The sequence below is a fragment of the Lissotriton helveticus genome, chromosome 7 (assembly GCF_964261635.1).
Source record: "Lissotriton helveticus chromosome 7, aLisHel1.1, whole genome shotgun sequence".
NCBI lineage: Eukaryota > Metazoa > Chordata > Amphibia > Caudata > Salamandridae > Lissotriton > Lissotriton helveticus.
In genome coordinates, this window is record NC_136068.1 from 1,488,378,161 (window position 1) to 1,488,450,249 (window position 72,089).

General features: G+C 47.4%; 1 pseudogene; it reads left to right on the forward strand.

Annotated features, from left to right (window-relative positions):
- The first annotated feature begins 23,234 nt into the window (after nucleotides 1–23,234).
- On the forward strand, nucleotides 23,235–24,991 carry LOC144771345 (18S ribosomal RNA; annotated as a pseudogene).
- The last annotated feature ends 47,098 nt before the right edge of the window (nucleotides 24,992–72,089 follow it).

Here is a 72,089-nt window from a genome sequence, read left to right on the forward strand (position 1 = left end):
TCGCCCACGCTGTCCGATTCGCCGGAGACTAGGGTGTCTCCTATAGACGATATAAGCACATTTCAGGAGGTTCTCCTGCGTGGTGCGGCGAAGTTGGGCATTGAGGTTGAAGCGCCTACGGCTTCGACCTCGGTGATATTTGAGACTTTACACAAAAGGCACTTGTCTCGCCCCCTGTTACCTCTGGTGCCGGGGCTCCTTGAGCCCGCCGAACAGCTATTCCTGACGCCGGCAACGGTGAAATCTGTGCCTTCCAGGATCCTGAAAAAGTACAGGGCTCCGGACTCAGACCCAGCCTTCTTGAGGAAGGACCCGGTACCGGATTCAGTCATCGTGACTGCTGCTCGGAAGCTTCATGCAACCTCCCCTGCGTCCACGGTGCCTCCGGACAAGGAGAGCCGGTGGATCGATTCTGCTGGTCGCAAGGCGTGTGGGACATCCGCCTCGTCCATGAAGGCCGCCAGTGACTCGGCGTTGCTGGGACGTTACGACCGGTCCCTGTGGGACTCGATGGAGCAGTTCGCAGACCTCGTCCCTCGAGACCGCAAGGAGGACTTTGTGGAGATCGTCAAGGAGGGGATGCTGGTCTCTAATCAGGCCATTGGCGCCGCAGCGGACATATCATTGCTGTCCGCGCACGGATATTGCCACGGGATTCACCAGAGACGCCACGCTTGGCTCAGGTTGACGTCCTTGAAACCGGAAGCACAGCAACGCGTGGCGAATCTCCCGTTTTCCGGAGATACCCTCTTCGGGAAACACGCGGATGACGAGATGGCCAGGATGAAGGCCGAAGCGGAGACCCTGACGGCAGTGGGCTTGGAGAAGCCCAAGGAAAAGAAACCCTTCCGACAGTACCAACGTCGGTTTGGGTCGCAGGGTCGTGGAAGGGGGCAGTCTGCTGGACAACATCAACAGCAGCAGCAGCAGCAGCCGTACAGGCGGCCCTTCCAGAAGCGACAGGGTGGTAGAGGTCGTCAACAGTCCTCTACCGCGACCAAGGGCCCGGCCGGGTCCCGTCCCTGAGCTGTTACTTCCCCCTCGTCCGTTATATGCTCCGGTGGGGGGAAGCGTTCAATTTTTTCTGGCAGAGTGGAGAAAAATTACTCAGGACAAGTGGGTGCTGAATATTGTTTGCAATGGATACAGTCTACGTTTCACCAGCCCTCCTCCATCGATTCCTCCCGTCAGCTCGCAGTATCAACTGCACGAGCTTCAGGCGGAGGCGGACGTTCTGCTAAGGAAAAGGGCGATCGAAGACGTACCTCTGTCTCAAAGAGGAAGAGGTCTGTACTCTCGGTTCTTTCTTGTCCGCAAGAAGGACAAAAACGAGTTCAGGCCCATTCTGGATTTGCGGCAGGCAAACAAGTGGATTCGCAGAGAAAAGTTTCGCATGCTGTCGTTGCATCAGATCTACCCTCAGCTGCAACGAGGAGACTGGATGTGTGCCATAGATCTACAGGACGCATACTTCCACGTGCCCATTGCATGCAAACACAGAAAATTTCTGCGCTTTCAAGTCGGCACCAATCACTATCAGTACACGGTGCTACCCTTCGGACTGAAGTCTGCACCCAGGACATTCTCAAAATGTATGGCAGTGGTAGCGGCACACCTGAGGAAGAACAAGGTGTTTGTCTACCCGTACCTGGACGATTGGTTGATCAAAGCCTCCTCCTTCTCGGAAGCTCAAGCACACTTCCAGAAGACGTGCGTTCTCTTGAACAGGCTGGGGTTGCACATCAACATGTCCAAGTCGGTCCCGATTCCGGTGCAGTGCATCCAGTACTTGGGGGCCTCCATCAATACGCTGTCAGCAAGCGTGTCTCCTTCGGAAGAGCGACGTTTATCACTCGTTCGGAAGGCTCAGGCTCTCATGACAACTCCGTCTACGACTGTGAGGACGGTGTCTTCTCTACTGGGATCGATGGCCTCTTGCATCTTTCTCACTCCTCACGCACGGCTACAGATGAGACCTCTGCAGGAGTGCTTGGAGGATCAGTGGGACCAGAGGAGAGGTTCTTGGGACGACAGGATACGACTGTCTCTACATGCTCTTCAGTCTCTGAAGTGGTTGTGCTCGAAGGAGAATCTCCTCAGAGGCGTTCCCTTCCACAAGGACATTCCCACGCAGACCATCGTGACGGATGCGTCTCTCCAAGGTTGGGGGGCGCATTCCGGAGACCTGCAAATTCAAGGGACGTGGTCCCCGACGGAGTCCACGTACCACATCAATTTCCTGGAACTGAGAGCTGTTCACTTGGCACTGAAGGCCTTTCATCCGTCCTTTCAGACCAACTCTCTGCTTGTTCAGACGGACAACACGACGACGATGTATTACCTCAACAAGCAGGGGGGCTCGAGATCGCGCACTCTGTCGCAGGAGGCGCAGGCGATCTGGCACTGGCTTCTGGCTCGAGGATTGTCGATTACGGCCACCCATCTGCCAGGTGTGCAGAATGTTCAGGCAGACGAACTGAGCAGAATCGTGCAGGAAAACCACGAATGGGTCATAAACGACGAAGTACTGGGAGAAGTCTTCGCAAGGTGGGGAACTCCAGACGTAGATCTGTTCGCCACCGCCGAAAACAGCAAATGCCGAGGCTTCGCCTCCAGGTACTACCAGCCAGGGACGCTGGGGAACGCGTTATGGATCGACTGGTCGAACAGCTTTCTGTACGCTTTTCCACCAATTCCCCTGATTCCGGCAGTTCTCATCAAGCTGTCTCACTCCAGGGCGAGGATGATTCTGATTGCCCCGGAATGGCCCAGACAGTGGTGGTTCACGGACCTACTTCACCGATCTCTCCTTCCTCACATGAAGCTGCCGTGCAGGCCGGACCTTCTCACGAAGTTCGGGGGGCGGATGGTGCACCCCAACCTCTCGTCTTTGAGTTTGGCGGCATGGCTCCTGAAATAGTACAATATGGCCATCTGAATCTCCCAGAGGATTGTATGGGCATACTGAAGGAGGCTAAGCGACCTTCCACTAGGACTTCCTATGCTTACAAGTGGAAGAGGTTTTGCATCTGGTGCAAGTCTAAGAACTATGACCCTACGTCATGCAAGGAGGATGTCATCCTTCCATATCTGCTTCATCTGGCGCAGTCGGGCCTTAATGTCCATTCCATTAAGGTTCATCTGGCTGCTTTGACTGCCTACAGGAAAGGACCTTCACAGACTTCCTTTTTCCAGATCCCTGTGATCAAAGATTTTTTGGAAGGCTTGAAGAAAGTGTTCCCTCCTGTCAGACTTCCTTCGCCTTCATGGGACTTGAATGTGGTGCTGTCCAGATTGATGAAGGAGCCTTTTGAACCCATTCATAAGGCTTCGTTGCAGCACCTGTCCTGGAAGGCGGCGTTCCTCGTGGCCATTACATCGGCCCGCAGGGTGAGTGAGATTCAGGCATTGTGTTGCCAAGAACCTTATACTGTATTTCATAATGCTAAAGTTGTTATGCGTACTCACCCTAAGTTTCTTCCCAAGGTTGTTTCTGATTTTCATATCAATCAGACTATCACTTTGCCTACGTTCTTTCAGAATCCTTCATCTCCAGCGGAAAGGTCTTTGCATTCCCTGGATGTGCGGAGGGTGCTGAAGTTTTATCTTGATAAGACTAAAGATATTCGTAGGTCAGACCAATTGTTCATCAATTATGGCTCAGTCAGGACTGGTCTTGCTACCTCTAAACAGTCCATCTCGAGGTGGATTGTGTCCTGCATACAGTTGTGTTACTACAAAGCTAATAAGACCTTAGGGGGCAAACCTAAGGCTCATTCCACCAGGGGCAAGGCTGCTACGACAGCTATGCTCCGTAATGTTCCCATTGCAGAGATCTGCAAGGCGGCCACTTGGAAGTCGGTCCATACCTTTGCTAAGCATTACTGCCTGGACTCTGATGCCAGGGCAGACGCTCAGGTTGGGCAGGCTTCGCTGCGGAATCTGTTCGCACAGTAGTGGCGTTATTTTACTCTCCACCGCCGCTTGGTGTGGGGATGGGCTTGCCATTCTATTCACTAGATTATGACTATACACAGAGATCCCCTACTACAGAAGGAGTAGTTTCTGTCCTGTAACTCCAGTTCTGTAGTAGGGGTATCTCTGTTATAGTCATAAGCGCCCTCCCGCCTCCCCGGTGGAGTGTTGTTCATGATCATAATGCTACAGGTCTGGCGTTTTCTACGCCTTCGAAAAGAACTGAGGCTAAGTTGGACCTGCTATGCATTCTGGGATACTGAGAGAAGGTTCTGGAAGGTTCCTTAAAGGCACAGTATCCTAATTAAGCCACATAATGGCAGCCTATGGGGCTTGTCTGTCCAGGTTCTTCTCTCTATCATTCCTGAGGGATTTTGCTGTTAAGCAAGGGAAATCTGTACAGGCTTTGGTGTTTTGTGGATTTTGTGGTGGAATTTCTAGTTGAAGTACTGGACAGTGTAGCCTTTTGGCTGCATTATCTGTCTTTAAATTCTCTCTTAAGTGTCTATGCATTTTCTGCATTTTTTGACACTGTAAGAGATTATTTTTGATTGCTCCGGGGTCCACGCACATGGGCGGGACTATTCACTAGATTATGACTATAACAGAGATACCCCTACTACAGAACTGGAGTTACAGGACAGAAACTACTCCTTATTTTTGATGACAAATTGAGTTTGGAAACTCAAGTGAATAAAATAGTCGGAGCAACTTATCCCTTATCAGAGTGCTTCGGAAGATTCTTCCGATACTACCAACCCAAACCAGAGCACTGATAGTAAGAAGTGTTATCCTGAGCCGGCTGGATTATTGTAATGCCCTGCTGTTGGAGTCCCCAAGGTATTTGATTGGGAGACTCCAGGGAATCCAGATAATAGCGGCCAAACTAGCCTTAATGAGACCACGACGATCATCAGCCTCTCAGGTTCTTACAAAGCTTCATTGGCTTCCAGTATCACAGAGGATACAAATTAAGTCGCTCTGTATTGTTTCTAAAGTTCTGCTTGGTCTTGGGCCTATACCGTTGCAGAACAAATTTGAATGATATGTCCCTACCCTTAATCTTCGCTCATCTGCAGCCAAATTGGTGAAAGTGCCTAGGTTTAGAAGCATAAAATCGTGAGGAAGGGCTTTCAGAGCCCCAGTGTTGCGGCTCTGGAATAAACTTCTGAGTGGACTGAGACAGATGGAAGACCTGCTGCAGTTCAGGAGGAAAATAAAGACCTGGCTCTTTCCCAGAGTCTAATTTTAGTCCTCTCCCATTCTTAATGAGTACTGCCTTTCAGTGCATCATCTGTGTTCGGCAAGGCAAGTGTATCTCAGCGCCAGGGTACCCATAGGGTGATAGTGCACTTTATAAGTTCTGATAACATTAGCATTGTCGTATGACAATGTCCACCATCATGAAACATGTAATGAAGTACATATTGAAAAAAGATTATGAAATTAAAGAAAATACATATGAAAAACAAAAAAAAGTATTGAGATGATTAAATGTATACAACATCAATGATAGTGGATATTTTTAAATAAATATGAAATGTAGTGCTGTCATCAAGGTAACAGTGAGAAAACAACACTGGGTGTGGGCTTCCCACAGTAAGGCCAAGCCTCTCTATCAATAAACAACTACACAGAAGCCAGTACTGCAACTTCTATTTAGAGAAAAAATTGAGTTTCTGCGCGCGAAGAATTAAACTAAGTGCGAGTTTGGACAAATTGTCAGGAATGAATCACTTTTATTATTCATGAAGGTTTTCAAAATATTCGTTGGTTAAAGTTCACCAGAAAGTTCACAACAATTATCTAAAACGAACAATACGAAATACATTTCATAAAAATGACATTTCCATAAAAAGTGCACATTAGTGGGGAAACAAAACATACATACGTGATTGGTCAACATTCACATTCGAATCTCACTCTCTCACACATACCATACATACACGAATCAATATTTACAATTTTGAATGTCACAAAATAATTTTTGACAAAAACACCAAAAAGACTTATTTGGTGAGATTACAAAGTTTTTTCAAATCGAGATGGGCTATTTGGAGAATAGCATTCTTATGGTGTAGATAGGCGGTCTACGCGTTTGGAACCCTTAACAAGTGGGGGGGGGGGTTCTCATCAGGACCTCATAACTGTGGGGAAGAGAAATGAGATCGATGTCACTAAATGTGGGACAATGCTTAGGGAGACAAGCTGCCACCTTCAAGAAAGGCCTCTTACCTTTGGTATGAGTGTGCACTACTGAAAAAAGGAACCGGGCGAAGACACGCTGAAAAATAAATTAACAAATACGTCCAGGCACTCCACCTGTGTGAACTCCAAAACGTTCACAGTGTAACCAACGATACAAATCATCAAGCACCCAAAATGGACTTACATGATTTCTTTCGGTGTGTTGATGGTTAATCTGAAAAGGGAGGAGAGGGACTCAATAAGTTCACAATGTGTGGGGAAAGGGATGAGTATGGCGAACTTGCGGGTCAGGCGTGGCTTACTTGTTAAACTCCTTAATGGTGGCGAAGCTGAAGAAAAGCCAGGAATTGATCAAGGACCTGTGAGGAGAGGGAACGTGATTTAGAGCGATTGAACTCAGATTCCCGGAAGGGTTTTGCGATTAGCTGGATGCTTGATAAGGCGGCTGTGCTTACCTTTCGCCTGCTGGCGTCTTGCCTCGATTTGGTGTATGATCGGTGTCTGCAATTGGCACGAGTGTCGGGCTGGCGTGCAGGGAACGCCAAAGAACGCGATCACACTTCCGGGTTGGAGCACCTCTGGGAATTGTAGTTCAGAGTTAGCTACTTGTCATCGATGTCTATTCAAGGACTACAGATCACTGAGAATATTCGCCGGGAGGCTAATGCGTGCTGCAAAGTGTTGGTAGAGGTGGTGCAAAAACTTAATTGAGTCTATACAATTCAGACATTTCATTCAGGCCGTCGACCGCAGTGTTAAATTTCAAAATAAGCATTGCTTCTCGCTGTAACAGTTTTTTATCCAGATCACCGCCTCTTTGGTCTTTGTCAACCTTCAATATCACTGTCCATTTTAGTTCTGATTCTTTATGAGCCAGTGATTGACTAGCGGCGCTGTAAGGGCCTTCATCCTTATTCGTGACTTGTGCTGTGTTATACGTGTTCTGACTTCCTGATTAGTTTTACCTATATATATGAGATCACATGGACACTTGATCCCATATATCACATTCCGTGATCTACAGTTGGTGAAGGAATTGTGTCTCCAGTATATGTTTTTATGTTGGAAGACCGATCCTTCTTCCGTGGACGAACAGCATATACATGTTCCGTACTTCTTATGTCCCAGAACAGGAGGTAGGCCGACAAAAGTTCTGACTGACATTGCTTCTTTTTGAGGCATTGCTGCTCTGACCAAATGGTTGCCAATGGTCCGATTTTTTCGGAATGCGAATAATGGCTTCACATTGAGTGCTGTATCCAGATTTTTTATTAGATGCCAATTTCTGGCTACCACCTTTTTAAGCAGGTTAGAATTGGGACAATATGTTGAAACGAAGGTGTGAAAGATTTTTATAAGTTTGAGTCAGTTTTTGATGACATCTTTCCAAATTTGGCCAGGAAGTTATATCTCCAATGGCGGTATAGTACTCTGCCGCTAAGAGCATTCACAAGCAAATGGAAGCAGCAGCCCTTGGAAAACTGCCCTGGTTGCAATTGTAGGCTTGAAGATGAATTGCATCTAGTCTTCTTTTGTCCTGCCTACAATACGGCCAGAAGGTTTTGGGTAATTCCCCTATGTAAAAATCTAGGCTTTCGTAATTGCTTTGAGGCCTTCAGAATTCTTAAAACTGACCTATCCAAAGCAACTGGGTTTGCAATGGCCAAATTTCTAGAAGCAGCATGGCACAAGAGATTGCTCTTAATTCCTAGGGTACCGCATTTCTGAGCCCTTGTTCGTGCTATTTCGCCTTGAAAAGTCTGTATTATGTCACTATATGTAAGGTTTTACTTTTATCTGATACATTGTTTTTAGTTGTAAATTAGTAACATTTTAGATTTTCTAAGGAATTAGTAGTGCCTTATTGGATTGTTACACTGAATAGGTGACGCATTCCTTCTCTGTACCTTGTGCTATTTCGATTTTGATGTAATACTGATGTCTGTTTTTGTCTGCATTATTTTTATGTTTATCTTTTATGGCAAATTGCCGAAATGAAAGATTAATGAAATGAAATGAAACGAAGACCATCCTATCTGTTTCCTTTTTTATTTTTATTTCTAGTAGACTTTCGCGTGGTGTCCACCATGCGCATTTCATCGATCTCTTCAGAAGTTTTTTAGGGTAGCCACGTTCCAAGAGGTTCTTCGTCAGTTTAGTAGCATTATCCATGATTTCATCTTTAAAATGGCAGTTGCGGCGGATCCGTAGATATTGCCCATAGGGTAAGTTGTCTTTCAAGCTCCTTGGGTGATTACTTTTGAAATGGAGAGATTTATTGCGATCAGTCTCCTTCTTGTATAAAGTAGTTACAAGTCCTCCTTCAGCAGGGTACACTTCCTCATCCAGAAAGGGCATTCTGTATTTCGAAAAATTCAAACTGAATTGGATCTCATTTGTCCGATGATTGAGTCATAGATGGAATTCTTTCAATTGATCTTCCTGTCCTGTCTAAACAAAAAAGACATCATCTATATATCTGCTCCAATATTCAATATATTTGAGGTAAGGGTTGTTCTTATAGATGAAGGTTTCCTCGTATGTAGCCATAAACAATACAGCTAACTCCAGAGTGAACGGGCATCCCATTGCTACTCCGCTTATTTGGTAGTAAAAGTCACAGTCAAAGTTGAAATAATTCTTCCTAAGAGCAAAACTGGCCAGTTTAAGAATGAACTCAGTCGGTACTCGGTGGGGTCGTGTTCTTGTGTTCAGGTAATGTTCAAGCACATGCAGTCCATCCTCTTGAGGTATTTGAGTGTACAAAGACACTACGTCCATTGATACTAGAAAGTGGCTGTGTTCTTCGAATTTTATTTCACTGACTTTATTTATGAAATCCGTGGTATCCTTTAGGAAGGATTTAACATCTGCCATAAAGGGCTTAAAAAAAGAATCCACAAACTTTGATGCTGGTTCCATGAGAGATTCACAACCTGAGACAATTGGTCTCCCCGGGGGTTGTGTCTCACTTTTGTGGACTTTGGGCAGTACATAGAAGAGCGGAATTCGCGGATTTTTTATTTTCAAATATTCTGTCTCTTTTTTTGCCCAGGAAGCCTTCATCGTATCCCTCATTGACAATTGAATAGAGGATATTCTTTAATTCAGTAGTGGGATCTTGATTTATTTTTCTGTAGCATCGTTTATCGTCTAACTGGCGTTTGACTTCAGAAACATAGAGCGATCTATCCCAGAGGACAATCGCTCCTCCCTTATCGGCTTGTTTGTAAATAACCGACGTGTCATTTCTTAAATCCGTGAGAGCAAGAGACTCATTTTTCGTTGTATTGAATTTGGTCAATTTTTTTCTTTTTTCCATATCTGATATTACTGAAAGGAGTGTCCTTTCAAAGGTGATGACTTCATTTGGGATTTTATTGTTTGGAGGAACGAATGTTGATTTCTTTTTTAGACCTGTATTCTCAAATGATGGTTCGAAAGAATTTTCAGCGAAAAATGCCTTGAGCCGGACTTTTCTGCAAAACTCTAGGGTTTCCATTTTGAGTTTGACAAAGTCTGTGAATTGAGACGGCACAAAAGAGAGACCCTTTTCCAGGATACTTGTTTCGTCTTTAGTTAAAATTCTTTTTAGAGAGGTTGAAGATAGAAGACTTTTTCAGTTCTTGTAATTCTGTCTCCTGGTGGACATTTCCCATGGTTGGTGGTTGAAGCGTACTTTGCCCCTGGGTTTTGTCTGGCCTCTCCCTAAAAAAGGCGTTTGATGATTTTGTTGTGAGCCTCTCCTGTTGTTAAATCTCCGAGGTTCCGGGGTTTCGTTTTCACTGCTACTGCCTGAGGATGATGTTTCAGAAAACGTAATGTAATTGTTAGAAGATCTGCCATGGTATTCTTGCAGATGTCTGCGTGCCTCGGGTCTGGAGTAAAAATCTGTTTGTAAATATGGATAGACTTTGTCTATATTGAAATTGCGCTTGTCTTTCTCAAATTGGGTGCTCTTCTGATTAATGGTATAATCTTTGAATTCACCTGTGTCTTTTTCAACTTTTTCTAGGAGAGATTTTGCATCTGTTATCAATTGATTGGTAGAAATAGCTTTTTCCAATTTAGATATTTCCTCCAATTGAATTTTGGAAAGCCTTTGGGCAGTTTCAACTGTGAGGACCATTAGGTCTCGGCTGCACTTAGTCTCGATGTAGCTGTATCCTTTTTTGTAAATAGGGTCTTCTGTAAAGATCACCGGGACATTTTTTATCTGAAGTCCTGCAGGTATCGTGCCTGCTCGAAGGTGCTGTAATAAAAAGTGGCCGTGTAGATCGGTGCGAATTTGTTTTTTCTTCAGCCTTACTAGATTATCGGTTTCGTTCTGATTTTGGGCAGTGACACTTAGTGTGGCTGAGGCGAAAAGGGGCGGGGCAGCTAGTAAGTTTTTAATATGTTCTTCGCTATAAGCGAAGGTTTCTGTGTCTGACATACCAAAACAAATACACCAACAAATCGACGAAAACACTCAACAAAAGAGACAATTCTCTCAGGGTCCCAACTAAACCCGTAGCAGGACCTGAAACCTGCACCGACCAATTTCCACAAGTACAAACACAAAGTTACCAACTGGGGCAACCACACAGGCAACCGCCTGCGAAATCAGTGAGAAAACAACACTGGGTGTGGGCTTCCCACAGTAAGGCCAAGCCTCTCTATCAATAAACAACTACACAGAAGCCAGTACTGCAACTTCTATTTAGAGAAAAAATTGAATTTCTGTGCGCGAAGAATTAAACTAAGTGCGAGTTTGGACAAATTGTCAGGAATGAATCACTTTTATTATTCATGAAGGTTTTCAAAATATTCGTTGGTTAAAGTTCACCAGAAAGTTCACAACAATTATCAAAAACGAACAATACGAAATACATTTCATAAAAATGACATTTGCATAAAAAGTGCACATTAGTGGGGAAACAAAACATACATACGTCATTGGTCAACATCACATTTGAATCTCACTCTCTCACACATACCATACATACACGAATCAATATTTACAATTTTGAATGTCACAAAATAATTTTTTACTAAAACACCAAAGAGACTTATTTGGTGAGATTACAAAGTTTTTTCAAATCGAGATGGGCTATTTGGAGAATAGCATTCTTATGGTGTAGATAGGCGGTCTAAGCGTTTCGAACCCTTAACAAGTGGGGGGGGGGTTCTCATCAGGACCTCATAACTGTGGGGAAGAGAAATGAGATCAATGTCACTAAATGTGGGACAATGCTTAGGGAGACAAGCTGCCACCTTCAAGAAAGGCCTCTTACCTTTGGTATGAGTGTGCACTACTGAAAAAAGGAACCGGGCGAAGACACACTGAAAAATAAATTAACAAATACGTCCAGTATTTATATACAATGGATCACCAACTGCGCCGACGACCTCGCTCCACTGAAGAACCCCCCCAGGCAAGACCGGCAACAGGAAAACCACATGGTTAACAGACGCACTCAAAGAAATCCTGCCGAACCCTCAAAAAAACCTGGCGCCATGAACAGACAACAGAAAACATGACAGCCCTCAAGAACGCCACCCGCGAACACCACCAACTGATCCACACCACCAAAAGGACATCATTCAAAGAGCGACTAGACAACAACACCCACAACAGCAAGGAACTCTTAAGCATCGTCAAAGAGCTCTCCAACCCCAACGCCAGCAACAACGACATCACACCGTCACAAGACCTCTGCAACTCCCTCGCCATGTTGTTCCACTGCAAGATCGCAGATATACACGTCGGCTTCGGACCCCAGAGTCCGCCTCCGGTTACCGAACCAATGACCCCCACCACCATCCTCAGCGCCTGGACCCTCATCAGCACTGAAGACACCACCCACGTCATGAACACCATCCACTCTGGCTCCCCCTCTGACCCATGCTTTCATCATATCTTCAACAAAGCCGACATCATCATCGCTCCCCACCTCCGGAACGTCATAAACAACTCCTTCACGTCAGCCACTTTCCCGGAGACCTGGAAGCACGCAGAAATCAACGCCCTGCTGAAAAAACCCACAGCGGACCCCAAAGACCTCAAAAACTTCCGCCCCATCTCTCTTCTTCCCTTCCCAGCCAAAGTAATCGAGAAGACCGTCAATAAACAACTGACTACATTCCTCGAGGCAAACAACTCGCACGAACCATCCCAGTCCGGATTCCGAGCCAACCACAGCACCGAGACCGCCCTCATCGCAGCCACCGGCGACATCAGGACCCTCATGGACAACGGAGAAACAACCATGCTCATCCTCCTTGACCTCTCAGCAGCCTTTGACACCGTATGCATTTGCACCCTAATAACCCGCCTCTTCAACACTGGAATCCAAGGAAAGGCCCTGGAATGGATGAACTCGTTCCTCTCCGACAGAACCCAGAGAGACCGCCTCCCTCCCTTCCGATCAGCAGCCACCGAGATCATCTGCGGCGTACCCCAAGGCTCCTCGCTGAGCCCAACCCTCTTCAATATCTACATGAGCCCCCTCGCCGCCATCGCACGCAAACACAACATCAACATCATCTCCTACGCCGACGACACCCAGCTGATACTCTCACTCACCAAAGACCCAGCCACCGCCAAAAACAACCTCCAGGAAGGAATGAAAAACATCGCAGAATGGATGAAGCTCAGTCGCCTCAAGCTGAACTCAGACAAGACGGAGGTCCTCATCCTCCGACCATCCCCATCTACCTGGGACGACTCCTGGTGGCCCACAGCGCTGGGCTCCGCGCCAACACCGACGGACCATGCACGCAACCTGGGATTCATCCTGGACTCCTCCCTCACGATGACCAAGCAAGTCAACGCCGTCTCGTCCTCTTGCTTCAACACCCTGCGCATGCTCCGAAAAATCTTCTGGTGGATCCCCACCGAAACCAGAAAAACCGTCACCCAGGCCCTCGTCAGAAGCCGACTAGACTACGGAAACGCCCTTTACGCAGGCATCACAGCCAAACTTCAGAAACGACTTCAGCACATACAGAACGCCTCTGCACGACTCATCCTCAACATCCCTCGCCACAGCCACATATCCGTCCACCTGAGAAACCTGCACTGGCTCCCCGTCAGCAAGAGGATAACATTCAGGCTCCTCACCCACGCACACAAAGCACTCCACGATATGGGCCCTGAATACTTCAACAACCGTCTCTCGTTCTACACTCCCGCCCGTCAGCTCCGCTCCGCCAGCCTCGCCCTCGCCACCGTCCCACGGATTCGCAGAACCACCACCGGAGGAAGATCGTTCTCCTACCTGGCGGCCAAAACATGGAACTCCCTCCCCGCACACCTACGACTGACCCAGGACCATCTCACCTTCAGGAAACACCTCAAGACCTGGCTTTTCAAACAGTAGCGACACCCCCCTCCCTTCAGTGCCTTGAGACCCCCACGGGTGAGTAGCGCGCTCTATAAATGTACTGATTGATTGATTGATTGATGTTGTAAAACTGATAACTGTATCCTCTTTTTTTTAAATGTAATTATCTGTTTGTAAATCCTGTGGTTCAGATATTATCCTCTTGATTCGCGTGGATTGTGAAAAAGGTAAATGTTTTGATGAAAACTTGTAGAGTGAAGAAAAACGTTTGTCTGTGGGGTTTCTATATATGTTTGTAATGATTGTTTGATTTTGTAGACTTACTAGTACATCCAAATAAGCAATCTGCGCTTTTCTAATGTTATGGCTGAACTTCATATGTTCACATTTCAAATTTAGTTCTTGTGTATTGTTTTCAAGGCTATCTCTAGTACCTTAACAGCTTGTGTACATGATAAAACTTTTTTCAATTGTCCTGGTTATAGATGGATGCATTGATCTTCAAATTGGGACAATTAGAATAGCTGGGTGCGCCAGAAAAACCCATGGATGTTCTGCTTATTTGCAGATAAAACTTGTTTTACCTTTCAAAGTAACAGAGGTACAACTTAAACTGTAGTAGTTCTAGAAAGACAGTCTTGCTGTCCTGTATTTAATTGGAGTTCAACAACGTCCATTTAACTGCTTCGATAACCAGATTTTAGAGGATAGAAGGGAACAGAGAATTTACATCAATGGGGCATAAAAGTAATTATGTATCCAAAGGAAATGTAAGATTCTGCAGCATCTTTAAAAATGCAATTGTCTTTCAAGTAAGATGGTGTCTGTTGTAAGAGTGGCTGAATCAAATCAAACTGGATTTGTAAAGCACGGCTAATCACCCGTGGGGGTGTCCAGGTGTTAGAGCAAGTCTTCTAGGACTTGGTGGTGAGGTGGGAGAAAGAGCGACCTCACCATTGCTTTAGCGGGTGCAGCTGTGTGGGAGAGGGAGGCGAAGCGCAGGTTTCTGGTGGAAGTTCATGCGGTGGTTGATGCATGCTGGTCCTTGGTTGTGCAGGGCTTTGTAGGCGTGGATCATTATCTTGAACTGACATCTCCTGAATGGGCTGGCAGTGTAGCTTCCTGAGGTGAGGGGTGATGTGGAACTGTCTGGGGAGGTCAAGAATCAGTCTGGCTGCTGAGTTCTGTATGGTCTGCAGTCTTTTCGAGAGGTGAGTGGTTATTCCTTTGTAGAGTGCGTTGCCGTAGTCCAATCGGCTGGTGACTAGAACTTGAGTGACAGTTCTTTTAGTTTGGATGGGGAGCCATTTGAAGATCTTACAGAGCACGCAAAGGGTGAGTAAGCAGGCAGAGGAGACTGTTGATCTTTTTTTTCATGGTGAGTTTGCTATACGATATGATGCCAGGGTTACTGGCATGGTCAGTCGTAGTTGGCGAGGGTCCAAGTTCAGAAGGCCACCAAAAGTTGTTCCAAGCTGAGGCATTGCTCCTGAAGATCAGCACTTCCGTTTTGTCTGTGAGTTTAAGGCAGTTGTCTTTCATCCAGTCGGCAAAGCTTGTACTGCGACCTGCTGAGGGTCCGTCTGCCCGCGACGGGGGTCCCTGGGGAGGCTCCCCCGACAACCCCCCCCCCCAGCTGGGTTTAGAAGCAGGACTGGTTCCGTGGCCTGGGCTCCGGCAGGCCCTGGGGTGTGGGAGCCCATGTCCTGTGACCAGCCAAGGATCCGGGTGCCTGTCACACCTGGCCAGGCCAGGCCTCCCCCGCTTCGCCTGCGTGTCAAGGCGCCTGCGGGCCCCGGGCCAGAGTTCCGCTGGGGGGCCCCCTCGCACCCCCTGCTTGAGACCCAGCCCTGTGCCCGAGACCCAGCTGGGGTCTCCAAGCATCCGGGACGCAGAGCCCCCGAGCCCTCCAAAGGGCAGGCGGGATCCCTCCCATGAAGGCTTGGAGCGGGCAGATTGGCGTACTTTGGGCCCGGCCATCTGCTTGCGCCTTTCCTCTTGGACATCTGGGACGACCAGATAGCCGGGCTGCCATGGAAGTCCCGATGAGGGCTCGTTTGCCTCCCCAATCCCAGCTAGGGCTCCGGGAGGTCGGCGCATCCGTGCCTTCGGTCCCCTCCGTCACTTAGTGAGCTTGGTTTATCAGAAAAGGAGGTACCCTTCCTGCGGATTACTGGGAACAGGGTACACCAGAACCATTCGCGCACTGGGGGCTCTCAGCCGGCGACCAGATGGCCTAGGGCCGGGCAAATCCTTGTCCGTCCTCCGGCTCACAGCATGGCAAATGTCTGGGATGGGCTCCATCGGGCCCAGGCGGTCCTCCCTTGGACGTCCGGGCCCAAGACCTCTGGCTGGGCGCTCCCTACACTGGGCTCCGTCCTCTGCCATGGGCCCGTCAGGCGTTCCCCAGCTCAGCTTGGGTTCAGGAGGTCCGGCAGGGGCCCTTTGTGGCCCTGGGGTGGATGGTGCCCTCCCCACCCTGGGCTCGGGCCAGCCGTGTGGCAGGTCACCTGAGACTCGTTCCTTGGCCAGGCCTCTCCTGTGCATGGCGACACTTCTGGCTGGGCACAGGGCTCTGTTCCCCCTGCTCTGCCAGCTGTCAAGGTGCCTGGGGGACCCTGGGTCAGAGGTGCATCGGGGACCCGCGTCCACAGCCCCGGGCCCAAGGCCCAGCGGGGTCTCCAAAGCCCCCGGGACGCAGAGCCCCCGAGCCCTCCAAAGGGCAGGTGGGAGCCCTCCTGCGAAGGCGGAGACAGGCAGATTGGTGTCCTTTGGGCCCGCCCATCTGGTCGGTCGCAATGCGTTCCAAAGGGGCAACCAATGCGTTTCATAGCCGGATTGGCCTGGAAGTCCCGATGAGGGCTCGTTTGCCTCCCTGATCCCAGCCAGGGCTCCAGGAGGTCGCGCGCGTCCGCGCCCTGGGTCCTCTGTCTTGCGGTGCACACGGGTTACTAGAAAGGAGGTACGCTTCCTCTGTATTACTAGGGACAGGGTACTCCGAAACCCCTCTCGGCCTAGCGGTCCTCAGTTGAACAGCCAGAACGCTCCCCCAGCCCGGGGCTCCAACCCCCGGCCCAACATGTGGCGTGGTGCCGGGAATGGGGGCCTGAGGGCCCAGGGAGGCCTCACCTGTGCACGGGAGCCCGACAGGGTCTGGGGGGGCCCAGGCTCAGCCTCCTGGCCACCCGCTCCTCCAGGGGCCCACGACGGGCCCTGGGAGCCTGCCCCTGCTTGGCTGGGTACAAGATCTCTGAAGGCCCCACCCCCTAAAGGCCTTGGGGAGGGTGGTCTCCCCACCCTGGGCTCCGTCCTCGGGGGCCTGCCACACGGCAGGGTGCCCAGGACAGGGTCATGAGAGCCCGGAGAGGCTTTCCTTGCACCTTTGGACCTGGGAGCCCCAGCTTTGGTTCAGGGGCCCACCCTGGACCCTGTCCCCTAGCCTGCCGTTCTGCCAAAGGCCCAAGACGGGGTTCCATCGTGCCCGGGAAGCCTCCCCTGCTTGACTGGGTTCAGGAGCTCCAGCCGGGGGGCCCTTACGTCCCTGGGGAAGGTGGCCTCCCCACCCCGGGCTCCGTCCTCGGGCCTGTTGCATGGTAGGGTGCCCGGGACTGGGTCCCACTCGCCCAGGAGCCCTGGCTGGGTCCAGGGGCCCTGGGTCGGGTGCTCCAGCCCTGGGCCCTATCCTGCAGCCTGCTGCTATGCCAAAGGCCCAAGATGGGGAGCCTCCCCCTGCTTGGAGGGGTTCAGGAGGTCTGTCTGGTGCCCTTGAGGGGCCTGGGGCCCCTGGACCTAGCTGGGGCTCCCAGGCTCGCAGGGGCAGTCTCCCCACCCTGGGCTCCGTCTTCGGACCTTCTGCGTGGCCGGGTGCTTAGAATAGGATCTCACGGGCCCGGGGAGGCTTCTCCTGCGCCTCTGAGCCTGGGAGCCCCAACTAGATCCAGGGGCCCCGGGTTGGGTGCTCCAGCTCTGGACCCCGGATTTCTGCTATGGCAAAGACCCGAGACAGGATTCCGTTGTGCCTGGGGAACCCCTCCTGCTTGGCTGGATTCAGTATCTCCGCCCGGCGCCCCTGAGGGCCCCGGGAAGGGCGGATTTCCCACCCGGGGCTCCGTCCTTGGGCCTGCCGTGTGGCAGGGTGCCCAGGACAGGGTCCCGCGGGCACAGGGAGGCTTTCCCTGCACCTCTGGGCCAGGGAGACCTGATTTGTTCCATGGGCCCCGCTTGGCCCTGGGTCGGGTGCTTCCACCCTGGGCACTGTCCTCAGGCTTGCCGCTCCTCCAAGGGCCCAGAACTGGGGTCTGTCAGCCCTGTGCAGACCTCCCCTGCTGCGCCTGCTTGTCAAGGTGTCTGCAGGCCCTGAGTCGGAGGGCCCGTTTGCTCCCCCGCGCAGCCCCATGGCTTAGACCCAGCTAGGGCCCGAGCCTCCATCCCCCATGCCCCTGCTCCCCCTTTTGTTAGGGCACAGAGCGACCTGATGGCCGCCCTTCAAGCCCAGCCATCTGGTTGCCCCTTTCCCCTCGTCCATCTGGTCGCACCTATCCCCTCGACCATCTAATAAGATGAGGATGGTTGGGTATTACTTGAGCGAAGTTGTAGTGAAATCCAATCACAAAATCTGGTTGCTCTAAGGATGTGGTAACTGCCACCTACCAATTACCAGAGATGTAGACCACTTCTACACCATTAAGCACAAGAAAAAGAGTTATATCCTGAGCATTGCTCAGGATATAACCCTTTTTCTTTCCCTCTGCCATCTGGTCGTCCGCAATGCTTTCCAACGGGGCGACTAGATGGCTGGGCTTCCCTGGAAGTCCCGCCGAGGACTCGTTTGCCTCCCCGATCCCAGCGAGGGCTCCAGGAGATCAGGCACATTCGCGCCTTGGGTCCCCTCCATCACCCGATGTGCACAGATTACAAGAAAGTGGAATATTTGTCCTCCGGATTACTAGGGAGCATGTCAGTCAGACTTCCGTGAGGTTCTGCGATTCCAAGGCAGGAGAAGGTAGGAGCCGGGCCTGGTTCTGTGCCTGCCTCCCATTCCTTCCCGACAGTGTCGTCACTAGGAGGGTGCGGGGGGTGCGGACCGCACCGGGTGTCACCCCATCTGGGGTGACACCAATCTAGTTAGTTAGCTGCCTGACTAGCCACTAGGCTAACTCAGCTGCTTTAAAGTTTAGTGCACTAGTGCACAAGCGCACGCCACGCACGCACCGCACCAGATGTACTTTGTGATCATGATCGTCACTGGTGGTGCGATGCGGATGCGCGCGGCGTACCCAGCAGGGTCCCAGGGCCGTCAATCTAATTAGCCCTACCAATGACAGCCCTGGGACAGCCCCCAAGCGCTGTGCACAGTGCGCACCTGCTGCTCCGATGCATTACGGCGGTCACGCGCCCGCCAGAGGTCAGAGACGAGAGTGCGTGCGCAGTGGTGCGTCGTCGTGAGAAAATAAAGAATTAATACCGCGACGACATCAGAGACAGACCACCATCTTCTCTACTCTTTTGATGATATATCGCGATTGGATTCGCGAGCGCCGTCGTGGTCTCTCCAGTCTCCCCTTCAAATTTGGGACGGTGAGAGAGAGAGAAATAATATCATGTATTTATTAGAATACTGCTGCATCATGCATGAACTAAGTTAAAAATGTGGCAGTGCAGTGGCACACAAATGAACTATCAAGATTCAGTTAGTAGTACATGCTTTTTTTTTTTACTGGCACGAAACGTACGAAAACATGGCCCTCTTCGGGCGGGTGCACCACTAGGCTAAAGCTTTCTTCCTCCTTAGTTGGGCAGTCATGATAGATAGGCTTGGGCCCCCAGGGCCCAACCACACCTCATGTGCCCCCTGCTGTACCCTGCCACCAAAGGTAAATTGGGACACAGTGGTGTTCCTACATCAAAAGCACTGGGATATTAGGCATGCACTCATTGTCACAAAAGTGTGCATCACTACGTCCCGTAGTGTGAGCACGTTTACATCACCACTCACTGCATAGTTTATTAATTTACCTATAAGGGGATGCATGGATGCATGGTCCCTACGTTACAAACGCCACTCGGGCACCGACAATACATTTTAATTCTGTAAATTCTTTTTTAATAAACCTTTTTGTACATCTCACGGCAAGCTTTGCATGTTCTAGAGGTCCCTGAACATCTCGAGTTCTGCGGGACACACCCAGTCTTGCCCGATATATTGATGGTCCAGTCGCAGTCTTGTTATGGACCCATTAGCCATTAATAGATGGAGACGTTGGTGCACTTCATGCCAATTTTAATGGCGTTAAAAACAAAGTCTAGCTCACAGGACAATAAATTGGAGGCAACATAATTCTCAAACTGTTTGTCATATGGAGCAGTGCTTTGGCACTGCAGCTTGAATATCTGTAGATCACGACCCCCTTTATTATGAACAAAGCAGCATGCACCCAGTTTTCTGGGCAGTCACATTTCCTGAGCGGTTCAGGTACTGCCACCATTTACCTTGTGCACAAAGTTTATGCCCAGGTAGGAACAGGAGCAGGGCCTGCCGCCTGGATGCTAATTCTAAAGGTCTCCCCACCCTTTCTTAAGTCGTTATAGGGGTGGGGGGTTCAGTTAGTATCACAGGCACCACCCTAATGCAAGCTAGAGTGGGGTACCTTACCATCCCAGCCCCCACAAGGTCTCGAGTCGGGGCCACTCTAAAAGCAGTAACAGCATTGAAGCCCACCTTTCAGCCACCATCAAGCGCCACTGCCCACTGCCGGACACCAGTCTGCTTCTTCACGCTGCCCTGTAGGACGGCCGACCCTGAAGCTGGAGAGCTGGGTTGCTGTCTTGGCAGGGATGCCCAGCACACGGAGCTTCATTCTGGCCAAATCGCACATCTCCCTGTGCCTAAACATGAAGGAGCCCCCCTGTAATATCTAGGTGACAACTCTCTCCCCCCAGCTGTACTTGATCGATCCCTTCAATACAGTTGTGAACACAATGTTGTGCAGATTCAATACAACCGGTATTCGCACATTCTATGTGGGTTTATATTAATGCTTAAGGGAGGGTGTTTCCTCAGTGTTCATCGCGTCTCTTTTGTAAAGCAGTACGGATGTCTAAGGTGGTTATTTAGACAGACCGTGTTCTGTCTGGATGTACAGTGGGCGTTTTGATTCACAAAAGGTGTAACCCATGCTCCTTCTAGCACAATAGGATGCAGGCAGGCACATCTCATGGTGTGCCCAATGGGGGTGATGCTCTACAGAAAGACTATCAGATTTTGTGCACTTGATCCTCTTCAGATTAACACAGTGGGTGTGTGGACAAATCTACCTGGTGGGAATATAACGATGCTCTCCAGTTGACAAAAAGGGCACCTTGGCAGATCTTTCGAGTGAGTGTTGCCGGGGACTGCGCGGTAATGGCATTTTGTTTGCTCTTTGATACTTGCACAAGTGCCACCATGGCCTACGAACGTAACGTTTGTTCTTGTGCTTGAGTGTCTACCATATATTGCAGTATTATACCTCTTCTAATTGTACTTTGTTTTCTCTCGAGCAGACTTCACTTTAAAATAGTTTATTGGGATTAGACTGTAGACACCTGGTGCAGAGATCTTTGTTTACCCAACAAATTCCAAAGCATTGTAGCTGTAAGATAACTTTGGTGGTGAATACACTTGCTGGCGAGATCTGTGTGCAGTCTAGTTACAGGCCGGCCTGACTCATACAAAGTATAAAGAGTTAATGTGATGTCCCAGCTGCAAAGTGAAGCATGCACCATGCAGGTCACAGATTTGTATTTTACGTAGGAAGCTGAGCGAGTTACTGCTTTCATTGCAGACATTCTTGAGTGAGATAGGTCTCAGGTTACCATCCTTGTAATATACCTGCTTAATGAATTATGAATCATCTTTAAGGAATTGCATGCTAACTGCAAGGTATAAGTTTAGAAACAGTGCTTTTTGATCAGTATTTCATTATTAAAATTTTTCACAAAAGTGTTCCTTTAGTAATAAAGACGCATTAGTAGTTGCTTTTATACACTGTTATTAGTTTAATTACGCGTGTAGATAATGCATCTGGCATTCAGACAGTGGATGTGAAGCTCTTACATTCAGGGGTTGGACAATTCAAAACCTGCCTTCAGTCATAGTTTATCTTTTAAGCACTTATAACCTGCACACATGTCACTTTTTCCTCCTGTAATGCGCCGTTTGCAACCTCATGTATTTTGTTTGCTCACAATTGTTACTTTTGCCTCTTGTAACTTAACGTTTCCTTTTGTAATTTGTTCACTTGTAATTTTCTCCTCGTGTTTCATTACTGTTCCTATTGTGAAGCGTTCTGACGCCTTTGGGTAAAGTCTGCGCTATATAAAAAAACGCATAAATAAATAGAAGACTGGAAGACCCTGTCCGGCCCCGCCCTTCCAGCCTCCTAGGCTAGTCCTGACCCGGGCGTTGCATTGTGCTTGCAGTTGCACACGGCCAGCTGCATGTTTCATTGCTCAAGGCAGGGAGCAGGCCAGGCCTTTCCTTGAACTCGTCACTTCACTTGCAGGTGGTTCACTTCACAGTTAGTTCACTTCATACGTATACTATGAAGTGAACTGCTTTGGCTGAAATATGCCTGCTTTGCTGGCCGGTCTTCATCCTGCTGCCTTATTGTCCAGTGGCAGCTTTTATGTCCCTGTGCTTTTGGCTGTGGATTTGTGTTTCTGCTGACTGGCTGTGCCATTTCTCTTTTGGGTTTCTGGTCTGTTGGAGGTAAAATCGGCGTTATGGGGTTACCAGTTAGAAAATAGAGCATTCATGCTGCGCCTTTCAAGTGCCCACAAAGAGAAGAGAGGAACCAGATGTTAAAGTGAAAGAGACAGTTCTTAACTTCTTATAATCTTTTACCTCCGACCTTGTTGAATTAAATTTTTCTTCTATGGCCTTTGTAAATATAGGAACTAAATTTACAAACGTTACTAAGGATTCTGTATGGTCCTGTTATTTGCCATCTGTGTCCACTGGCGGACTCGGAATGGAGGAGGTCCATGCGGTAAGTCGTGAGGGGTTGACACCATGAGTTACCCGCACCGGGTGACACCAACCCTAGTGACGCCACTGCTTCCCGATGGACCTTTCCTCCGAGCCTGCCTGCCCCGGGAGCAGGCAGGGACGTGAAGCCGGTATTCCCCATGCAGGGAGGTCCCTGCCATACTTCGATCGATTAGGCACGCTTGGTCCGTTTAGGGATGACTGCTTGGCCACCCCGAATGGACCGTCGGACTCGAGGGCCTGGCGCTTCCCCTCACCCAGCAGAGCAAAGGCTGAGCAGCCCTGGCCGCTTGCGTCCCCCTGTGTTCTGACGCAAGAGGAAGGGGTCGGGTAGCGCATTGCTCCGGACACTCCTGCCCGGCAGGTCTGTAGGCCCTGCATTCTACGCTGTCGCCCCTCTCTGCCCAGCTCATTTCCACACCAGCTCGGTGACTGTTCCGAGGGGTGCCGCAGCCAGGTTCTGCCACCCCTGCATCTCGCTCAGGCTGTGCTTCGGCCTGCCTCTCTCCTTCCGGGGAGACAGCTGGGCCCACAGGTGCCCATGCGACTGTACCTGCACCCCTCCAGTGAGCCCTCTGGCCCAGGTGGGTGGGCTCCTTCCCCTAGCAGGCTCCCCAGAGGGAGGGGTGTGGGAAGGTTGTCAGTCAGGGAGACGGACACCAGCTCCCAAACCCCACCCTGTCAGCAGGTGCGGCTACCTATTTGATCCTACCAGTAGCATATGCTTAAGTCAAAGATTAAGCCATGCACATGTAAGTACACACGGCCGGTACAGTGAAACTGCGAATGGCTCATTAAATCAGTTATGGTTCCTTTGATATCTCCATTTGTTACTTGGACAATAGTGGTAATTCTAGAGCTAATACATCCAAATGAGTGCTGACCTCCCGGGATGCATGTACTTATCAGACCAAGACCAATCCAGGCTCGCCTGGCCGCTTTGGTGACTCTAGATAACTTCGGGCCGATTGCACGTCCCCGTGATGGCGACAATACATTTGGATGTCTGCCCTATCAACTTTTGATAGTACTTTCTGTGCCTATCCTGGTGACCACGGGGAATCAGGGTTCGATTCCAAAGAGGGAGCCTTAGAAACGGCTTCCACATCCAAGTAAGGCAGCAGGCACGCAAATTACCCACACCCGACTTGGGGAGGTAGTGACGAAAAATAACAATACATGACTCTTTCGAGGCCCCGTAATTGGAATGAGTACACTTTAAATCCTTTAACGAGGATCCATTGGAAGGCAAGTCTGGTGCCAGCAGTCGCAGTAATTCCAGCACCAGTAGGGTATATTAAAGTTGCTGCAGTTAAAAAGCTCGTAGTTGGATCTTGGGATCGAGCTGGCGGTCTGCCACGAGGCGAGCTACCGCCTGTCCCAGCCCTGCCTCTTGCGCCCCCTTGATTCTCTTGACTGGGGGTCCGAAACGTTTACTTTGAAAAAATTAGGGTGTTCAAAGCAGGCCGGTTGCCTGAATACTTCAGCTAGGAATAATGGAATAGGACTCCGATCCTATTTTGTTGGTTTTCGGAACTGGGGCCATGATTAAGAGGGACGGCTGGGGGCATTTGTGTTGTGACACTAGAGGTGAAATTCTTGGACCGGCGCAAGATGAACCAAAGTGAAAGCATTTGCCCAGAATATTTTCATTAACCAAGAACGAAAGTCGTAGGTTCGAAGACGATCAGATTCAGTCGTAGTTCTGAACATAAACTATGACAACTAGCAATCTGGCGGCGTTATCCCATGACCAAAGTTTTTGGGTTTCGGGAGGAGTGTGGTTGCAAAGCTGAAACTTAAAGGAATTGACGGAAGGGCTCCACCAGGAGTGGAGCTTGTGGCTTAATTTGACTTGACACAGGAAACTTCACTCGGCCCGGACAAGGAAAGGATTGACAGAAGGATAGCTCTTTCTCGATTCTGTATTTGGTGGTGCATGGCCGTTCTTAGTTGGTGGAGCGATTTGTCTGGTTGATTCTGATAACGAACGAGACTCCTCCATGCTAACTAGTTACGTGACCCCCAGCGGTCGGCGTCCACCTTCTTAGAGGTACAAGTGGCGTTCAGCCACATGAGATAGAGCAATAACAGGTCTGTGATGCCCTTAGATGTCAGGGGCTGCACGCACGCTACAATGAACGGATCAGCGTGTCTACCCTTCGCCGACAGGTGCGGGTAACCCGCTGAACCCCGTTCGTGATAGGGATTGGGGATTGCAATTATTTCCCATGAACAAGGAATTCCCAGTAAGTGCGGGTCATGAGCTCGTGTTGATTAAGTCCCTGCCCTTTGTACACACCGCCTTTGCAACTACTGATTGGATGGTTTAGTGAGGTCCTCGGATCGGCCCTGCCGGGGTCGCACTGGCGGAGCATTGAGAAGACGATCATACTTGACTATCTAGAGAAAGTAAAAGTTGTAACAAGGTTTCCGTACGAAAGTATCATTAATGGCAGAGCGGCTCGAGCGACCGACGGCGCCAGCCTGAAGCCCTCGGCTGTCTCCTGCAAGCACACACTAGGCCCTGCCCTCGCGTGCCCTGGCCGGCGGAACGGCCGCATGGGGCACTTGGATGAGGACGGGGCCTCGGCGGAGGACCTGACTGATGCGCAGTGGACGGTGGCGATCCCCAGGCACCTCTTAATGGGAGGGGCACAGAGGTGGGCCCTCCCAAGTCAGAACACACACTCACCCGGCACGACCCCCGCGGTGGGCGTAAACTGAATGGCAGCGCTCTTCTAGATACTTGCATATGTGTTTAGTCTTTCTCATTTCAGTTGGCTTGTTTGTGGGATGTGTGGGGGGTAGGGGGAAATGTGGTTCCTGCGTTTGGTGGGCATGACAGGCGATTCTGTTGGCGCAGTCAGTGATTCAGGTGGGGAGGTGCTTGATACCTTGATCTTGGTTGGTGGAGGTAAAAGGCGGTGAGGGCGTCGGTCCACTGGCTCTCTGATACTTTCTTCCAGCTGTGGTGATGGGTGCTGGGCAGCTTAGTGGGTGAGCTGGGGGATCCCGTGATGGTAAAGTGGACGATGCTGTGGTCTGTCTTGGTGAACTGGCTGAACTTTACTCTGTTGCTGGCCGTGAAAATGGGGTCAAGTTTGTGTGTCCTGCGTTGTGTGTGGGGTCGGGGGCAATCTAAGTAAGGTCCATGTTGTTCATGCTCTCCAGGAGGATTGCTGTGTTTGTTTTGTTGAGGTCTCTCAGGAAGATATAGTGCTTGGTGTCCATTGCAAGTGGGTGATGAGTTTGGGAATGGTGTTGCAGAAGCTGGGGCGAGGTCTTCGAAGTCTGTAGGTGATGGTGGTTTTGTCTGTATTGAGATGGAAGTTAAGGTGTTCCATATATGGGGAAGCGCCTTCCACAGTGGTGGTGCAGAGGATGATTTCTTTGTGAATGATGGCGATATGATTTGTTTTTGTGGATGTGGTCTCTGTGTTAAATCTCATATACGTCCAGTGCTGCTGCGGCAATGTCCGGCACGGATGCACGTCTGAGCCAGGTCTCGGTAAGGAAGAGTATTTCAGGTTAGGGAGGTGATGGTATCACAGATCTCTGTGGCATGCTTGCAGGGTGATCATGTGTTGAGCAGGAGGCAGTGGAGTAGATTAGCCATGGTTGCGGTGGTGGTGAATGTGCGTGTGGGTGCTTCGGTGTTGCAAGAGAAGCGGCAGTGCCGGTAGATGAATGGCCCTACTGCGGAACGAGGCAAGGTGCGGCAGCAGTTATCAAGTCTAGAGCTTGGTGGTGGTCTATCTTTGGGTGGCGGGAGAGCCAGGGTTCCTGGAGCTGGGCACGGTCCAGGCACGGACGGGCTTTCATTTGTTATTGCCATGCTGTGGCTTCTAAGTAGGTTGGGAGGAGGGAGAGGTACTGAGGCGGGACAGAAAATGGCGGGACTCTGAGGGAGGGTGTGGGGGGCTCTGTACAAGTCTTTTGAAATTCTTTAGTTGGAGTCTTGATCCAATTCTGAATAGGATGAGCTATTGTTAATGTCTTCTTGTACCTTGTTAGAATTGTATATTGTATCCATGATAATCTATGCCCCTCCTGCGATTTGCATGGTTAACTCTCGTATTTTGGCTGTAACTGTTGAGTATCCCTATCTTTCTAGTCAAAGGAGTCATGGTGGGGGGTATGAAACTTATGTTTCTTCAGATCCGTTTGGACTAACCTTTCAAAATTGTCCCAAGTTTTGTGGGACATTGGTGCTAATAGAGTACTTTTTTCTTGTAACTCTTTTTAAGTCGAGCCTAGCAGCGCTCATGCGCTGCTCTGTGAGTCATGGAGTATCTACCCTGGGGGTGTAGGCCACGCCCACCACTTGCTAGTTCTTCTTTCCTTTGGACAATTGGCGTCCCAAACGCGGGGCCCATCAGCGACATAAGGTCCGGTAAGAGAGGTCCAGACGATGGGGTGAACATCTAAATGATTGGAGTATACCTGCCTTGAGAGGGCCCTCGTCCGGCTGCCGATTGAATGAGCTTCACCGATTCCGAACGGACCTCTCTCAAGTGACCTATTGTCCTGACTGGAATCCCACAGGAATGCTGCGGTAAAAACATGGAGAAAGAGAACGATCGGGCGCTGGAAAAAGGAAGGCGAAGAACTGTCCACATGGTCCGGTCCGGGTAAGGTCGTGACACACGACAAATTGCGAAATTGATTGATTGTTTGAAAATACTAGTATTACCTATTGATTGCTTCTGGGAGATTCTCTATTTGCAAACAAACACAGAAACGCCATACTCTGTTTAGTCTTTGCAGATAGTGAAGGGTAGGCAACGCAAAACTTTAACACGTCGTGCCTATATTTTTTTCTCCCCATTGATTGATTGATTGAATCGGGCATTGAATTGTTCGAAGTTGGTTCTCTTAGGAATCTTCTCTGCCTGCAAACGGGGAAGAATAGGAATATTCTCTCTCCCTTTGCAGAGAGTGAAGGGTAGGTAACGCAAACCTTTAACACGTCGTACCTATTTCGTTCCTCATTGATTGATTGATTGACCGAACATTGACTGTTCGGAATTGGTTCTTTTGGAGGTATTCTCTATTTTGCAAACGAGCACAGAAGTCGCCATACTCTAGTCTTTGCAAGTAGTGAAGGGTAGGTAATGCGGACCTTTGTCCCCCGTTGTAATCTGTCATGCCTATCTACTCCCCACTGGTTGATACGCCAGTTTCACCCGGACCATTTACTAGAGGAAGGTCATCTGGCCCGACCAGAAAGCACCCCTAGTAAAAAGGACATATACAATAATAGCGAAGTGATCACTGTAACCTGTTAACAGAAAACTTTAGCATGAAACCACCTGGAAAGAAAAGAATAGGAAAGCGAAAATCAGTAGGCCACTGATGAACATGAACTTTTTAATAAATAACAAACAAAGAAACGATAACAATACGTAATGATAAAACTTATTAATGCCCTAAGAAACAAGAAAACGTTAGAAATAAGAACGGTAAACTGGGGAAAATGCAAGTCAGCAGAACATCCGCCCCCATTCTGGAAACTTCCAAAGTGCAACAAGTTTACGGCTACGCCCAGCCGGAAACAACACATATAGGGCGGGTCCTGCTGCCAACAGTCGGCTGGAGATCATCACGTAGGGTGTAGCCGGAGGAGAGGCCGAGGCCAAAGGGACCCGGCCAGGGGATTGCCTTGACAACGCCAGAGAGTTGCAGGGGGGGAATGTCTATGTCCTCGACCCTACCCTCTCTCTCCCAGTTCGGCCGTGGTGGCACTTGAGAGTTGCAGGTAGTCCCTCCACTCCCTCTCCCGGTCCGGCCACCAACGGCCGGGGGCTGGGGCCGACGGGATCCGGCTGCAGCCGATGAGCCAAGGAACCCGTTTATGGGGCCAGAGCAAGGGGCGTCCGGCCGACATCCACCGGAAGCCCGGCCCAAAGACGGACGGGACATTTTTTCCTTCTCCTTCGTAATGGCAGCGACAACACGCCAGGCGCCACTTCTTTCTTTTTTCTTCCGTAATGGCAGCAACAACACGCCAGGCGCCACTTCTTTCTTGTATAATGGCTGCGACAACTCTGGGGGGGATGTCCTGCACATGCCTCCGACCCCCCCCTCGTCCTCATCGCCTGGTCCGGCCATAACAAATGTCAAGCGAGACGCCGTGGGGTGCACTGGGAGGGAGAGACGGTGCGAACAGGCCTCTCCCGCCTCCCCAGGGGGAGGCTTCCCAGCTGCACCCTCAGCGCTCCAGGCGCCCGGATAAGGGTTCTTCCACTGTGGCGATGCTGCAACACCTCGCCCGACAGGGTGGAGCCCGTCCGCTCCTTTGACCCCGCGATCGCCGGTAGCTGCCGAACTTTCAAAATGGCGATCGACCTGGCAAGAGCGGGCCCAGCACGAAGGAATGGCCCGGCCACCAGTTGACTCCACCACCATAGTTCTCCACAACCTTGAAGATTCTAGAGGAGCCGCGGGAGTCCCCGACTCCCGCAAATACCCCCGATGGTGAATGATTGCCATGAGTGCCCTCGGAACGACGGTAATATAGCCGCAGGACGTCGGCGCTCCCATGCTGTCGCCAGCCTCAGGTTGAATGACTAGAATCCCGCAGACTACAGTTCGGATCAGTTCCGGCGAAAGCACAGTATGACCCGGTAGAAAAAGATTGTTGCCTCCCTCCCCTTTTGACTGATGGTTCAAACCACCAATCCTTTCTTTTGCCCTTTAACTGAACTTTTGGACTGCCAAGAGAAGCTCTGAGCCAACCACGAGTTAATAGACGTTTAGACTATGCCTGGTTCTGCCTGACTGCACCCAAAATGGCGCCGATGCAAATGAAACTCTCACACTCCTTATTGTACCCCGATTGCTCAGCCTTGATGTCAAAGGATATGTATGAAGCTTTTTAAACATATAGATTGATATAGAATGTGTACTGGTTATGAGTTCGGACAATGGATTGATATAGGATGTGTACTGTCAGTTCGGGAAATGAATTGATATGAGATGGGTACGGGTTATATGTTCGAACAAAGAATTGATATTGGATGGGTACTGGTTATGTGTTCAGACGGTAAATTGACATCAGATGGGTATTAATTGAACATTCGGACAATGAATTGTTGTTGAATTTGGCACATCATGATTATTGAAAGTTCGAAATTTCGATGCTTATGATATTCGCTCACACTAAAGATTCAATATGATTTTTATTGCACTTGGCGCACTTTTTATGAAATAAACGACAACGGACTCCACTAAAAGTTTTTCTAATAAAGTATTCCCACATCTACAGTTCGAGCCTGCTCCGTGGCCGGCACACGGGGTTGTAGGCCCATATTTTTTGCACTGGCATTCTTATTAAAGATTTTTTGGAAAAAGCAAACGTAGTTGTCACGTGTGAATTAGTAAGTTTCGAATAAATGACCACTGTTTAAAGATTAAAAAGGTATAGTACGCAGAGATACTGCAAAAATGAATGGTACGGTTTTTGTTGTATGTACTTTGCACACTTTTGTACAGCTTAAAGCAACCACTAAAAGATCCTGGAATTCAGTCTATACTTTATATGCTACCTGTATCAGAAAGATTGTACTAAAATGCCCCTAAGTCGCTCCAAAGGAGTGCCATCTGGCCTCCCTACATACGATCTGTAATACCACACTTGGGTGACCTATGCTATCCACCGGCTTCCGATAAACATCTCTCGCACACTAAAAGGTTCATCTGGGCTTAAATGCCGAATTGGCAAGAACTGCGTTCCGGGGAGATAGACCGCGTATGTAGTAAGTAAAAGCCTTTTCGGGTTTATGCGCGCTGTTGTATTCTTAAATGCTGCCCCCGCCCCTTCTTTTTCCCTCTTTCTGCAGGTCACCTTGGAACATCGATTAGGAATACAAAGAAGGAAAATGGTGATCTGGCGGACGAAGAAGACGGGAAAAAGGCGTTCGATTATGGTGCCCATGCACTCCGAATAATACCACCAAAAATAACGTGCACACATGATTATTCACTCCACGCTTAACTAAATAGGGAAAAGTTTAGGGTATATTTCGAGGTAGGGGTTACACAAGTATCCTCCGCCGAGAGGACTAGGGATATTGCCAATATTTGAAAACCTCCTACCTCCTTTTCCGCATCCTCATAGGCACATAACTAAAAGCTGCCCCATTGCTCTCCAATTGACACCAACTGTTGTCTCAGCCTGGAAACGCACTTGCTAAGAATGACTCGAATAAACCTCCGTGAGCATTAGCCCGACCAGGTTAGTTCACGACCAGTTGCCAAAGGCGTAAGTGTGTACAATCAAAGCCACCAGTAAGAGGCAGCCAACGAATAAAAGATAAGAAAAAGGTAAAAAGAGCTTAGGATGATAAAAATGCACAGCATACAGAAAAGGGATAATTTTGGCCAATAACTGTTTCATGTTTTGTCTTGGATTTTTTTGTGTATAATACATGTACTGTCTTCCCCGTCTGAGTTTGTGTGTACTTGATGCATGAATCTACGTCATCCTTCTGCCTGTGTTTCCGTGCTACTTAACCCCTGTTGTTCTGTGTTGCACGCGCACTGAACGGTCCATTATTGTACACGTCTCTCTTTCTCTCCCCGTGTCATACGTGTACCGAGTGGACCATTTAGGGTGCGGTCTCTCTCTCTCTCTGTCTCTCTCTCTCTCTCTCTCTCTCTCTCTCTCTCTCTCTCTCTCTCTCTCTCTCTCTCTCTCTCTCTCTCTCTCTCTCTTTTCTCTCTTTTCTCTCTCTCTCTCTCTTTTCTCTCTCTTTTCTCTCTTTCCAAAAACCCCGTTTTCTCTTTTCAAATATAAAGACGTTGTGCCCCTCCGGCACAAAACATTATTAGGTTTTCTCGAACGCAAAAATGTTCAGCAAAATTGACCAAAACCAAAGCGATTGTGACTTGCCATATTACTACCTCTCCTTTCTGCAAACGATAGAACCCGAGTTGGTAATGAAGGAAAGGACAGGTAAGACGACGAATGTCCCCTAATCTGGCCTTTTATAGGGGAACTATAACGTCAATGGTCTTCTGTTTCTCAGTTCGTTAGAAAATGCGATCCCCAATGTCCCGATTGCCCCACCCCCTTGCACCTAAGTGCGGATGTCCAGAGTACCCCACTTCTCCCGATCGACCCTAGCTCTCTGTCCAAAAGCACCCACTCGCCCCCGATCAACCCTATGATAATGCCCCTGCTTGCAAGAATTAGCCGACCCCGAAAGGAGATGTGATATTGTCGATACTTGGGTTAAAGGGAAGAACGAGTCTCTCCATAAGGACTCTATTTTTTGTAACGTAATACATTGTGTACAAAAGTTCAATTTCTCTTATCATATATCGCGAATGAACGCCAAACAAGTCTATGAATTCAATATGCAATGCCCTTCTACAGACTCCATAAATAACGACCTCTGACTGTGACCGATGAACCTATCCCCCACCTACTCAGGAATAGGGAAGGAATTGAGATGTATATCTGTTCTCCCGATCGGTTTTTCTAAAAACTTGTTTTTCACCCATTTAAAGATACAATCACCAAAGGCGAGGAGCTGGACGTGACGCACAGCCTGGCCACAGATCATGGAGCACGTGTGACGACCAAAGGTGGAGCCGCAGAGCAACGAGACGCGGGACGAGGCACAACTTTCAAGTTCAGCTGATGAAGGAATAAGGGGCTGCCTTGAAGCCCTCGACTTGCTGACCCACTCGTGCCTGAAGTTCCCGTCCCTTTTTGAGTCCGACTGATGGGCCTGTCTGCTCATTGTCCTTTGCTCCCTTGGTCCCTTGGTGTGTTCGAAGATCTGGCCCCACTCCGCCCTCTCCTCCCTCGATTATTCAACAAACTCTTTCATATAAAATTTGACTATGGACTGGGATTTTGTCACGGAAAAGGAAAGACACGCAGGTGACCAGCATAAGGCACCCCTAAGACAATAAGTTAGGAAACAGGACTGTGATCTAACAGCAGAGGACTGATCGCACCCTGCAACGTGTAAGGACGAATCCGAGCTGGACCTATAGCTCCACCGCCGGTGCTCAGCAGCGCCAACAAAAGAAGACGGACTCTGTTAAAAGACATTGCGACAAAGACCCTCCCCCTTTCCAGAACTTTCTATTCGCCCCTTGACTAAATTACTTGTATCGAATTGAATACCTCCCTCAACCATTTTGTATTGCCTTTTAAGAAATGTTTCATCGGTCACTCATGTGGTTAGTTTTCCAAAAATCCCCTATAGTACTGACAAGCCGGAAGGTATCAGAGCGTTCTTTCTGTATATGATGTCACTAGAGAGAAAATGTGAACTTGATTTTTATGTGTCGGAACATTTTCCTTGATTCTACACCGACTAAATATTATGCGATTTCTAGGCTTGTATAAAAAGCCCAACAGATGTAAATTAACATGTATTGTATTCTGCCTATCACATCGACTGTGTAGAAATTGAACGTGCTTATGTAAAAAGCAGCGACTGTTAAAAATAGCAATGTGTATGTACATAAGCGGCGTTCATTTGTGTTCACAGTACCCCTTGGTGTAAACAGAATGGATATCACTAAAACTCTGACTGTGTTGTCCCACTAGCATATACCCATGCACACACGTACACGACAGCCATTTTAGGCACCATGGCCTCTCAGTTTGCGGTCGATCGCCAGCGCCCCTTCCTTGACCCTGCAAGCTTCCCCCATGCACCCTGGCTGCCCCCTCTCCCACATGCGCGAGTCATGAGCCCACCCCTCCCGCATGACTCTGTCCCTCAGAATCGTACCCCGCGCCTGACCAACACCTCCTGTCCCTCCATGAATACCCCTCCTTTAATAACCTCTTCCTCTGAGCCTGAATGTCAGCCCTGACCACTGGTCATCCCTTAGCCTGAGGATACAGTTTATTGCCCACTACTTTATGCACTCGTCTCTCTTGGAAGAAGCTACTATTGATCATGGCCACCCCACCCCCTGAGATTTGATCAGGCACACACATTCCAATGGAATCAGCAGAACACTCAGCCGCATGACAGCCCCCTCCTATTGCATGGAGGATAAGGGCCCTACTGTAGCCACGTGTTGGAATACCTCCATACTATACAAAGTGTTGATTGTAATAAAAGATGCCTGTGTGCCACAAACCTGTGTATAAAAGACGAAGCCTCAGAGAAACTTGTTAGAGCACCTCCCGAAGACACTATGCGAGTGTCCCAAAGGACAGGCTCTCCTCATGAGTAATAAACCCTGTTCTTGTTTTCCTACTTCCAGTGCCCGTCTCTTTATTTGGTAGCTATTCAAGATGCAAACGAAGAGTCGCCCTGCACCAGCGGCCTGGGCATTGGGTGCGATATGGGCTGACTTTTCAACACCTTGGACTGTGAAAATTGCTTTATTTTTATTTGTTAAAGGCTGCTCATTATCCCGCATTTGGATGGGTTTTACCTTTGGTGGCAACTGCCCCGTCACATGTCCCTTTACTTTTGGCTTTTCTTATGTGTTTGGTGCACTTTTTTCTTTTTTTTCGTCTAATGGTCCTCTGCTGTTTCTTGTTGCTTTCCTGCCTGTGCTGCTACGCACACTGCTTCATCTTTTTCCACGAACACCAGATTTTACGCAATCCAATCAGGGTCGGTCATCGAAGGCACCATTTCAAATTAGTTTTAAAAAAGACGTGATTAACTATAGTCCCCTGCTTAGTCTAATAAGCAAGTCTCGCCCACACAAGAGAGCAGAATATCAGTTCTCATGCTTTGTTTTGTGTGAGCCTGCAGGTCGATTCGTTACCACGTTCTCCTGCCAGCCTCCACCCAACAACACTTACACAGTGGTCTGAGTGCTTTCACTTTCGCGTAATGGGCTCTAAATAACATCTTGCTGAGAGAACAGCAGTTAGTCATGCATTTCTGCATTTTGCCACTACTTCTGCATTGGACTCATGATCACAGTTCTCTTATGATTCTTTTTAATGAACTTCGACTGCTGGTCTACAGTTCTATATTTACTGAGAAGCCCTTTGTAATACTTGCTGCTAAAAGTCCAAGGTGAGACCGATCAAGGGTTCGTACTTCCTAGGTCATTAGCATGAGCACAGCCCATCACCCTGATCTATGGGAAAATCGAGTTTATCGAGTGAGCTGTGTAACGGGCCAGCTTTATTGAATAACATCTGAAAACGTGGCTGTTCACAAACTAAACAGCAGGCTTAGGCTAGGGGAGCTATCATTACAGTGCCAGGACACCGTTCGGTAACAGCGCGCTCTACAAATGTTATAAATAAATAAAATAAATAAATAATAAATCTGCAGCAAAAAGCCCAGCGTCAAAGTTTACAGTGAACCTGATTTGTAAAGTTTGCGTCCCATATAAAAAGCCGACCCCACCGCAGGGTGAATACCGTGCTGCGCTGGAACGCAACGATAAACTCGCATTCCACATCTAAGCACTAGGAAGGAGGATTAAACAAGCAGGGAAAACGTTCATTTGGCAGCCATGCCTTTCCTTGCGCACGACTTCGTCCTGTGCCACAGGAGCAGTGCCTGTCCCACTGTCCAACCCCTGCCTGCCCCATTCCCAGTAGCAGTGGGGCCTGTCTGGGGCACATCGCTCATGGTAGCAGCACGTTAGTGGTGAGACTTACACTCTGATTCCGGCAACTGCCTGCCTGATCTGCCTTCGGTCTCTTGTCTTAAAATGGTATATAGAAAGAGAACTATAGAGCACACTTCAAAAAAAGGAAAGGAAATCTCCTGCAATTTTTTTATGCATTGGCACAGTTGATGTCTTGCACTTTGAGACACACCCGATATACTTGCTTTTAGGGATTCTGTTACATCTTGCACCCTTAGATGGAAATAGAAAATGAAAATATTGATTATCCCTACTGGGGGTCGCATCTAAATGAGAAGTAGCATACATTTGCAGTTGTGTGGTTTATAGCCTCAAAAGGGTGGGTGGCACCAGTACTGAAAGGGGAGCAGCCTTTCTATACTCAATTTGGGCACCAGGCACTTTATTTAATAATCTATTTTTTTTAATTTTTAATATTACTAATTAACCCCTACGCTGCTAGGCCTTTTCCCTCCCCTGTGCTAAGCCTTTTTTAGGGTATTTAGGGTAGTTTGCGCTTAGTCCCCTGTAACTTTTTGACCACAGAAGGTATCTACGCCAAATTTGCGTCCTTTTCTTCCATCATCATGGGGATTTTAAAGGTACCCAGGGTTTGTTTATTCCCCTTGAGGGGACCCTGAAATTTGCCAAAATACAGCTACAATGTTTTTTTTGTGGGAAAAAAGTTCTGGAGAAGAATAATAATCTGCAGCAAAAAGCCCAGCGTCAAAGTTTACAGTGAACCTGATTTGTAAAGTTTGCGTCCCATATAAAAAGCCGACCCCACCGCAGGGTGAATACCGTGCTGCGCTGGAACGCAACGATAAACTCGCATTCCACATCTAAGCACTAGGAAGGAGGATTAAACAAGCAGGGAAAACGTTCATTTGGCAGCCATGCCTTTCCTTGCGCACGACTTCGTCCTGTGCCACAGGAGCAGTGCCTGTCCCACTGTCCAACCCCTGCCTGCCCCATTCCCAGTAGCAGTGGGGCCTGTCTGGGGCACATCGCTCATGGTAGCAGCACGTTAGTGGTGAGACTTACACTCTGATTCCGGCAACTGCCTGCCTGATCTGCCTTCGGTCTCTTGTCTTAAAATGGTATATAGAAAGAGAACTATAGAGCACACTTCAAAAAAAGGAAAGGAAATCTCCTGCAATTTTTTTATGCATTGGCACAGTTGATGTCTTGCACTTTGAGACACACCCGATATACTTGCTTTTAGGGATTCTGTTACATCTTGCACCCTTAGAGGGAAATAGAAAATGAAAATATTGATTATCCCTACTGGGGGTCGCATCTAAATGAGAAGTAGCATACATTTGCAGTTGTGTGGTTTATAGCCTCAAAAGGGTGGGTGGCACCAGTACTGAAAGGGGAGCAGCCTTTCTATACTCAATTTGGGCACCAGGCACTTTATTTAATAATCTATTTTTTTAAATTTTTAATATTACTAATTAACCCCTACGCTGCTAGGCCTTTTCCCTCCCCTGTGCTAAGCCTTTTTTAGGGTATTTAGGGTAGTTTGCGCTTAGTCCCCTGTAACTTTTTGACCACAGAAGGTATCTACGCCAAATTTGCGTCCTTTTCTTCCATCATCATGGGGATTTTAAAGGTACCCAGGGTTTGTTTATTCCCCTTGAGGGGACCCTGAAATTTGCCAAAATACAGCTACAATGTTTTTTTTGTGGGAAAAAAGTTCTGGAGAAGAAAGCGTCTGTTTTTTCCCTGCAAATGGTATCAACAAAGGGTTTGTGGTGCTGAAATCACCATCTTCCCAGCTTTCAGGGACTGACAGACGTTTGTCAGAAAACCAAAATTTTTTACACAGCTGGCATTTTACTGGGACATAGCCTATTTTTCGTGCTTTCAACCTCCTTCCAGTTAATGGTAGAAATGGGTATGAAAGCATTAATGGATCCTGGAAAGCTATGCATTTCGGAAAAGTAGACAAAATTCTAAATTCAGCAAGAGGTCATTTATGTAGATCCTTCAAGGTTTTTTTATAGAAACTAACAGTTAAAAATTGAAAATTAGTTTTAAAAAAACAGCCATTTGTGCCAACAATTTCACATGTAACATCTTCTAAGCATGACATATTTTTTAAAGCAGTATACAGTTACATCCGCTAGACTTTTCTGATTGTGGGGGATATATAGGACTTGTAGTTCACCAAGAACCAGAGAAACCCAGAGCCAATAACTGAGCAGCGTCTTGCACTTGTTTTTTATTGTGTACCGAGTATGTAGCAATACATTTTGGAAAAATAAACAGTAAAGAATCGGTATGAAAGACACCTATGTGTTTCCGAAATGGGAACAAAATATAGAGTTTAGAAAAAGTAGCTATTTGCACATCTCCAAAATTGTGGGTATCCAATCTAGCATGTGAATTATAGTGACTTCTTTTTTACACATTGTCTTTCATTTGGAAGGCAGAAATGCATCACAAGTCAATTGGTATAACAGTTGCTCAATGATTCTGTGTTACCCTAAGTGTCCCGATAAAAATGGTACCTCACTTTTGTGGGTAGGCCTAGTGCCCACAACAGGAAATGGCCCAGAACACACCACATTTTTACAGTGAAAACTGATGAGCTGTGGAATTTGAACCTTAGCTCTGCCGGCACCTAGGGAAACCTAGCAAGCCTATACATTTTTGAAAACTAGACACCCAGGGGCAGATTTACAAGCCCTTTGCGCCTAATTTACGGTGCCATTGCGTCACTTTTGTGACGCAGCAGCGGCGCAAATCCTGTACCATGGTGCGGGGGTACTTACAATGTGACGCATCTGGGCGATGCGTCACGTTGTAAAGCCCTGCGCCACATGTCGGCGTTCCTGTGTAGGGGGGGCGTTCCGGCACCGGAACGCCTCCTAAAAGTGGCTGAGTGAAATCTATAAGATTTCACTTAGTCACTTTTAGGCCTATGCTGCGTCAAAACCCTGTGCCTGCCTGAAGCAGGCGTAAGGATTGACGCAGCATTAACTAGATAGGGCCCCCAGAGCATTGCTGGAGCTGCGTCGCGCTTGCGACACAACTCCAGCAATGCGCCACTTTTACGCACAGATGCGTCACGCATCTGTGCCGTTTTTGCCCCATGGTGCGCCGCATTGTAAATGCGACGCATCCATGATGGCTGTACTGTGGCGCACAATAATTGGCGCATCCCTGCTGATTTGCAGGGATGTGCCAGTTATTGTAAATATGCCCCCCAGGTTGAATCCAGGATGGGGTGACTTGTGTGGCTCTCAACAGGTTCTGTTACCTAGAATCCCTTGCACACCTCGAACTTTGTAAAAAAAAAAAGAAAACTCTTTTCCTGACATTTCTGTGATGAAAAGCTCTGGAATCTGTGTAGATCCACACAATTCTACCCACCCCACATTCCACAAAGTCTTCTGATAAAAATGGTACCTCACTTGTGTGGGTAGGCCCAGTGCCCGCGACAGGAATCGGCCCAAAACACAACGTGGACACACCAGTGAAATCGGAGAGTGGTCCGATAGCGCTGCCGTCCCTATTGTCACCTCCTTGATATAGCCTATAACCCGTTGGGAAATCCAGAATAAGTCAATCCGTGCGTATGTCTGATATGACACTGAGAAAAAAGTATACTCCTGAGGCTCCAAGCATCTTTCAAACCCAACTCCCCAAACCCCTGGAGCATAGGCACCGAGAGTGATCCCAAGTGTCCTATCCTTGTCACTAACATAGCTCCGAGCACACAGCTAGACAGGTCAAAGCCCCCCTAATACTAAATCCTCATCTTGAGAGTCCACAATCATATTCAGTGTATCTTGGAAGAAAGCTTCTTGGTGCTCATTAGGGCTGTATATGGATGTTATGGTGTATGTATGGGAATCCCACCAGAACACGCAGCGCCAGCATACTTCCCAGTAATTCTGCATGTACCCCCTTTACCGTGCCCTGAAAATGGGAAGCTATGAGAAGAGCCACACCTGCCTTTTGGCCCAGAGCAGAGGAGAAATAGTGTCTATCATACCATTTGGAGCGTAGGCGTTACCAGTCAGCGCGCACCAAGTGGGTCTCCTGTATTAGACTGATATCGCAACTCGCCTCTCTAAGCATTGTAAGAAGTATACGTCGCTTAACGGGTGCATTAAGCTCTCGGACATTGAAGCTCATGATTCTAATCCTAATGGTGGACATATGGGTACTTAATGGATTGGCCAAGAATCCCTCCCTGGGTGCGCATGTGAGTAGGGACTCCCTCCCTCCGCTCCAGGTCAATCCCATTCCGGAATGATGTGTTGCACAGGTAAATGTAAAATGTAAATCCGTATTTGTAAAGCGCAAACTACACACCCTTATGGGTCTCAAGGCACTGGGGGCCGTCATGGAAATTAAGTGAGCTATTGCCCAGAGTCACATGGTGCTGAGCTGAGCTGCTGCCGGAGATTGAACTGTGAACCCTGTGTTCTGAAGTCAGCTGCCCTGGCCGCTGCACCACACCTCTCCAGCCTAACAGTGTCCCCACGTCACCCTCTTCCCATCTCCCTCCCCCAGCCGCAGTGGTTTGCTCAGTGCATTCTGCCTCCTGATTCATCATGTATATATTGTATGACATTGTGTCCCATGTGCGTGCATCATGTGCGATTGAGGTACAGGCAGCCTCCGTTCTCTGAACTCGACCTCTCCCTTTGCGGGCTACAGCGTCCCCCCTGGTTCCTTGTGTCCCGCGGCCAATTTCTTGCTAGGCCCCCACATGGCATCGCGTAGAGTAGGTCCCATTACAGGAAAGGAAAGAAGTACAGATAGAAAATAGGTAAACAAGCCTTGAGAGGGTGCCAGCTGGCCAGCATAGGACGCTCTATCGTGCATGGGTCTCTGTGTTCGGTGTTTGGTCATTGTATCGATGAGAGTGAGCCCACTCTGCCGAGACTGAGTTTAGTCGCTTCTGGACGCATCTGGGGTGTCTGCAGCACCAAGTTAGTGAATAGCTGTGTGGCCTACACTCAGTTGTTGACGCAAGACACAAGTTGTCTCCAGTCCCATCTCGGTTTTGTATCTGTCGGAGCAGCATCTTTCTTTCTGGCTTTCCTTGGCTGTTTGTTTGGAAGGTTTCTCGCGTCTGGTCCCTTGTCATCTTCTGGGTTTCTGTGAATCGCTTGGGGCGGTATCCTCATTTGTTGATTCAGGGCTGCCCTCTTCCTCTAAGTCAAGACCAAGTACCTCCTGTGCCCCCTTCAGTGACCAAACTGAGTGCAATTCCTTGTTCCAGACAAATGAAAGCCTGAAAGGGTGTCCCCAGCGGTACTGGATCCCCTTATCGCATAGGTAGTCTGTAGCTGGTTTCAGAGCTTTACGCCTTTGGACGGTGAGCGGTGACAGGTCTTGGTATATTCCAATTGAAGCCCCTCATACGCCTGGGTCGATTTATCTCTGGTGGCTGCCATTATGATCTCCCTCTGTTGAATGGAGTGGAGACATGAGGATGTCATGTTGCTGGCCCGGGTTTTTGGCTGGTCGGCCTGCTCAGTCGGTCTGATCCAGGATGATTTCTTTGTCTCCCAGTGCAGGGGCCACATGACGGAAGAAGCGGACCACCCAATCCTCCAGCTTCCCCCATCTGCCTGGAGTGGCACGCCTTTAATAATAAGTATGTTAAATCTTCGAGAGCTGTTCTCGAGGTCTTCCAGGCGAAGATAAAGCTCCTCATTCCTGTCTCTGTTTAACCAACTCACTAGCCTGTTCGGTAATCTCCTCCTCTCTTGGATCGCCATTCCTCTCTAGAGAGTCAACCCGGTCGCCGAGTTCCTGTACCTCTGCCCTGATTTGCTTAATGTCCGAGGTGACATTGTGTCGCAGTCCAGCAAAGTCTTCCCTGAGAGTCCAGAACAGCTGCTCCAGGAACCCTCATGTGATGGGCTCCTCCAGTTGTTCTCGAGTCGGGTCCATATCTTTATCCTGTTGTTGGGTTGTGGGGTGGTCCGTTTTCTTAGTGCACGGTTTCTGCAGAAGGTCCTTGATCATCGGGTCCTTCTGCAGTGAGTGGTCATCTCTGCGGGGAACTGCCGCTCGTTACCCACAGTATGTTTGTTACGGCCAGCCTCCATCTGCGTCACAGCCTCTAGAGGAATCGCGGTTTTGGCAACTAGCTGATTCTGCCCCACACCTCCATGGTTTTGGGGGTGCCAGTAGACACCAGGGAGTTGCCCCACTCGTGGCCTCTCCATGTTGGGTCTGCAGCCTCCTTTGGCCTGGGGTCTTCTAATGTGTTCCTGCTGATGGGCTGTAACCCCCACCAGGCCCGCTCCCACCTTCAAATCCTGATTGTGGGCTCCTCTCTGCTTCTGGGGCCAGACTCTTGCCTCCTTTATGGCCTATGGACGTGCGTAAGGCACAGTTCGCAGTGGGGACGGTCCACCCAGCCCACTCCTCCTCCACTCGGCTATATGTCTGATTCACTGGTTAGAGGATGGTCAGGCCTGCAGCCGCTCTGCTTGCAAAGCCGGGGGCAGTTCCTGGTACCACCTGCAGAAGCCCCAAGTCAAGTCAAGTCAGAAATATATATAGCGCGCTACATACCCAGAGGGTCTCATGGCGCTTGAGGAAGGGATGGGAATTACTTGTCGAATATCCAGGTTTTAAGTTGCTTTCTGAATGCTAGGTGGTTCTGTGTGAGACGTAGGTGAGTGGGGAGTGAGTTCCAGGTTTTAGCTGCGAGGTAGGAGAAGGATCTGCCTCCCATGGTGGTTTTATTGATGCGAGGAATGGTAGCAAGGGCTTGGTTGGAAGATCGTAGCTGGCGAGGGGGGGTGTAGAAGGAAAGTCGTGTGTTGAGGCATTCGGGTCCAAGTTCGTAGAGTGCTTTGTGCGCGTGGGTAAGGAGGCGGAAAGTAATCCTCTTATTGACGGGGAGCCAGTGGAGGTTTTTCAGGTGGTTAGAGATATGGTCTTTACGCGGGATATCTAGTATGAGTCTGGCTGATGCGTTCTGGATGCGTTGGAGTTTTTTCTGGAGTTTTGCGGTGATACCGGAGTATAGGGTGTTTCCGTAGTCCAGGCGACTTGTAACCAGTGCATGGGTGACTGTTTTTCTGGTTTCGGTGGGGATCCAGCGGAATGTTTTTTTGAGCATGCGGAGGATGTTGAAGCATGAAGATGAGACTGCGTTGACTTGTCTGTTCATAGAGAGTGAGGAGTCCAGGATGATGCCCAGGTTCCGTGCGTGGTCCGTCGGGATGGGTGCTTTTCCAAGGGCCTCTGGCCACCAAGAGTCGTCCCAAGCGGAGGGGGAGGTGCCTAAGATAAGGACTTCTGTTTTGTCTGAGTTCAGTTTCAGACGGCTGTGCTTCATCCACTCTGCTACTTCTTTCATACCTTCATGAAGGTTGGTTTTGGCGGTGTTGGGGTCTTTGGTGAGTGATAGGATTAGTTGAGTGTCGTCAGCGTAGGAGATGATGTTGAGATTGTGTTGGCGAGCGATGGCTGCAAGGGGGCTCATGTATACGTTGAAGAGGGTGGGGCTGAGTGACGATCCTTGGGGTACGCCGCAGATGACTTCAGTGGCCTCGGACTTGAATGGTGGGAGGCGGACCCTCTGGGTTCTTCCGGTGAGGAATGAGGTGATCCATTCTAGTGCTTTTCCTTGGATCCCGATGTTTTTGAGGCGCTGTAGAAGAGTGCTATGGCAGACTGTGTCGAAGGCTGCGGAGAGGTCTAGGAGGATGAGGGCGACTGTGTCTCCATTGTCCAGTAGAGTTCGAATGTCGTCTGTTGCCGCGATGAGGGCGGTCTCCGTGCTGTGCTTGGCTCGGAAGCCGGACTGAGAGGAGTCGAGGGAATTGTTGCTTTCGAGGAAGGTGGCGAGCTGGTTGTTGACAGCTTTCTCGATGACTTTGGCCGGGAATGGAAGGAGCGAGATGGGGCGGTAGTTTTTGAGTTCGGTGGGGTCCGCTGTGGGTTTTTTCAAAAGGGCGCTGAGTTCGGCGTGTTTCCAGCTTTCCGGGAAGGTGGCGGAGTTGAGGGAGCAGTTGATGACGTCTCGGAGGTGTGGTGCTATGATGGAGTCTGCTTTGTTGAAGATGTGGTGAGGACATGGGTCTGTGGGGGATCCTGAGTGGATGGAGTTCATCAGGCGGATGGTGTCCTCGGTGGAGATTGGGTTCCAGTCGTTAAGGATGTTCGAGGGGGGTGAAGGTACGGCAGGAGATTGGGTGGGATGGTCTCCGAGTTGGTTGTCGAAGCTGTTGTGGATGTCTGCGATTTTGTTGTGGAAGAAAGAGGCTAGGGAGTCGCAGAGGGTTTGAGAGGGGGTGATATCATTGGAGTTTGCTGAGGGGTTGGTGAATTCTTTGACGATGTTGAATAGTTCCTTGCTGTTGTGGGCGTTGTTGTCTAGTCGGTCTTTGAATGCAGCTTTCTTGGCAGTCCGGATTAGTTGGTGGTGTATGCGGGTGGCGTTTTTGAAGGCGTCCCTGGTGCTGGTGTTTGGGTCTTTTTTCCAGGCCTTCTCGAGGGAGCGGCAGAGTTTCTTCGATTTCTTAAGATCATCGTTGAACCAGGAGGCGTTTTTGCTGCCAAGTTTGATTTAGCTCTGATCAGCTGGGCGAGGCTTAGTCTGTAATTCAGCCTAGGCAAGGACTGCAGCCACCTGGGTCTTCCCTTCTCGCCCTTCCGAGACCGCAGCTCTCACCTCGATTCCACTGTATTGAGGCCTGTCTCCTCTCCGCTACTTCGGTTCCACGCCTGGCGCAGTCAGGACGGCCTTGTCAGGAGTGCAGTCCTGCCGGGGGTTGGCTGGCGCACAGCTTGCCTCTCGGCCTACAGGAGAAGTCTTGTCTCTGTGCCGCACTTTGCCTCTTCTGTTATTCGACTTGGTTGCTGCCACACTCCTATCACTCGGCAGGCACGATCACCGGCTGTATTGACCCCACACCCCCGGCCCGCTCCCACTTTCAACGCCTGAATAGGGGCTCCTCTGAGCTTCTAGGGCAGTCTCTCGCCTCCCTTTATGGTAGCGTGTGAGGCACAGGCAGCTGCGGGGGATGGTCCACCCAGCCTACACTCCCCCCACCAGGCTATGTGTCTGATTCACTGGTTGGAGGGTGGTCAGGCCCGCAGCGGCTTCGCCCGCTAAGCCCAGAGGGTGGGGGAGGAGTTCCTGGTGGCGCCTGCATAAGCGCTGGGGCTCCTCCAGGTTGGCTGGGTGAGGCTTAGTCTGTTAGTCCGGGCCTAGGCAAGGCCTGCATCCACCCCGGATCTTTCCTTCTCTCCCCTCTGGGATCGCGGCTCTCACCTCGATACCACTGTGTTGAGGCCCGTCCCCGCTCCGCTACATCAATTCTATGCCAAGCGCACTCAGCGTGGCCTTGTCTGGAGTGCAGTCCTGCCGGGGGTCAGTTGGAGCGCAGCACGCCTCGTGGCCTGCCGGTCTAGTCTCGCCTCTACGCCACACTACGCCTCTTCTGTTGTTCGGCTTAGTTGCTGCCAGGCTCTTTTCTCACAGCAGGCCCGATCACTGGACCCACAGCGGCCTCTGCACACATGTACCGGGCCGATCACTCGGCCACGTTGTGTCCAGGACCACCTTTGGATGCTATTATGCTGGCCTCGGCGAGCGGAGCTCACAAGAAACGCAGCTACTCCGCCGCCATCTTGGCACACATCCGACCCATGCCACATTTTTACAGTGAAAATTGACCCCTTTTTTTGCAAAGTGCCTAGCTGTAGATGTTGAACCCTAGCTCTGCCGGCACCTAGTGAAACCTATCAAACCTATACATGTTTGGAAACTAGACATCATGGGGAATCCAGGATGGGGTAATGGGATGACTCACAGCTCGTGAGCTGTTAAGCCACGGCAAGGCACCAACCTCTTTACAGGCCATTCACACACCTTTCACATGTGACACACAAGACCATTATCACTGCCAGCCGCTGGCCCAGCACATTACAACAGTCACATCAACAGACAGCGCCATTCAAGGGCCCACACTTTCATACCCCCACATGACTGACAACAATCACACCGGCTGGTGGTTGACATAGTGTGTGAAGTGGTGTTTGGCTAGCAGTGTGTGTAATGACCAGCACAAATTCACTACTCACCCACACTGCCAGCTAAGCGCCAGCCCACCCACACTGCCAGCTAAGCGCCAGCCCACCCACACTGCCAGCTTAGCGCCAGCCCACACACACTGCCAGCCCACCCACACTGCCAGCTTAGCGCCAGCCCACCCACACTGCCAGTTTAGCGCAGCCCACCCACACTGTCAGCTAAGCGCCAGCCCACCCACACTGCCAGCTAAGCGCCAGTTCACGCACACTGCCAGCCAATTGTCAGTCCAAGGACACTGTCATCAAATTATTTTTGAACAAGAAAGAAAACACAAACCCATTGGAACTAGATACAAAAATATAACTACAAACACATCAGCGGTAACTAAAGACATCATTCTAATGCCAACCGTGAAACTGAACAACTATAAAACCATACAGACCAGGCCGTACACTCACGGTTGCGCCCAAGAATGCAGAGTGTGATACAATCTGAAACATGTGAGCACACTCTCCCCAGTATTTGAAGGACAATCAGCACAGAGCATACGACTCTCCTTCCGCATACCTATTCGCAAAGAGACTCTACATCTCTTACAGGGATTTATTTTTGGGGCGTGGGAGGAATTAAATCAAGAAATTGGCAATCTTTCAATCTAGCCACATTCTCCACTACTCCAACTCTAAGAACAATTGCCTGTTCTAATACAACAAGGCTGCTTATCACACACTCCTGAAACTGAACAAAAGTCATCTTTGATGCAAGAGAACACTCCTTGAACACAGCAAAAACATTACAAGTTGCTAAATTGTAGAGATGGATGGCCAACTTCTTATACCAAATGTAAGCCTTATGAATAGCAGTGTAAGGTTCCAACCTCTGATCTACTATATCAACACCACCCATGTGTTTATTGTAGTCTACAATGCACACAGGTTTGCACACTTCAGCAACCTGTGGAATCCCTACCAGTGTACACCCAGAAATTATAGACTTATCCTGTCCTCTCAGACAACAAATTCATCTTAATTCCATAATGTGCCCTCTTGCTAGGAATGTACTGCCTAAAAACCAAACGGCCCTTAAACAGGACCAAAGACTCATCAACAGCTATTTCTTTCCCTGGAGTATAGATCTCTGAAAATCGGTCTGCAAAGTATGGGCCGAATCTTAAAAAGACGGTGACAGGGTGATCTTGTGGCAACGCCAAAGCATTCTAAACAAAACGCAGCATCCGAAGAAAAAGTACTGATCACAACATCATCCATAAACTGAAAAAACTGTATAGGCAAAAATATTCACAATTCAGTCGACAACCTGCATAACCACTAAAGGAAGGCAACACCGGCTGCACCATGTTTGGATCAACCCAGAGTCCAGCACTTCCAGTAGGAAGGTTGCAATCCAGATGCCTCTTGCTGCACCATCGATACATCAGTGTCCTCCTCTAAAACAGGAATTTCATCTACATTTGCAATAAACAGAACATTGCTTTCTAATCCTATAATAAATACCAGGCTCTCAGTTTAGATGTGTGCAATGTATTGCTCTGCAATTTATGCCATTGTTGTGTCAGAATAATAAGTAAAGTTGGAGCAGGATAAAGTGGGCATTGCATAGGGGCCCACCTTCCGAAGCCCTCCACCCTTAACCCCAGGAAGGCGATCTTTCTGTTTCTCTCACCTCTGTCCTTTTTTTAATTTTAATTTCTCTCCCTCTTTCTGCCTAACTAAACCTCCAAAAGTGTAACTTATAACTCAATATTGTGTGGGATCATGTGAGCCTGCATTACCAGAAAATGGGTACAATTCAGAGTTGTTCCGAACAAATCCTGCCAAAATATGCCTTACCGGCAGCCCCAAAAATCCTTAAAATGGTACTGCCTGCCCCTTGGAACCACCCTGATGTGTAAGCAAATCATTGCTATCCTTGTATATGTTGTGCCCATGTATTCATAGGTAACTCTTAATCGCTCGGATGTTCCTCAGACACAGTCCGTGAGGTATAAAACCAGTATATATTTTTTCATACAATGAGCTTGAGCTTCTCACCAGCTCCTATACAGACCACTGATGGCCCTATGCCATCTTTTGTCCAGTGCCCTCCTGGTGCTTTCCAGTACTTGTCTCCAGGTGAGCACCTACTGCTGGTCACCTTCTCCTGTATAGTATACCCCAGAAGTGCTCTCTTGGCAGGCAGAAAAGAGGCGATGGTTTAACCCTTTCACATTTATACACCACTCTAAAGTGACTTCTTTTGCCACTGAGGGTCCAATTACTGAAGACCAGAGAAACGCAGGTGGAAATTGTGCACCCTATTAATTATTATGAGCACAGGGAGAACTTATAAGTGGGTGCACAATTCTCTCCCAATGTCGGGTTTTACACCTAGGAAATGGGAATAAAGGTCTGACAGCGCATATTTTTCTGACCTGCGCAAACAGGACGTGTATACTATAAACTCAAGCTGAAACTGAGGACAAAACACAATGTTCGCTCAGTTTAAAATGTCATTTTAGGCATAACCTGAAGTTTGTACTGAAAACGGCATTTACTGCAGCAACGAAATCAGGCCCATAGAGTAGAAGAGCATCAGGAGCTTAACTTGCCTGATGAGGTCAGCAAGGTGGTGACTTCAAGGCAAGTTTTTTTGTTTTTAATTGCTACATTAAGGGGTTTTAAGTAATCTAGTTGCTAGACGTTTCATGCACAGGAAGAATACTTCCAGGTTCAAGGTGTAAAAGCACATTCTGTAGAAACAAATAATAGTGCGAATTCTAATGATCTCTGAACAGTAGGGCCAAGTCCGTTGCCCGGTGACGGTCTGACCTCACAGATTCTTCTGAAGCCCTGTTTAGTGAAAAAAAGAGTAACACCACATGACGCCATTGGCTCAAAAAGGTTTAAACATCATAGAAGCAAGAAACAAAGCGTCATCCCACAAAAAAACAGTGGTGGGAACAGCAGGTTCAAGTGTAGCAGACCATAAAGCAAGTTTTGTCTTTTTTAATCCAATAACATAATATAGATGTCAAAATAAGGCAGATAGCAACTGTGGAGATGTAGTTAGAACAAGGCCTACACGATTCTCAAGCCCTGGCAAAATCCTTGCATCATGTTCTTGTTTAGCCCAGACTCTGTTAATCCGTGGGGATCATTAGCAGCTATACCTGGTATCAAACTCTGTTTGGAATGACCATTGTAAACACTGGCTAGGATTCTTGTGGAATGACAGCACCTGGATAACCATCACCTTTAGGGTTCAATTTCTGGCCACACAACTCCCTAATTCCTAAGCACCAAACTGAAAGTCACACCTTAGTGAAAGCTTACATTCAGTGTGCTAAGGAGTGTGAACTGTGTTTTCCATTAACAGAATCAGTGGTAGACGTTTATCGTCCATTCTTCGAGAGCAACCAGAACCCTAAGAATCATCACAGACTGCTTTCAGATAAATCTAGATTTTATTCACATCAGAATGGCAGGGCAGTTTGAAGGAGGGAATTAAAATAGTTGAGAAGCTTCTTATTTTTTTTATCTTAAGTGATTTTGAAGAGAGAGCAAACTTTACATTCCATTCCAACAAACTTTATTTCGGACACGTAGACCTTAAAAGTGAACAATACAAACAATGCCACACGTAAATAAAAAAGCAATCAATAACAGTATGATAAAAACAAAACTAAATTTAAAATTTGTCAGTGAGATCCCATCATAATATAAAAAGATGGTATTCTTAGAAATGAAATTAATCATCATTCCAAAAATACCACCGATCAATTGACCTTGCCATTATTGAGTTCTTCTAGAGTATTGGACACTGAAGAGTGGGAATGTTACAAGTATTTAAAAGTGAATTAAGAAAATACAATTGTTAAACATGAGGCGAAAGAAAGCTTATATTTAAGCTACTACATTTGTCCATGTCATTCTTTTTTGCCACATGGAGTTCATAAAACGGGAAACCGCAAAAACAATGGGTGGATGGACATCTGTTTGCAGTATTCTATATGCCTCGACATACTGCCTACACCGCATGTTTTTACAGAGTGGGACTATCCAACGCCATCTGGCATTTTTGTACCTGGGCCAAAAAAAGAAAACATCTACATCAGTCTCCTCTGAGCAGTCACAAGCAGGGCACCCCAGAGAGATAGCATTAGGCCATTTGTTAGTAAATTAACGGAGTGGCAGTTTCCCCGTCTAAACTGAAAATAGAGTTTCCTTGCGAAAATCGGTTGGGTAGCATCCATAAAGTGCTCAAAAAAATAATCAGCTTTAATATTTAAGAAAGCAGCCGTTAGATGGCCAAGTTCAGCATTCCTCTGCAGTGCATCAAGCTTGTGCGATATAAAGGCTCTGATTGGTGCTAAGCGTGGAGTGACCGGACACGCAGGCTCTGGATGGGTCCATAAGTTTGGGAAGCCTAACTTATAACTCAGGCCCCTTATATAGGAAAGCCATGGCAGGTTGGCCACCTTCGGGAGGCCCAAAATCTCCTTAAGTTCTGACTGTTAATTAACGAGCTCTGGGGTCGCCCACAGTCTCCGCCAGTAAGTTAGAGGACAAAGACAGAGTTCCTCTACCATGGGCCTAATGCCAAGATCCATTCGTAGTGGGGTGAGAGGGGTAGTGGATGGGAGACCCAGCAACTGTTGCATTAAGTTATTCTCGGTTTTGGACATGCTGCCAGCGGTGCAGTGACTCCATAACTCAGCCCCATAGAGAACAGCACTCCTGGCTTGGACTTTGTAAATTTCTGCCATTCGAGGCAGCCGGTTTACAGTAGGAGTTCCTGTAGGTTTTTAATATACCCTCCCACCGTCTGAGCTAGTTTAAGGCTTGCTTTAGCAATTTGAGGGCCCCACTCAAACTTTTCACACAGAGTGACACCAAGGTAATCAAAGACAGAGACCCTCGCTGAAATTGTGCCATTTAACCCCTTCCGTGCGGGGCTGTTTCCCCCGCTGTGCTGGGGGACGGGGGGTTGCGTACAGCGCCCCGGTGCTCATAACGAGCTGAGCTCGTCATGGCCACACCCGTTCCAATGGAACGCTCAGCACTGCAGGGGAATCAGCCCAGCATGCGAGCGTTCCACGGAACGGGCGCGGTCATGACGAGCTCAGCTCGTCATGAGCACCGGAGCGCCGTTGCTCATGACGAGCTCAGCTCGTCATGAGCATTCAAGGGGTTAAAGAGCGGCTGGGGTGGGAGGTTTTTGCTGTATTAAACACCATAAATTTGGTTGTGAGTGTGTTTATCTCCAAACCTCTTCTTGTACAGAATGTTATGAAGCTATCAAGGACTCTCTGAATGCCCATAGGAGACTTGGAAAGGAGCAAGGTATCGTCCGCAAACATCAAGGCAGGCACCTTGCTGTGTGCAAGCTTGGGAGCATCATGATCAACTGCCTCATTAAGATGGACTATCAGAGCATTGATGAAGAGACAGAAGAGGGTTGGGGCAAGCACACATCCCTGCCTTACACCTCTGGTTACTGGAAAACGAGGGGTTAATTCCCCTAATTTCCCATACCATACTTGGGCATAATTATCCGAGTGCAGTCTCATGATCAATGTCAAGAGATTGGGAGGGATTCCCTGTTGTTGCAAAACCTCCCACAGTTTGTATCTAGGAACCAAGTCGAAGGCCGTTTTCAGGTCAACGAATATCACAGAGAGGCTGCCACCCCCTATTGATACTGTCTTCCAGTGTAATAATTGTATCCTTAGAACTTGGTCAATGGTGGAGGTATTTTTCTTGAATCGGGCTTGATAAGGACTAGGAATTTCTCTCTCCTCTATCCAATCATGCAGGCGATCGAGGAGGATCCTTGCAAACAGTTTCTGTGAGACATTGATCAAACTGATCGGCCTGTAATTGTTCAGTAAGAGGGGAGAGCCCTTTTCGTAGATGGGGTAGATTTCAGCACCCATCCAGGTATCCAGGATCGCCAATCCTCTCAGAATGGCGTTAAAAATTGCCCAAAGATAGGGTCCCTAAATCCCTGGTTCGGCCCTAAATAAATCACCTGGGATCCTATCTAAGCCTGGTACTTTACCAAGATGAAGCTTCCTAATTGCAGTGTGGACCTCCACTAGAGAAATACCATGGTCATCCTGGGGAACTGTCCCCATGGTAACCAAAGGGCCGTCAGCAGAGAGGTCGGGACCTATCTCCATGAAATATAATGCTTAGAAGTGAGATTTCCAAGCTGCCGCGACAATATTGGGCTGAAGGGCTGACTGGCCTAAGTTGTTGTCAGAACTTACTAAGGACCAGAACAGCCTCATATCTCTGTTGGAGCGGGCTACTCTAATGGCCTCCCATCTATCTAGCTCCCATTACTTATTTGCTTGGTTTATGGAGACACAGTAGCAAGCCCTCTTTTGTTTGATTAAGTGCCTGTTATTGCCCCTGATTGCATCTAGGAGGGCACTCTTAGCCTTGCGGCAGGAATCATTATACCAAGTTTGTTTAGTGCCCTTCATGGTTTTAGAGTGTGTCAGGGAATTGAGCATATTAGTCAGGTTTGATGTTAGTTCTAGATGCAATGCCTCAATTCTTTCTAGGGTATGGGGGGAGTGAGGTGGGGGAGTCCATAGCCCCAGACATCCCCACCCAGTTTCTGTAAGGGCTTTAGAGTTAGGGCAAAAAGTGCAGCCACCTTGTCAGGTGACTGGTTAAAGGACCCCCATCTAATTCTCCATCTGTTGTTAGCAACAGTTAGATTGCTAGCTACTATGGTATGGTTACTGGTGGGGTTATTAAAATCTGGGAGCAGAAGTTCCAATAGGAGAGCATTATGGTCACTGTCCTGTATTGACAAAACAGAGAAATCCGCAACCCACTGCCATGATCTAGTTTCAACCATGATATAGTCCAACAGGGAGGATTGGCCAGGCCTATTAAAGCTTGTCTTTCCTGGTCTGTCTGACTTTGTGCGGTCATTGCAGGCCCTCAGAGAATGGGTTAGAGTCACTGTGTTGATGTGAAGTTCTAATGGTGTCCAGGCCTTTATAGTTTGGATTTGAGGAGCGGGGATAAGCCAGAGCCGATTCCCTTCACTAGAAAAAACTTCGGTAGGGGCAACAAAGGGCTCATATTGGCAATTAATGTCCCCACAAATGATCAACCTTATATTCGGGGGGACAGTACCAATGAAGGAGTTGAAGTGTTTAAGAGTCTGTGATTCCTGACAGACACTTACAGGGCCAGAATAGAGGTTTATAAAAGCAATTGTAAGACTGGGAGAAAAGGTAAGGATAGTACACTGGATGTCGTAGACGAGGTGTTAAGCTGGGCCACTGTACAATCCCGATGTAAGGCAACCCATGCCCTTAGACCCCCTGAGGGCCTGCCTCTTCCTCCATTTATGGCAGGGACATTGAAAGTTGAATACCCCATCCTCAAGAGGTTATCCCTGGCTTCTTGAAACATACACACATCATGGCTGGCTACAAACGACTCCCAATCTGGGCAGAACAGTTTAGAGTTAATTCCAGCGATGTTCCAGGATAAAATCCTCAGCTTTGATCAGAGTTAAGATTTTCACAAGGAACATATTGGCTAGTAGAGATTGGACAAGTGGTGAACTGTTGGGCTGAGGGGACTGATTCCACGGCCATCCTAGAAGGGCCACTCCTGATTAAACCAGAAAATGTGGAATCATGCACTGCCAGCGGTGGGTTTCCCTGCTAGTGATTTGTTTGTGGATGTCCAGGGCTTCCCCCTGGTTACCCCGCTTAACCTGTGTCAAGCTTCCAGTCTTGAACCTTCTTGGATCACTGCCTAAATCCTGGGACCCACTACACAGTGCAAGTCCACCTTCCCACCCAAGTCAATCCACCTCCTCAAGGGCCTCAAATCTATTTACCACTGGGATGTTATACCGAAGGGGTCTGGGATATGGTTCCACTATCGATTGATCCAGAGACCAGTTAGCTGGGGCACAGGGGTTAGTAGTCCTGTCGTGGCTACGACTGTGGGAGTAGAAATAGTCCAAAGTATAGGCCCAAACAGCTGTGAATGGGGCATGGGAACTGAGGTAGTTACCTGCCAAAAAATTGACAGTCTCGGGATTGCTAAAATTAATAACAATACAGCCCCCTTGTAAAGACTTTAATCGTGTGCCCACCCAGCCAACTCCACAGACCATAAGGATCTCACTTGCTCGGTCATAAGAAAACTTCCTGAATTTAGCCAGCCAGAGAAAAGACACTTATGCCTTAGACCCCACACCGGTCAATATGACTACATATGGGAGTGAGGCTGGGGGTAAGGCAATGGTCGGGAGGTTCGCCTCTTCAGGGCCATTCTCAATAGCCACCAAGCGGTCCGCTTTAGACCCATCTATCCTAGAGTCTAGTTGTAAATACTTTTTTGCCGTTGGATCCTCTATTCGAGGGGCAGAGTATGTGTCCCTTCCACGGTTGTGAGAGACGTAGGAGCGTTAGAGAGCCTCCGGACTTGATTCTGATTAACTTCTGGCCTGGGTATCTGGGGCACAGTGGTTCCTGCTGGCACGTAACTACGAGCAACTGTTTTGCTGGGCCCGCAGCAGGAGAATGCTTCCCTTGGGAGTACATGCTTGTCTACAGGGATTTTGGCTACCCTGTCTGTCTGTGTACTGCCATCTTTCTTCTCCCCTGGGGAATGGTTGGTAGGTACTAGAGTGTTGGTTTGTCTAATGTGGACGGACAAGGAACCTGGGCCTAAATGGTTGAGTAAATAGAGAAGCCCTTCCTTTATAATAACTCTCAATTATGACTGCAGTCCCACAATCAGGCTTCTGGCCCACGGTGGACAGTCAGAATCCACCGTGGGACTAGTAGGGCCTTCAGACACAACCCCAGTACTAGATAGGATGCTATATCCAGGAGAGGGCTCAGGATTCTTTTTCCTTTTAACCCCCACCTCAGACTCAGGCTTCTTCTTCCTTTTAGCCCTCACCTCAGAACCAACTTTACACTTGCCCTTCGTAAATGTGTCAGAATTAAGTCCTCTTTTATGTGTGGCTCGCTTGGCTGGTAAGTCTTGGGGTGGAGAGAGAGAAGAATCATTCGACCCAGGCAAGGATTCTAAGAGGCTAGAGGAAGGTAGAGGAATTAAAGGTAGTGCAGTAGATGTCTCCGGATGTCAGGAGTTAGAGACAGGTGACGTTCTGTTAACTCAGTTTCAGAGGTAACCACCCCAACAGCTCTCCGGAGCATCCTATCAATTGAGGTTGGTGCCATGGGGGAAGATAGAGGCACTTTGGGGTGTTTCGTCACGCAGGTGCGCTTACCCATTATTCCCACCAACAAAACTATGCCTAAGCCTTACCCCTGGAATAGACCAAGCATGGAAGAGTAAAAAAATGGATAGAAGTAGAATAGAGTTATTCCTGGGAAACCAGTGACAGACCACAAGTAACAAGAAGAGGCGCAAATAGTTATACTAAAAAGGAACTCAAAAAGCCATCGCTAGCAAAAAGAATAGTCACAGAAAACCTTGTCGGTGGTTAAACAGTGGTAGCTAGTAAAGAAGTTCAGCTTAGACTCTGCTTTGCATAAAAATTAACCACCCTCCACTGATGCTGCTGTGAGACTAACAGTTTAGCAGTCCGGGCAATGCAACAGGGAAGATTTATAAATGGCTAGTCATTTGGTTTGCTCCGGGGGATCTTACCCAGTTCGTTGAGCTCGAAGCGCCACAGGAAGGGGGGTGGCCCTGCCCTGAATGTTCCTGGAGATGACGGGCTAGGACGGGCTCGCCCTTGGCCTGAGCTTTGCCCGGGCGTGTTCAGTGCCTTTTTAAAGCGCTGCCAGGCTCCTCCTCCTCCCTCCTGGGAGTGGATGCAGGGATAGATTATGGAGCTTGCAGTCCTCATGCACACCAACAGCAAGGTGCGTCCCACGCTGCAGAGAACTTCGGCACTTTAGAAAGTGCTGCCAGGCTCCTCCTCCTCCCTCCTGGGAGTGGATGCAGTGATAGATTTTGGGGCTTGCAGTCCCCCAGTACACCAACAGCAAGGCACGTCCCACGCCGCGGAGAGCTTTGGCACTTTTTAATGCGCTGCCAGGCTCCTCCTCCTCCCTCCTTGGAGCGGGTGCAGGGATAGATTATGGGGCTTGCAGTCCCCCAGTACACCAACAGCAAGGTGTGTCCCGCGCCATAGAGAACTTCAGAGCTTTTTAAAGCGTTGCCAGGCTTCTCCTCCTTTCTCCTGGGAGTGGATGCAGGGATAGATTATGGGGCTTGCAGTACCCCAGTACACCAACAGCAAGGCGCGTCCTGTGCTGCGGAGAACGTCAGCGCTTTTTAAGACGCTACCAGGCTCCTCTTCCTCCCTCCTGGGAGTGGATGCGGGGATAGATTATGGGGCTTGCAGTCCCCCAGTACACCAACAGCAAGGCGCGTCCCCAAACTTTATAAAAGTGATTTGTCTAGATCCACTGATCAGCCTGGTCTTAGCAACAACAACTTTAGCAGTAAAATCCTCAGTTACAATGATGTCTCTGAAAAGAACTGGGGTAAGGCTGTGGAACATATTTGGTCGTCTTGCGCTTTAAAGCCAGATACCAATAAAAACAAGCATTTGCAATGCAATAAGTATTGCATTTGCGAGAGTTTGAGCTATTGGTATTGTAAATGACAATGCCTTTTAGTTATGTGTTTTGAAAACCTGCAAGCGGTGCGTAAACAGGAGCAAGACTGTCAGTAACTGTGTCTCTGTCACTGCCAGCCTTGCTTCACGTAAGCAACGACTATAAATACAATGTGCATGCTTACACACCTCTTGCAGGTTTTCAAACACATAAATAAAAGACGTTATCATTTACAATGCCAATAGCTCAAACCCTTGCAAATGCGAGACCTATTGCATTTCAAATGCTTCTTAATATCCTGCCTACATTCAGATAGCGCATCTACAATAGCAGATGGCATTCCTTCACATTGGTAGTACCTATGAAAAGTTTGGTGAAGAAGGCATTCTTTGAACTTCAAAAGGCGTGCAACTAACTGAATGACTGTTGTGAGCTGACCATGGTAAGACACGTCAGATGTACTATCAGCCATCCCAGCAAATGGCTGTGGGACTCATGCTTGCAAGGTGGTATGGTCAAAGGCTTGCATCATTCAACCAACTCTAATAATGCTACCCAGGAACATATCAGCTTCACTAATTGCTGATAATTGCTATCTTTGTCGTCCGGTATCTGATGGCTGTTACTATTGAAAGACAGTGAAGTTTACAGCACTTTTTAATCCTTCACTTTGTATTTAGTGCCTCACATAAGCCATTCTGAATCCATGCATTTTTGTTTTTTTCTTGCCAAACGGAATGTGGGCAAATAGACGATTCAATTCAAAATGCTGCATCAACTTTCTCACTCTATTCAAGATAGGGATACTCCTCAAACAATTTTGCGCTGACAGTGTTCTGTTTCTTTGGATCTATTTCTGAATATTTGAGGTAATGATATTTACATGGCGGATGAGGTCCGTTTTTAATCAAGAATAGACTTTGTCTTTCAGTTAGCATTTGTGCTTTCCAATCTGCTGGATCATGACGTACGTTGGACTAAATGCAGTACGAATCCATTGCACACGTTCAAAAACTTGTTTGGCTTTTCCTATATCTGTGTAGCAAATTGTTTTTCTTCTGAGAGAAAGGTTTCAGCAGACAATTATTAATTTACCACACTAGTGCTTAATTTAGTTCCTGGTTTCATTACTGCGAACAAGTCACCAGTATGGCAGCTATCTCAATGATATCTGAAATCTGAGACAGGAACAGTCCTATCTTGTGGATCATGATTTTGCTTTGGCATTTCTGAGTTATCCACTGGTGTATAACACACATGGTATTATTTCACAACACACAGTGACATGTGGCTCAATTTGGGGCACCTTTGAGGTCGTAGATGCTTGAAACAGCTGTGATGAGTTTCCTGAGGTTTCTTGCCAAGCTAATTTCACATTTATTGCCAGACTCAGCAGCACCTTTTAGAAACGCAATCGTGATAGACGGGATGGAAAATCTTGAAAGTTTTTGATTCTTGAAGTAGCTCAGGAAATGGGACTGGTAGTTTTGTTAGAAACAGCTTGGCTGTACGTCAGAAGTGATACATGCTGCTCCCGCCTTAAAACAAGTAAAAGAACCAACAAATATTATAGAAATTATTAGCACAATTGTATAGCACAAATAAATGCTGGTCAAAGATTAAATGTAACCAGCCAGAGTGATGGTACTTAAGAGCTTTTTCATTTAGAAAATTTTGTTTGGAAGTTGGTACATTTTACCTCAGGGAGCGATACAATTATTTGTGGATTTGGCTTACTGCAAATGGATCAGCTGGACCTCCAATAACTATATATGACAAACTATGGTGCCCGAGTTTCATTATGCCGATTCTGATAGATATTGTCAAAAATAGAATTGTAGAGTAAACACTTTGGTTTTTGCCATTTCTTTGTAGTTCTGTGGTATATTTTGAAAAGCACAGTCATTTTTTAGGCCAGGTTATCATGGTCTGCAAATAATAAATAATGATTATATTATTAATAATAACAAAATGAACCTTTTTATATAGCCTAGCGCTTCAGATTTCACTTCTGCAGTTTTCTAAGTACTTTTTAAATTGTATTTTATTTTTAAAGTTTTATATAGCGCTGGCTAGACTCAGAGGTATCAGAGCGCTTTACATGAGAAGATAATATAAAGCAAACATGGCATACAAGTAGATAAAAATATAATGAAACAACATGTGAAATATACAAATCAAAATAGATATACAGGTGTAAGAGCTATACACTTCAAGTAATTAGGTAGAAGATGTTCGGGAAATGGACAAATATTACTGGACAAATATAACATGGTGAGTGGAGATTAGGTGCATGTCACAGGTTAGGACCCCCAATAATAATTGTGCCAAACATGGCATACAAGTAGAGAAAAGATAATGAAAACAACATGTGAAATATACAAATCAAAATAGATAAACAGGGGTAAGAGCTTACATATCAAGTGATTAGGTAGATGATGTTCAGGAAATGGACAAATATTAATGGACTAATATAACATGGTGAATAGTAGATCAAGTGCAGATCACAGGTTAGGATCACCAATAATAATTGAGGAGGTGGATTTTGAGGTCTTTTTTGAAGCTGAAATAAGAGGGGTTACAGCGCAGGTTTTTTGGGAAGGCATTCCAGATGATAGGGGCATTACCAGAGAAGGAGCGTGATTATGTGGCTTTCTTTTTATGCAGTAGTGGGATTAGGAGGAGGGTGTTGGTGCTTCTCGAAGGTCGTGTGGTGTCCACAATAAGGAGTGTCTTGGAGAGGTACTGCGGAGTGTTTTGGTGGAGGACTTTATGAGTAATGCAGGCAGTTTTGTAGACAGATATGCCTTCAATAGGGAGCCATTTAAGAGATTTGAGAGCCGTGGATATATGATCAAAGCATTTGCAGTCTGCGATGAGCCTGGCTGCAAGGTTGAGCACAGCTTTGATTGGTGCAAGGTGGACCTTGGGGATTCCATTGAGGATGCTGTTACCATAATCAATACTTGAAAGAACAAGTGACTGAACTGCAAGTTTAAAGTCATCATTAGGTATAAAGAGTTTGATTTTCTTGAGGTGATGGAGAGTGAAGAGGGCTCCTTTAGCAGAGTTTCTGATGTGGACGTTAAGGGTTAGGGTGTTGTCGATAAAAATACCAAGAGATTTGACGGAGTTGGTCAGGGTGAGTGAGCAGTTGAGTGCATTAAGGTCAGAGATCCAGGATTGAACGGGGAAAGGCTTATTTTTAGGGGAGAAGAGAATGATTTTGGTTTTATTAAGGTCGAGTTTGAGATGATTGGAATGGAACCAGGTTTGGATCTTGGTGAGGGTATTGTTCAGGTGTAAGATGTCAGCATGAGTTTTAATCTTGTAATAGATTTGGATGTCATCGGCGTAGAGGTGGTAGTTGATGCCTGCTTGTTTAGGAGTGAGGGGTTCCATAAGTACAGTACATAACAAAATTACTTAGATCAAATTTAATATTCCTCAATTTACCGACCTCAAAAATTACAGAACACTGAGGTGAACAACAAATACTACACAATGCCAAATGTGAAGGATATGACAGTGTTGCATTTACAAAGTGGCATAATGCAAAGCAACATTCACATGATATAAACTGTGCACATAAGAGGCATTGCATTTGCCGCATCTGAAATATCTTGTGTGTTTGGCTTGAGTCTATGAACTGTACATTTTATTTTTTGGGTGGGTTGATTAAGGTTTGCTTTAAATTCTAAAATGTCCAATACAAAGCCACAAGCAAAATCACTTTACAGGTCATTGATGGGCCAAGATGTGGAATAGAAGAAACTTTTTTCAAAAATGCAACGAGTACAAACATTATCTTATTTCTGTAACCTTTAGCCTAACTAACCGCCCCATTCCTCGACATTCAGCCTTAACTGAGATTAGCATTTGATTTTTTTGAACAAAACAAGCTGGAGAGTGAATTCTTACCTTGCCAGAATCTGTTGATGGGCAGGTCACCTCCAAGTTCCCAGTGTGACGACAATCTACTCAGTGCAGGGCCCTAGTGAACTAATCTGGACTATGCTGTCCAGTTCTAAGTAGAGCAGGGAGGCGAGGAAAAGCATGCCCACTGCTAGTCCATACCTAACATCAGCAGAGGAGGCAAAGGGAGGACAGCAAGAGCAGGCCTTATAGTTGCCCAGCACTGAAACCAACGAAAAAGTTGCATAATATCTAGCAGGGTGTAATAACATAGGACACCCTGAAGTCCAGGATTGAAAAAAGTTTGAAGCTATCAGACAATAAATCCCTTGTACACTGTGGACATCCACACCCCAAGGAACCATTGACCTCTCTTTATTTCTCCCTTTTAATGAGAAACATCACAAATTCAAAAATATGAAGATATGTGCAGGTATTTGTGTGGTGTACATCATTAATGTTGTTTCGGTCTACTGAGATATACGGTTGCCCGTTGCACAGCTTGAACTGGTTGCTATGTTTTGAGGCATCTTTGTTATTTATGTGGCTTTGATTCCATTGCATGTGGTTGTGGGTGGCTTTATTTTACTTCAGGGTGAGACACCAAATGCTTATCCTATGTATGGCATGGATCTGTATTGTTGCGGAGGGAAGTGGGTATTCCTATCCTTCCTTACACCCACTTCCGCTTCCTCTAGTGGGGGGTTCCCGCTCTAGTCTTCTCCGGCCCAGCCTATTTTTGGGCATGCGGGGTCGGCCACGAAGCGGGTGCGCCAAAGGCAAGCCCGTCTGCGCACGTCCGCGCCCGGACTGTGCCCTGCACCAGGAACTCTGGCCTTTTTGCTGTAGACTGGAACAAACTCCTCATCTACTCGAAAGACCAGCTTCTTGGTCTACAGAGGCATAGTGACTTACATTGCCAGCACATGAACCTAGAAGCGGTCGCTGGCAGTCAGGCATTTGATTGCCCCTCTAGTAGCTTTTATGTTCTACAGGTCGGCGCCAGTGATATCTCCAGGGAGAATCATCTGCTTTTCTGCTCTATCTTATTATTGCAAGATCCCTCATTAAGAATAAAGTAGGATTTAGAGATTTCGTATCTCTCCACAAGCCAGACTTGGTTTTTATTACTGAAACTTGGGCCAAGCACTGCTCTGGCTCCGACTTGGTAGAAGCAATCCCCTTTGGATATGCCTTATCAAGACTTGACAGGGTAGGGAGAATGGGTGGGGGTTTAGGCATCCTGTATAAAGATATTTATTCATGTCATACGGAGCCGTTTACAACTCCCTCTGATACTTACCAGGCACTATATTTCTCCTTGAAAATTCTCCCGACTGAAAGCTTCATTGGAGTCGTGACCTACTGACATGCTGGGCCCAGAGCGTCGTTTAGCCAGGATTTTAGCAATCTTACAGAACAATATCTGGCGAAACCCAATCTTACACTTCTGGGCGATTTTAATTTTCAACTGGATAGGACCCTATGCAAAGAAACACAAATCCTTTTAGAAATAATGAATTGTTGTGGTTTATCCCAATTAGTAAAGAGTCCTACACATGAGGCAGGACATATATTAGATGGCATCTTCTCAAATGATTCCCGGATTATGGTACAGGCACCCATTCAACTCTCCTGGTCAGTCCCGTTTTAAATAATAAGAAGGGAACGGAGAACAAGAGAAACCGCAGCCTTGTTAGTAAGGAAGCCCTTGTCAAAACACTTGCCAATCATCAATGGCTCCATCACTCTGATGCCAATTTGGTCTCCACAGAGTTTTCCAACTGGATTCTAGCAGCCATGGACCTCTTAGCTCCCCTTAAGGAGCAATATACGGGCAGAAAAACCCCCCCTGCCCCTTGGTTTTTGGATAGGTTGAGAAAACTAAGACAGTCTTGCTGCCTTCAAGAAAGGATCAGGTGCCTTGACCTTAATCCTGTTGAAAGAGACCTGCACAAACAAAGACTGAGGGAATTTAAAGTCGCTATTATAGAGGAAAAAACATAATTCTACTCCAAAGTGATAGAATCCCTTAGATCTCCTAGAGAACTTTTTTATGTAATTAAGTCTCTCTTCTCCCCTTCAGTCTCTGCTTGCACTGACACCTCACAGGATCTTTGTGACAGAATGGCTAGTTTTTTCCGTTCAATGATCTCGGAAATATATTCCTCCTTGGAAATCCTCAATGCCGAGGCCTCCAAAATAGTTCCCGCAATGCCCCTCCTTTCTTTTAATACTCCTACAACACCTGTGAAGGCAGGCACCCTATCCACCTTCCCCATTCTATCGGAAGAGGACAGGGATTGCCTTTTGGGTGGAATTATGACTGGTTCCCTGCTGGAGTCCTGCCCCTTGAAGATCATGAAATTAGGATGGGAGGTAATTGTACCTCACCATACCTCGATACTTAATGTAGTTATTTCATCTGGCCAGTACCCCATTTCCTGGAAGACTGCGGTGGTGAAACCTCTTTTAAAAAAGGCCTCTGGATCCCACTGAGTTAAAAAATTATCGGCCCATCTCTTTGCTACCTGTTCCAGCAAAAATCTTGGAGAAACATCTTAATTCTCATCTCAGTTCCTATCTAGATGAACATCAGTTGCATGATGGTTCGCAGCATGGTTTTAGAAACAACCACAGCACGGAGACGGCATTAAACTCTGTAATCAATAACATTCTAACCCAGGTTGATGCTGGTCACACTACGTTATTGATTCTTCTAGACCTTACGGCGGCCTTCAATACCATATCTCAATTGAGACTGGTGGACCGGCTTAAGGAAATGGAACTCCGGGGCGCCGCCCTGGAATTGCTTTCCTCATTTGTCACTGACCGGTCACGAACAGTAAAAATGATTCTGTCTTTCTCGGACCCCAATCATTTCATTTGCGGAGTCCCTCAGGGCTCCTCATTGAGTCCAACTCTTTTTAACATTTATGTTGCCCCTCTAGCCAAGGTAGTTAGATCCTTTGGGCTGGAAGTACTGTCCTATGCTAATGACAGCCAAATTATAGTGTCCAACAGCATAGAAGCATCTTCAACTAATTTCAAAATCTGCATGCAGGCAGTGTCCTCCTGGATGGTAGAAAACTACCTCAAATTTAACGGGGAAAACCTGAGGTTTTGGTCTTTGGAAACCAACAGCATATCTGGTCCTATGCTTGGTGGCCTGACATGCTTGGTTCCTGCCCCTGCCCAGGTTCCACAGCAACAAAAATCCTGGTGTTATAGTGGACAACTCCCTCTCCCTGGGCCCCCAGATCAACAGAACAGTGTCCACCTGTTTTGGAGTTAGGAAGACCTCTCAATTTCTTTCTCTTTCCTCCCCAAAGCAGGCAGTGGTTGCCCTAGTGTTGTTCAGACTGCACTATTGTAACGCCCTTTATCTGGGCACTAATAAGGGCCTCGTCCATCGACTGCAACTGGTTCTGAATGCAGCAGCCAGGCTGGTGATGGGCCTTGCCAAATCCCACTCAGTCTCAGTGTCCATCAGTAAGCTGCATTGGCTTCCTCTAGGCAGGAGAATCCTGTTCAAAAGCCTTTGCCTCACTCACAAGGCTGTTTATAATCTAGGCGTGGAAGATATTAAAAGGCTTTTTCAATGACATGTTCCCACCAAGCATTTAAGATCCACCAGTAATAATTGGCTAGTAGTCCCCAAATTCAGAAGACCCGGGGTGGGGGGGAGCCTTCTCCGTTGCTGCTGCTAGGCTCTGTTATTGCCTCCCTCTCTCAATTTCTGGACCGGAGTCTCACTCTCTTCCACTAGGCCCCAAAGACCTTGCTATTTACCAGCTAATCAGTGTGAGCCTTTCAAGTATTTTGGCTGCTGGCCCTTTCTGCAGCGCCTTGATGCCTCTGGGCAAAGTTTGCGCTTTACAAGATTAACAGTCATTCATTCATTATTGTTCCAGGATTTGGGCTAATGTGTATTGTTGTAGAGTGTTGAGTAAGTGTGTTTTGATCATAATGTGTTGCTGAGGTAGCAACCGCTTAGCCAACTGTATGGTTTGAAGCAATTTTGTGTGCATGATGGTGCTGGAAGTTAGGTCTATGCATACAGATGTTGTAGGGATATGTGCAAGTATTGCTTGATATAGAAATGCTAATTAGCTAGCAAACACGAAGTCAGGGGCTGGATCTAATTTAGGTGCATGATAGCCCCAGGAGTTGTCTTCGTTCGCCTAAGCTATGATGCGCTATTCATAAGAGCCTGACGTGAATACGAATAACAACAGTTAAGGTAGTTGAAACTAACCTGAAGCAGGAAGGGGATGGGAAACATTAAGACCAAGTCAACTCCTACACATTTCCACAGCAGATAAATGGCTTGTTGGTAAATGCAAAAAAGACAGGAGCACATTGAAAAAAGGTCAGCAATATGGACAAAGATTCCAATATGATTTTTTATACATGGACGGAGAGTCATCACTTTGGCCCACTCCAACTAGATAAATTGATTTAAAAGAGCAGAGAGCCACACCTGCAAGCAAAGAAAGTTGAACACTGAGCCAGACACAACATGGAATGCAATGGCAACACAATGTCCGCTACTCCTCCCTGCATAGATGACATCAGACAGAAGGAAACTGTTACAAAGATGAATTGTAGAGACTCCAGACGTAGCCATGAGGTATGATTCAAGTAGAGGGTCAACCAGGCACACCAACATTCTGCTCTCTGATCAACATTTTAACATTCCAGATCACATTCATACAGGCTGAGCAGCAGGGAAAGAAGATCAAAGTACAACAGAAACCATTTAAATGGCACAGGTGGGCCATGCAAGGAACCAAACTCCGTAGCACCACCAAAAACATTTATCCTTTGATGACACTATTAATAAACAATTATTTATGTATACAAAGAAACCTTTTGCCACTTCTTGATTTTTATAGCTACACTATTGAGTTGAAACCTGCAACGCCCAACCTTTTTTTTGTATTGTTTGAGAGGCTTTTCAGAAATGACAGGCCAGGCATGGGTTAATGTGTCCAGATTGTTACTGCTGGTGTCCTCGAGTCCAACTTTCCAATTAAGTCCAAACCTGAGCACCAAGCACACCCCTTTAGCACATGTCCTTCAGGGTAGCTAAGTGAAGCAGTCCAAAGATAGCTTCAGGAGGTGCTCTCGTAACTCATCAAACATCTAATATAGTTCTTAGTCATGTAAAAAAAACCACTAATCACACAAAAAAATACTACATTTAACCTATTGGAAAACAAAATATATCACATCAGCTTCACAATAGAACTGATGTAGAGTTCCAAGGCATCCCCCAATTGTGGGGCGCACATTTCAATCCCCTGAGCAGCCTCTCCCTTGTGCAGGGTACCGGTAATATCAGGACTTTGAGACCGATTCTTGGCAGGATTTGCCATTTTGCTTATTCTACTCAGACTGGTCTAAACAATGTCATAGATGCTAGCCAGAAGATGGAGTGAAGCTGACAATATCCTGTCTTCACAAACCTAAACCAAGTGCACGGTAGAAAAGGGGGGCTCTCCCACCAGTCAACATTGGTCCTGGAAAGGACCATGGACCGGAGTCTAACCCACTGTAAAGGATCCCCTGAAAGTTCTGGCAGAGCCCTCCAATTCACGTCTGCTGTACTGAGCTCCAAACACACTATTTATTGGTGTTATGTCCACACGTGTCTCATGCACTCCACACACGTCATCTACCTTGCAAGCCTTCAAAAAAGACATGGACACCCACTGGATGCTCACGGCAAAGGTCACCTGCTTAGAACCAATAGCCAGATGCATTCTTTGGCCATCAAAAGGACAAGCACACCATAGTGTGTGTGATTAATGTTTGTGAGACACGAGAGGGACCGCTTCTGTGCTAGCCTCAATTCCTCACACAATGGGTACAGCACACCATCAGCAGAGCAAGCGCCCCTCAAAGAACAGGAACCAGGCATTATGAGTGCACATTTCACTACCTTACAGAACAGATACACCATTGGATCAGCAGCCTATCTTCACTTCTTACATATTAGGTACAAGGCACCACCAGGAGTGAAATTAACCCGCGTTGAACTGGTACAGCACACTATCAGCAGCGGAAGCATCCCGTGCTCACAGGAAAGGTACTGCACAGCAGCTGCAGTGCAAGGTGCCCTCTCTCATCAAGCAGTTGCAGCACCACTGGTAGTGCAGGCAATGCTCCCAGAACAGGGAGGGATGGCCTCTAGAAGTGCAGACTTCTCTCACATAAAAGGTGTATGTGCAGCAGCTGTGCAAACTTCCCTTTTTCATAGAAGAGTTACAGCTTAGCAGCTGTACTACAGGCATCCATTCTTCACATACAAGGTACAACAGGGGCAGCAGCATTACAAGCATCCCTCCTTCGTGAAACTGGTACACCGTGGCAATTGTACTGGTGGTAAAGCCGTTTTCTACCTTGCTGCCTACTACTTGAATCCTCTTCCTTCCCACCTTTGGAAATGTTCGGACTATCTCCTTTTAGGAAACTTATTAAAACTGAGCTCTTCTCTAACTAATCCCCTCTGGTCTGTGCCACTTTCCCCATTAGCGTGGAGAAACCCCTTTGGGGGTAATTCAGGCTCGTTATACATTAAATAAACAAATACATTGTAGTAGACAGTTCCCTCTGACCGAACAGTTACAGCACTGCAGCTGCAGGGCAATCTTCCTAACGTCACAGAATAGGTAAAGCTCAGGAAGCATCAGTGAACCTTCTCCCTCGTGTAAAGGGTGCAGCAGCAGTGTAAACTCCCTTAACTAAGGATGCCTCGTTTTCGGTAGGTTTTGTGGATTGTTAAGTGCATGGACAGTTGAGCAGGTGAATAGTTAAATATGGAGGGGTGAGTGACTATGAATATGTGAGTAAGCGGTGGACGAAATAGTGGATTTTAAGTCTATAGTACTCCTTATGAGTAATGGAATTCCATGCAGAGCAAGTGTGTCCAGGCTTAGAGTGATTGGATCTGCAAACTATGGATCTTATGATTTGGGTCCTGGAGACACTGGAGCTGTCTTCGCTGCTACGCAATCATGGGGTGCAGGCAGCAGCACAACCTAGCAACCAACTGCCCCCTGTAGCTGAGGGCAGCCCTACCCAACAACAGCCCACCTGTCCCCCAACTGACCATCCTACTAACACTCTCTACCAGCTCTCAGCTGGTAGAAACTGGGGTCTAACTACCAGTGGTACCAGGACCAGAAGTTGGAGGGGACCTCTTTATTTTAGAGGCTTCCCTCTTCCGAGCCTGCCAGGGAACATTTTGCTTACACTCTGGGGATGACAGAATGGGAGAAGGATCAGAGAAGAAGAACAAGCATTAGAAATGCAATAGGTCTCGCATGTGTTTGAGTTACAGCTATTGGCATTGTAATTAGCAATGTCTTTTACCTATGTGGTATGTAGTGGAATTATGTGGGTTGGATTGAATTTGGTAGTTGTGTAATTGTGTGGCGTGGAGTTGCTTTGGGTAGTGTAATTATGAGGCATGGTGTACTGTGGAATTGTGTGGGTAGTAATTATGTGGTATTGAGTGTACTGGAATTATGTGGAGTATAACTGTGTGTCATGGAGTGTAAATATGTGGAATGGTATTTTGTATTGTGGAGTGGTATGTAGTGAAATTTAATTATGTGGTGTGCTGTTGAAATTTGTGGTATGAAGTTGAATTATGTCTTGTGAATTGGATATATGTGGTGTGTAGTGGAATTATGTGGTGTGGAATGTATTTATGCAGAGTTTAATAGTGTGGCATGGAACAGTGTGGCGCTGAGTGCTACATGGCATGGAGTGTATTTATGTGGTATGAAGTAGAGCGTAATTATGTGGCCAAAATCACTGATGATTATTCAACCATAGCTCAAAAGCCTAAACTAAATCCAGAGTATGCAATGCAAATGACGTCTTCTAAATACTTTAACTGCGTGTTTAAAATGAGGAAATTTGAAGAAATTGGATGAGGTCCGCTGCACTCCAATTAATGAGTATTCTACAAGTGGTAGGCCGGGAGTAACAAAGGTAGGCATGGTAAGGGTGCTTAAGGTGATAGCCTCCTGCCCACAAGGCCCTAATAGATCAAGAGAAGAATGAACCTTACAAGTGTAAGGTGGAAGCCTTGAGCACGCCTATGTGCGTGTGCACATTTTGCAATCAAGTTCATGCGAAGTAGTCAAGGTGAAAAAACAAGGTTTTAATCACTTTGTAATTCAGTGAATTTTCAACTGTGGATTGTAGAATCAAATTGTACAGGATCATCCACAATGTATACTGTTCAGTTCATGACATTGAAATCCACAACACGACAATGGTGCATGGTGTCGACAATGTATTAATGTCCCCGATGCATTTCGAGCCGAGTTGGCTCTTCTTCAGGGGCCCGTAATCTAAGGAGATAAATAACAAACAATGTCTAACAGTAATACAATACAGGGCCTGGGAGCGAACTGCGATAAAAAAATATTAATAAATGGAACCAGGTCGAGAAACATGCAAGGATTGTGGCGGGCGGAAACCAAGTGCGCGGTATCTACTAGAAAGTGCTTTATAGGGTGAAATAAATGGTGAGATCAGTGAGAGGCTGTATCGGATGACATGTGAAACTGGCTCGTTGGGTTACGGCGTGTAACAAAGTGCAACGGAGAGACCGAGTTAAGAAAGTGCTAGACAACGGTGAACTGAGCTGAAGGTGCTACAAGAAACACGGTGAAACCATTAGGTAAATGCGGGTGAGGAAACGAAAAGAGATCTGGCGACAGGGCTTACCAGTGGTTGCTTAGGACATGCAGAAAGTGAGTGAAGACGCCTCGTGTGCGCATGCGAATAAGAGGTTGGGGAACAGAGATCAAAGTAGGACTGAGTAAAGCAAGCAGGCCCGGACTGGTCATTCCAGGCACCGGGCAATCCCCCGGTAGGCTGGATGGGGTGGGGGCCGGTTTTGGGACAGGGGGCCGGTTCTGTTGTGGGGGGGCCGGTTCTATTGTGGGGGGGGGGCGATTTGGACCGACCGTGGTCCAAATCGGCCCAAACAGCATAACACAGTGCTTACAGCAGTACATTAAGCACAATCAGGCCGCCTTGCTGTCTGAGAGGCCTGGTGTGAGCTGGGGTGCCACGCCGATTTAAAATAAATTATTTCATTTTTGAAGACCCGCGCAGCGCGCAAATTGCCACCCTCTCCGCGGCGCCGCAGTTTTTTTTTAGGGTAGGGGCTGCAGTGATGCTCATGCGCATTGGGAAGTGCGCGTGATCGAGGCGAGGTCGAGGCAGGAATTCAGAGGCCAGAGAGGGAGACAGCAGGACAGGCCAGCCGGGAACGAGATCGGCACCCCGTAATGTAATCTCCCCTGGCTGCCGCCTGCAGCGCAGGTGAGTGCTATTTGTTTGTTTGCAGACTGCAGTGGCGGCCAGATCTGATTTATGGGTGTTGGGATGCACAGCAATACTGTGCTAAAAGGACATTTTTAGCAGGAGTGCAGTCAATTAAATATTCGGCATGTGGCTATTTGTAAATACTGTTAAGCGCAATTTTTTTCATTTCATGATACAGCTCGAACTCAGTGTAAAACCTTTACACTGAGTACAAGTTGTATCATGAAATGGAAAAAAATGTGGGTCACAGTACTTAAAACTGCATTCAGCAGCCTGCCTATCTTCTAGGGCGCGTAGGAAATTCGCTGCGTTCACTTGGAGGCCTTAGATTCTCCTTTCTGGCCCCCTCACTCTGGAACTCTCTACCTTTGGACCTCAGACTTTCCTCTTCCTACCCTCACTTTAGGTCTCTCCTAAAAACTCACCTTTTCCGCGGTGTCTATACATAAAGTTTCCCTTTCTCTCCTCTCTGCCTCCTCCTGGGTTAGTGATCAGCGCCAAGAAACCGTCCGGTGAACGCAGCGCTCTACAAATCCTTTTTACATTACAAAACTTGCACGCACCTCAAATGTTATGGTGGTGTTCTCATGCACACAATCTAGTTATTTCGATTCCAGTCTTCTTCTCTCCAACCAAAAGCGTCTTCTAGTGTACAGTGGAACATAATTGCTTGATGAATAACCAACAGCGACGTCAACCAAATTTATTTTGTATTTTTGTGGCATAAAGATGGCCACATCAAGGGAAACGTGAGCTGAAAATGCTGTTGTTTGTTGTGCATTAAGGCAGGGGTTGGTTAGAAACCGTGCAGAAGGTGTCTAGTGAGGCAGCATCTGTGACAGGGAGGGTTAATGGCCGGTTTCAATAAGGAACAAAATGTACCTGTTAGTGTAATGGAAACGTCACTTTATGAAAATAAACACGGAGTTCGCACATCCCAGGCAAAGCAAAGAGCGTTTAGCCAAACATTTTTTTTAAGGGGCAAGGTAAAATGATAATATGAAACTGCATTATTAGATTATTAGCTACTTTGAGTATATTAATGTACATTCTTGAAGATGTTATACCTAGTTTAGTGGTATTGGGCATGTCTAGCAATTTATGCTCATATTTTGGAGACATTGCAAGGCATGGACAACCATAAACCTCATTGCACCCAATACACCACTGATGGCCACATATGGGCTTTCATCAGACTTCCAATAGAAATGCAGCCAATCAGGAAGCCAGACAATGCTCTTTCAACCTCACCTACAACAGCCAAAACTGTAAATAGCACATGCCAAACAGAAACCCCTCACCACCATGAAGACAACATAACACAAAATCCATGGAGCGGCCATAGCATGGCCAGTTCAACAGCACTGTCAAAGCACACAGATAATATTAGCTTAAAATGACACATGCACAACAGCACACCATAAGACACTGACCTGGCATGTGACACTTATATTATAAGCACTGGCAATGCCAGTAGGTCTGACTTTTAACTGAAAGTGCCTCTTCAGTTATTGATGAGTTTAGGCATTCAATGAGTCATCAAGCATTGCTACCCATATTTGCATTCATACATCTATTCATCCACCCACTGGCTTATTGAAGGCCGTGACTTGTTCACATGAGCGAGCCTGCACTCAGTATCAGGCATCCTGTCTAAACTGGCAGAGTCAACCCTGGCTCACTAGCTAAAGAGTAGCACCAGCAAGTGAGAGACTCCGTTAATGACCACCAGAGACAGTGAATGCCCCAGCTCAAGTTCACAGTAGACTTGATGCCTTGCCGTGTGACCTCCTGCCCTCTAGGATTAAAAAACACAAAACCAAGCATTTACTTGTACATACATGTTTATAAAGTTCAGTAAGTGCTTTTTTAAACTAAAAATGAAGGCCAGACCTTCGAACTGAGAGCTATTTTACAGTACTAGCGTGCTGTATGCTGAAATCATTTTCTGCCCTGGAAGATTGTGAGGCGGTAGGAAGTGGCTAGAGGGAGGAGAAAGAACAGGAACAAAAGTCAAGAGAAATAGAGACTAAGAAAGGTGAGCAGAGATCCCCTTACAGGATAGGCAGGTCACAAGTTTAAATCTCAGTAAAACTCTCAGTTTTCCATCTTCCGAGGTCCAACTTTCTGCTGTCTACAGCACTTAGAGGCTGCTATGAAAAAAACAACGTATTCTAATCCTCACAGCGATAGGGAGGTGCAGCAACATGATGGCATGCACAATTTGCCCTTAACAGCAGTTTTATTTTGAGTCATTGATCATTTATTTATTTATTTGACACGTTTTATATAGTGCTGGCTAGACCAGGAGGTATCAGAGCGCTTTACATAAGGTAGAACATTGTTTCAGAACATTGTTGCATAGTTCTTTGTTTGGAGCTCCCGAGGTTAGAAGAAAGTACATGCAGTCATAAGCAGTGAGATGGCTCTAAACCAACCAGTATCAACTGTAATGACTTAATGCAAGGGGTCAATCTGTAACTCACCTTGCCCACCTACTCCTAAAAGTCAGAACAGAGCCACATCAAGATACTGTGATTCTCATGGGTTTATGCTACTTGGGTGAGAATGGTCCAGATGAGTGAGGGAGTAAAGGAGAAATGGCATTTTAAAATCATTTTCTTAGTGGGGTTCCCTCCTACCTTCTAGTTTGTGAACGTTTTAGGGCACCACCACCATTTGGTCTTTTTAAGGGGTCCCAGTGTTTTTTGTCTGATTTAATGCTCCTCTCCTAGTGTGCATTTGTAGGAGTTTCCCCTTGTATTTATCTTTATGTTAGCCCTGCCCATGCTTCCCTTTATTGTGATGCTGTCTCCTTTTTGTATCGGGCCTTACTTTCATTATTGGAGTGTGGATTTAGTATAGCTAGGGGTGCCTGAAAGAGGCAATCACCCCCCTCTTGGGTATCCTTCTTCCTAGCATGAGGTTCAGAAAAATTATTAAAAAATGAATTGCATGCTTTTTCATTTGAAAGGCTAGAAACCCTTTTACTGCTTCTGTTTCAAATGTTAATGCATGAAAATATTTTTGCTTAATGATGCTGTGCATGATACACTGTGGTGTGCCCCATCCACTTCCTTG